This window comes from Oncorhynchus tshawytscha, linkage group LG12 (assembly GCF_018296145.1).
Source record: "Oncorhynchus tshawytscha isolate Ot180627B linkage group LG12, Otsh_v2.0, whole genome shotgun sequence".
NCBI lineage: Eukaryota > Metazoa > Chordata > Actinopteri > Salmoniformes > Salmonidae > Oncorhynchus > Oncorhynchus tshawytscha.
In genome coordinates, this window is record NC_056440.1 from 19,390,539 (window position 1) to 19,462,627 (window position 72,089).

A 72,089-nucleotide genomic window follows, 5' to 3' on the forward strand; every position below is an offset into this window, starting at 1 on the left:
GTCTGTTTGTGCAGAAGTAGAGGAATACTGAAAACCCCACATGTTGCCATTGTATTCCCATTCTGCTGCTACTTAAAGGGTTGTGATCGCCAAATCAAAGCACATGTTTCTGTTATACCTTGAGGGAATTTCACAAGACAGTAAGGTAGCATGGCAGCGTGGCCTGTGATGGCTTGTCTGGATGCACTGCCCTGTCCATGACTAATGCAGGTGATTTGAGATGTTTGATTGGATACAAAAAAAGGCTGCTCCGGTTACTCAAGGTTACAGAAGCTTCTGTTCTCCCGAAGATTGGGGCCAAAATACCTCTCACATAACTCCAGGATTACTGCTCAGCAGGGGAGAGCACACTGCTTATCTGGCCCACATTGTGTAGAGAGTGCCTGGCCACAACATACAGTATCAGGGCTATCCCAGCTAGCACATTTGGTTCCTTGGAAGTTGTGGGAATGTACATATTTGGTTTCCAATTGGTTCTGGGAACGAAGCCATAAGTTTCCAGACCGCAAAAACTTTTCTTTACATTCTGAGAACATTTTGCGTGCTCAGGGAACTTAATTTTTTGGGGTTCTGAGAACATTTTACTATGGTTCCCTGAAAGTTTACCTGGGAGGTTTTGATTATGTTCTCAGAACATTTTTTTTTATCTAGACAAGTCAGTTAAGAACAAACTCTTGTTTACAATGACAGTGGTTTAACTGCCTTGTTCAGGGGCAGAACAACATACTTTTATCTTGTCATTTGAGGGATTCAATCTAGCAACCTTTCGGTTACTGGCCCAACACTCTAACCACTAGGCTATATGCCACCCATGAAATGCAATGGTAAAATAAATGTAAAGGTAATTGGTTGCACCAGATCTTATTTAGGGGCTTCATAGCAAAGGAGGTGAAAACATATGCACACACCACTTTTCTGTTTTTTTATTTAATAATTTTTTAAAACAAGTTATATTCTTCATTTCACTTCAACAATTTGGACTATTTTGTGTATGTCCATTACATGATATCCAAATAAAAATCCATTTAAATTACAGGTCGTGATGCCACAAAATAGGAAAATCACCAAGGGGGATGAATACTTTTGCATGGCACTGTACAGATTTCACATGACTGGGAATACAGATGTGCATCTGTTGGTCATAGATACCTTTTAAAAAGGGTAGGGGAGTGGCTCAGAAACCCAGTCAGTATCTGAAGTGACCACCATTTGCCTCATGCAGCGCAACTTATGATCAGGCTGTTGATTGCGGACTGTGGAATGCTGTCCCACTCCTTTTCGATAGCTGTGTGAAGTTGCTTGGTATTGGCGGGAACTGGAAATCGCTGTTGTGCACTCACCATGTCTGGTGAGTATGCAGGCCATGGAAGAAATGGGACATTTTCAGCTTTAAAGAATTGTGTACAGATCTTTGCGACATGGGTGTGTGCATTATAATGCTGAAACATAAGGTGATGAAGGCAGATGAATGGCAAGACAATGGGCCTCGGAATCTCGTCACGTTATCTCTGTGCATTCAAATGGCCATCGATAAAATGTAATTGTCTTCATTGTACATAGCTTATACCATAACACCACCACCAAGGGGCACTCTGTTCACAATGTTGATATCAGCAAACTGCTCGGCCCTGCTTGTGAGGTCGGTTGGATGTACTGCCAAATTCTCTAAAACAACGTTGGAAGTGGCTTATCATAGAAAGTTAGCATTAAATTATTTGGCCACAGATATTGTGGACATTCCTGCAGTCAGCATGCCAATTGCAAGCTCCCTCAAACTTGAGACATCTGTGGCATTGTGTTGTGTAATGAAACTGCACATTTAGATTGCCCTTTTATTGTCCACAGCACAAGGTGCACCTATGTAATGATCCTGCTGTTTAATCAGCTTCTTGATATGCACACCTGTCAGGTAGATGGATTATCTTGGCAAAGGAGAAATGATCCCTAACAGGGATGTAAACAAATTTGTGCTCAACATTTTAAAGAAATAATATTTTTGTGCGTATTAAACATTTCTGGTATCTCTTATTTCAGCTCAAAAAACATATATTTTTGTTCAGTGTACATACAACTTGTCACACTTACTAAGACGTTATGGCCTAGAGGAGATCTGGTGTTTAGCTAACACTAATGACTGATGTTTAGCAACATATATGTTAGCTCTGCTCTACCAAAATGGGGATACTATACATGAACATGTACTGTATGTGAGATTATGTAGTTAAACACTGTTGAATTGAGATGGATGATTGTTAAAGATCTAATGGCAAACAAGTTTTTCTTGGGCCCTGAAAGTCCAAATATTTAGTCTCTATTGTTAAAACATCTGCAACCCCAATCTAAGTGCTCCTTTTGAAGTTCATACAACATGAATATGAATCAGTCTAGCTTTCTAGCTTAACAATGTGTTGCTAACAATGACTTCCACTGGAGAACTAGGACTATAGTATGTTGAATATCCTTTTCTTCTCTGCAAATGACTGTTGTGGTGTGCCGTAAGATTTTTTTTTTCTCACAAACCTTGCAAGCCACTTCACAGATGTAATGTCTATTTCTATAATAAAAAAATATACATACAGTACTAGTCAAAAGTTTGCACACACCTCCTCATTCTTTATTTGTACTCATTTCTAAAATGTAGAATAATAGGGATGATATTTAAACTATGAAATAACACATATGGAATCATGCAGTAACCAAAAACGAATTAAAATATATTTTATATTTGGCACGCTTTGCCTTGATGACAGCTTTGCACACTCTTGGCATTCTCTCAACCAGCTTCATGAGGTAGGAATGCATTTCACCTGGAATGCATTTCAAATAACAGGTGTGCTTTGTTAAAAGTGAATTTGTGGAATTTCTTTCCTTCTTAAAGCATTTGAGCCAATCAGTTGTGTTGTGACAAGGTAGGGGTGGTATACAGAAGATAGCCCTATTTGGTAAAATACCAAGTCCACATTATGGAAATAATAGCTCAAATAAGCAAAGAGAAATGACAGTGCATCATTACTTTCAGACATGAAGGTCAGTCAATGTGAAAAATTTCAAGAAGTTTCTTCAAGTGCAGTCGCAAAAACCATCAAGCGCTATGATGAAACTGGCTCACATGAGGACCGCCTCAGGAAAGGAAGACCCAGAGTTACCTCTGCTGCGGAGGATAAGTTGATTAGAGTTACCAGCCTCAGAAATTGCAGCCAAAATAAATGCTTCAGAGATTTCAAGTAACAGACACATCTTAACATAAACTGTTAAGAGGAAACTGTGTGAATCAGGCCTTCATGGACGCATTGCAGCAAAGAAACCACTACTAAAGGACACCAATAAGAAGAAGAGACTTGCATGGGCCAAGAAACACAAGCAATGGACATTAAACCGGTGGAAATCTGTCCTTTGGTCTGATGAGTCCAAATTTGAGATGTTTGGTTCCAACTGCCATGTCTTTGTGAGACGCAGAGTAAGTGAATGGATGATCTCCGGATGTGTGGTTCCCACCGTGAAGCATGGGGGAGGAGGTGTGATGGTGTGGGGGTGCTTTGCTGGTGTTACTGTCAGTGATTTATTTAGAATTCAAGGCACACTTAACCAGCATGACTAACACAGCATTCTGCAGCGATACGTCATCCCATCTGGTTTGCGCTTAGTGGGAATTTCATTTGTTTTTCGACAGGACAATGACCCAACACACCTCCAGGCTGTGTAAGGGCTATTTGACCAAGAAGGAGAGTGATGGAGCACTGCATCAGATGTCCACAACCCAATTGAGATGGTTTGGGATGAGTTGGACCGCAGAGTGAAGGAAAAGCAGCCAACAAGTGCTCAGCATATGTGGGAACTCCTTCAAGACTGTTGAAAAAGCATTCCAGTTGAAGCTAGTTGAGAGAATGCCAAGAGTGTGCAAAGTTGTCATCAAGGCAAATGGTGGCTAGGGTTACTACATGATTCTATATCTGTATTTCACAGTTTTGATGTCTTTCACGATGTAGAAAATAGTAAAAATAAAGAAAAACCCTTGCATGAGAAGGTGTGCCCAAACATTTGACTGGTACTGTATGTTTAGACTCAACATGGTATCATTAGAAATTGTCCAGACTCTGACATCCAATGTCACACAAGCTGATATATTGGTCTATAGTCATTTTTGCGTGTTTATTCTTGGCTGTACTCTGAACTGGTTTTAGGTTGCTGCTACCTAGCTCCATGTATGTGGAACATCCCAGTCACAGACTGTTTTCAGCTGCTGGCTTCACAGTTAGTCACATTATTCCTGACAGACATGGTAGGAATCCCAAATGGCACCCTATTCCCTACATATTGCACTTCCTTAAACCAGAGATTTACAGGCCCTGGTTAAAAGTAGTATACTATTTATAGGGAATAGGGTGCCATTTGCGATTGCAGCCAAGGAATTCAGTTTTCTCATTCATCTGAGTGAAGCCAGGTCTGGAGAGGAGAGAAGAAAATAAATTTAAAAGACTCCCCTCACCTCCACCCCAGTCTTAAATACTTGGAGTTTGTTTTAGCAATCCCTACTGTGTGCAAACTGTAGTTGGGTGCCTAAACCTCATTAAGCTGTGTATGTAGCAGCACTGCTAAACAGACATAATGTCAGCATAACCCTTATCCCAGTTTATTGGCAGTTCTATGATGATCCTGTAGATTGGAATTACATTATAAATGAAAAAGTATGTGTCACCTAAACTAACCACGTGGCTATAGTGGAAGACCATGGCCTCTGTGATGTCAAATCTAGATGCATTTTTATTTGATTTTAAAGCTCACAGTATTTCTGCTAAATGGAAAGACCAATGCGATTTTATGTTTAGGCTATAGGGACCACCTTTGTCTGCTTTGTTTTCTAATGTGGAGTGTTTCATTGGGTTTCGTCATTAACAAGACAATGGCATGGGAATTAATGCACATTTAAATTGGTAGATTCCCCATCTTTTGTCTTAGTCCTGTCTAATCTGGGAAAGCTATTATTACTTGGAGTGACATGCAGATGGACACTTTTACTTGAACAAAATCGAATTACATCTAAGTAGCCTAGACTGAAATAAAAATGTATATTTAATTTAACAGTATTATCTGTTCTTCACGTCAGGACAATATGACTGTCATTTACATTTAGAATGTGTGACGTTATGTTTCTTTAAACACTATTGGTCTGAACTCATTTTGTTTTCAGATATATTTAACATAGTTTACTTTGACTTAACTTTTGAAAGTTTTTCGCCTAGTTCCTTATATTTGTTGAGCATACTGTATTTCTGCATATTGACGTTGGAACTAAATACCGTTTCTTGTCAAATATAATTCTCCAAATAACTGTCCAAAATCGTTAAAAAAAATGTAGGCTACTGTGCGTAATGGCTGTCAATTGATTGCGCGCGTCCGTTTGAACCACTATTACATTTTTTTTTTGGTTTGGTGTCAAGAAAAGGTCTTTGTTTTGACAAAGGAAGAGAAAGGCTAATGAAGGGGGTAGGGAAAGTTGAGCCGTGTTCTACGCAGTGGGTAATTGAGCACTTTGATTGACATGTGAGTGCCAAAAGGCGCAGACGCTTTCGGATTGGCCGAAGCACACTTCACAATTTCCTCTTGTTTCCAAGCTGCCATACTCCAGGCAGTTATCTTTACAGGCGGTTGTGTGAGTCAGTCCCTGCAGAAGGGAACAGAACAGCGGGGGTGCAACAAGAGGAGGCAGGAGTGGAGTTATACTGAAACCTGAAACTTTCTATTCAGAGAACATTTATCCACTGGACTCTTGGAGCGTTTCTACATTTATTTTTTCTCTTGAAGCAGGTCTGTTCTATTCTATACTGAAAGCTCCAGTGAGTTGCATTTGACTTTTATCCTGTAGACTCTCCTCTGTTGTGAACAATGAGGTCCATTGAACCTTTGTGCCGTTGGAGAATCATCCCCCTGGCTTTGACCATGGCAGTGGTGTCCACGAGCAGAGCCTCTGAGTATGAATACCTGAGCTGGAAATCGGACTTGTACAATGGTGGCCGCAGCTATGGCAAGCCTCCTCAATGTGTGGATATCCCAGAGGACCTGAGGCTGTGCCACAATGTGGGCTACAACCAGATGCTGCTGCCTAACCTACTGGAGCATGAGACTATGGCTGAGGTGAAGCAGCAGGCGGGCAGCTGGGTGCCCCTGGTGCATAAGAGCTGCCACCCGGGTACCCAGGTGTTCCTCTGCTCCCTGTTTGCCCCAGTGTGCCTGGAGCGCCCCATATACCCCTGCCGCTGGCTGTGTGAGGCTGTACGAGATGGCTGCACCCCTATCATGGAGTCCTTCGGCTTCCCCTGGCCTGAGATGCTCACCTGTGACAAGTTTCCCCAGGATGACGTGTGCATTGCCATGACTGCACCCAACGCCACTGAAGCTACCAAGCCCACAGGTAAGGCTATACCTACTTACCTACCTACCTACCTACAGGCATCATGCCTGTCATCATGTCTTTATAAATATATAGTTACATATAAAATCTGTGCCATTGCTTGGCATAATGCTTAAATAACTGAGGTGTTGGCTAGGAGTTTGTAAGCTGTATTGTTCAACTGACATTACATTCTTCACTTGGAAGCAGTTTTTATTATGATTTATTTTCAATTGTATAAACATTTTTGAATCAATTTTGTGAATAAAACATGATAATCTGTAATAATCATGATCAAATATCTGGATTGGGGAACACAAACTAATGTGGACATCATATAGCTGCAGTACTTGACTGAGAACACTCTGAGTCACTGCTTTGTCAAAGTGTGAGAATCAACACCCATGCAGTTCTACAGGCAGCAGAATGTTGTTTCAGGGGTTAAAATCTGTTTGTTGATCTCAAACCTCATGCAAATGACCATTCCCAACCTTTTGGGATCATTTTTCCCATGACTGCTTAGATTATTTCTCGATTAGATTATCTCAAAGAATATAAGAGTGAGATAGTAAAGCATTTACTTCGTTAGTTCAGAGCAATATACGCTTCTGTCTTTACCAAGAGATAACCTCTCTTTCGAGCAAATGTTAAGTTGCTCGCTATTGACAAACAAGTTATATTGTAAAACTCCTTAACAGATGGTAGCAATTAATTTCAAGGTGTTTGTTGAATACTGGGATTCCAGCCAAATAACTAATACATCTATTAATAACCACCTCTCAATTACTGACCTCTTCCTTTAGAACTCCCAAGAAAGGTGCATAGGGCAATTCCACGGTAACAGAGTGAGTGATGCTGAGACTCCAATTTTTCACTTTATAATGTATGTTAAACAAAAACCAATCATTGCAAAGTTAAACAATCCTAGGGACTACTTTTAACAATTTCAACAGAACATTTTACAAAAACACATTTATGGCCTAAACTCACCGAAGGTGAGTGTGTCATTTATTTTAGAATGCATTGTTTTGAATTGTAATGACCTAGCTGGGCAGGCAGGCGATTGGTTGTCTTTACCATACTGTACATGCTACAGTGCCTTGCAAAAGTATTCATCCCCCTTGGCGTTTTTCCTATTTTGTTGTATTACAACCTATACTTTAAATTGTCATTTTATTTGGATTGCATGTAATGGACATACACAAAATAGTCCAAATTGGTGACGTAAAATGAAAAAAATAAAAAGCAGAAAAGTGGTGTGTGCGTATGTATTCACCGCCTTTGCTATGAAGCCCCTAAATAAGATCTGGTGCACCCAAATACCTTCGTGAAGTCACATAATTGCACACAGGTGGATTTAAGTGTCACATGATCTGTCACATGATCTCAGTGTATATATAGACCTGTTCTGAAAGGCCCCAGAGTCTGCAAAACCAGTAAGCAAGGGGCACCACCAAGCAAGCGGCACCATGAAGACCAAGGAGCTCTCCAAACAGGTCAGGGACAACGTTGTGGAGAAGTACATATCAGGGTTGGATTATACAAAAATACCGAACTTTGAACATCCCACAGAGCACCATTAAATCCATTCAAAAAAAAATTGAAAGAATATGGCACCACAACAAACCTGCCAAGAGAGGGCCACAAACCAAAACTCACAGACCAGGCAAGGAGGGCATTAATCAGAGAGGCAACAAAGAGACCAAAGCTAACCCAGAAGGAGCTGCAAAGCTCCACAGTGGAGATTGGAGTATCTGTCCATATGACCAGTTTAAGCCGTACACTCCACAGAGCTGGGCTTTACAGAAGAGTGGCCAGAAAAAAAACATGGCTTAAAGAAGAAAAATAAGCAAACGCATTTGGTGTTCACCAAAAGGCATGTGGGAGACTCCCCAAACATATGGAAGAAGGTACTCTGGTCAGATGAGACACAAATTTTGCTTTTTGGCTAACAAGGAAAACGCTATGTCTGGCGCAAACCCAACACCTCATCACCCTGAGAACACCATGCCCACAGTGAAGCATGGTGGTGGCAGCATCATGCTGTGGGGATGTTTTTCATCGGCAGGGACTGGGAAACTGGTCAGAATTGAAGGAATGATAGATGGCGCTAAATACGGGGAAATTCTTGAGGGAAACCTGTTTCAGTCTTCCAGAGATTTGAGACTGGAACGGAGGTTCATCTTCCAGCAGGACAATGACTCTAAACATACTGCTAAAGCAACACTCAAGTGGTTTAAGGGGAATTATTTAAATTTCTTGGAATGGCCTAGTTAAAGTCCAGACCTCAATCGAGAATTGAGAATCTGATTGAGAATCTGTGGTATGACTTAAAGATTGCTCTACACCAGCGTAACCCGTCCAACTTGAAGGAGCTGGAGCAGTTTTGCCTTGAAGAATGGGCAAGAATCCCAGTGGCTAGATGTGCCAAGCTTTTAGAGACATACCCCAAGAGACTTGCAGCTGTAATTGCTGCAAAAGGTGGCTCTACAAAGTATTGACTTTGGGGGGGTGAATAGTTATGCACGCTCAAGTTTTCTAGTTTTTTGTCTTATTTCTTGTTTGTTTCACAACAGAACATATTTTGCATCTTCAAAGTGTTTGGCATGTTGTGTGAATTAAACGATACAACCCCCTCAAAAATCAATTTTAATTCCAGGTTGTAAGGCAACAAAATGGGAAAAATGCCAAGGGTTACTTACTGTCGCAAGCCCCTGTAAATTAGACCAATTCATTCACTTATGGAAACACAACATCACTATAAAGAAAGATGATTGGAGATATGGACTATCCATACAGTCACTGCTCTGCCTGTCCCGCCCTTTCCACCGCCTCGCTCTGTTTGCTCTGCCCGCCCGCTTCTGGTGAAGAGCAGTGCAGATGCAAAGCTTGGTAACAGAATGACAGTTTGTGCTGTTTGTGCTGTCATCCTGTTACCAAGTAAATGTGTTTTTGTCAAATAGTCAGTAGAAATGATTAAAAGTAGTCATTGTGCAAATAGTCGTATGGTTTGTTTAACTTTGCAATCATTGGTTTTTGTTTGACATACATTTTAACGTGAAGAATCTGAGTCTCGGCATCACGTTGTTAATGTGGAATTACCCTATAGCTTAATTTGAAGAGCAGATACAGTGGTATTTCTAAGAGTGAATACCAGAGGAACAACAATGAGAGAAAAAAAATGAAAAACAGGCCATGTCAATTTCACTAATGTAATAAACAGTGTTTCAAGGCTACAGTGAACTCCAAAAGACCTCAGACCCATGCTGCCTTTCTGTCTAGGGCTCTGGTCAAAAGTAGTGCACTATAAAGTGAAATGAGTGCCATTTGGGATGCAGCTTCAGTGGTCAAAATGACAACATTTACCCAACAGCTTGGTAGTAACAATGGTTTAGATATGTTTTGTAAACAAACAAAACAAAAATCACGAAATTACAACAGAAATCAATGCTTACAGAAGGCCTTTCACAATGAAAGGACAAATTGTGTCTACAATTCTTGTTCCTGCCATGGGTTGTAGTATTTTATTGCCATACCAGTGTCCCTGGCAGGAATCTGGATGAGTTGGAAATTCTGCTCTGCTCTTTAACTAGAGGTGTCCCAGAGAAGGGGAAGTACAACCACCTCATCCAGATTTGCTCATAAATTAAAAGGGACTTTCCATCATCAACCTCCTTACGTTTTGATCTACATTGTATAACATATGCATGCTGCAAAACAGTGTTAGCTTAGTGTTCAAACATTTCCTCCCTTCTGAACATGAATGACTCGTCTTACAGCAGGATTACATTGATATGGTGACTGGTGACTTAACAGTCCAGCACCCGATGAAGAGGTCTTTCTCACTCCATGGTGCTGCAGTTACACAGCACTTACTGTATATCTGAGGTAGTCCCTCTGTTACTGGGACGTGTTGGGTTGAGGGGGGGCCAACATGGTGGTGTTTGTGGAGGCAACATGGTGGTGTGTGTGCTGTTTGGGCAGTAGCCCAGCAGCCTGAGAAAGGTCTCCTGTTGGAGCTTTGGGACCACACAGAGATCCACAATGTGTGTCACAAAGACTCTCGTCAAAAGTAGTGCACTACATATGGAATAAGGTGCCATTTGGAACACATGCCCTTACGTTGACGACTTTTTGCAAATCCAATTAGTTTTCCACGTTTATTCAAAGTCATCATTGAGTTTTTTTGTCTTGAAATGATGTGGAAACAACGTTGATTCAACCAGGTTTTGCCCAGTGGGTCATGTATTTTATTTAAAGAGCCTCTCCATTACTGCTGAACATGTATGAAGCAAGCAGTAATTGATTTAGAGTAGAAACAAGATGAAATAGAAAATAGTGACTCTCTGACTCTGTAAACAGTGCCTGTTCTCACAAGCTCTTTCCACCTGGGTGTAACTTTCACAAGGTTTTGTCAAACACACATCATGGACAACTAGCAATCACAACAAAACAGAATACGTGCGTGTTAATATGTATTGATTTATATTTCACCATCTGTTCATTTGTTTAGAGTTTAGATGTTAAACCTTGCAGCCTTCCAAATGTTGCTTGAGAAAGAACAGAACAGTTATTATCAGAAAATTCATGAACATCACTTGACAAAGACACTACCCATAGTTGTTACACTATATAGTCACAATCGTTCATTGTTTTAAATCATAATGTTAAAATATTCCAAACATTTCATGTGTAACTTGGCTCCTGTAACTGAAAATAAATATTGAACCCTGGGTGGAAGATTTTCCAGCTTCATTCAGTCATCTCTCCATCTGCACAGTCAGTGCATACAGTGGCAAGAAAGACTATGTGAACCCTTTGGAAATACCTGGATTTCTGCATAAACTGGTCATAAACCTAGGTCACAACAATAGACAAACACAGTCTACTTAAACTAATAACACACAAACAATGATACGTTTTCATGTCTTTATTGAACATACCATGTAAACATTCACAGTGCAGGGTCGAAAAAGTATGTGAACCCTTGGATTTAATAACTGCTTGACCCTACTTTGGCAGCAATAACCTCAACCAAACGTTTTCTGTAGTTGCAGATCAGGCCTTCACAATGGTCAGAGGGAATTTTGGACCATTCCTCTTTACAAAACTGTTTCAGTTCAGCAATATTCTTAGAATGTCTAGTGTGAACTGCTCTCTTGAGGTCATGCCACAGCATCTCAATTGGGTTGAGGTCAGGACTCTGACTGGGCCACTCCAGAAGGCATATTTTCTTCTGTTGAAGCCATTCTGTTGTTGATTTACTTCTGTTTTTTGGGTCGTTGTCCTGTTGCATCACCCAACTTCCGATAAGCTTCAATTGGCGGACAGATAGCCTAACATTCTCCTGAAAAATGTCTTGATAAACTTGGGAATTCCTTTTTCCGTCAGAGGTTGGCAAGCTGTCCAGGCCCTGAGGAAGCAAAGCAGCCCCAAACCATGATGCTCCCTCCACCATACTTTACAGTTGGGATGAGGTTTTGATGGTGGTGTGCTGTCCTTTTTTTCTCCACACATAGTGTTGTATGTTCCTTCCAAACAACTCAACTGTAGTTTCATCTGTCCACAGAATATTTTGACAGTAGCGCTGTGGAACATCTAGGTGCACCTTTGCAAACTTCAGATGTGCAGCAATGTTTTTGTTTCATGGGAGGGTCCCATGAACACCATTCTTGTTTAGTGTTTTACGTATCGTTGACTCGTCAACAGAGATGTTAGGATGTTCAATAAATATCTGTAAGTCTTTAGCAGACACTCTATGATTTTTCTTAGCCTCATTGAGCATTCTGCGCTGTGCTCTTGCAGATCGTTGCAGGACGGCCACTCCTAAGGGAGAATAGGAACATTGCTGAGCTTTCTTCATTTATAAAATATTTATCTTACCGTGGACTGATGAACAAGGATTTTAGAGATACTTTTGTAACCCTTTCCAGTTTTATGCAGGTCAACAATGCTTAATCTTAGGTCTTCTGAGATTTATTTTGTTCGAGGCATGGTTCACATCAGACAATGCTTCAAGCGAACAGCAAACTCAAATTTTGTGATTTTTTTTTATAGGGAAATTCAGCTCTAACCAACATCTCCAATCTCGTCTCATTGATTGGACTCCAGGTTAGCTGGCTCCTGACTCCAATTAGCTGTTGTAGAAGTCATTAGATTAGGGGTTCACATACTTTTTCCAACCGACACTGTTGAATGTTTAAATTATGTATTCAATATAAACAAGAAAAATACAATAATTTGTGTGTTATTAGTTTAAGTACACTATGTTTGTCTTACCGTGACTGAGATTCAGATCAGATAAAATTTGATGACCAATTTATAGAGAAATCCGGGGAATTCCAAAGGATTCACATACTTTTTCTTCAGAATCTGTTCTGACAGTGATTAATAAGGCCTAATCTTCCTTAAAAGTCTCAAGTAACAGGGAATGTGTATGCACAGTTGAAGTCAGAAGTTCACATACACCTTAGCTAAATACATTTAAACTCAGTTTTTCACAATTCCTGACATTTAATCCAAGTAAAAATTCCATGTCTTAGATCAGTTAGGATCACCATTTTATTTTAAGACTGTGAAATGTCAGAATTATAGTAGAGAGTGATTTATTTCAGCTTTAATTTCTTTCATCACATTCCCAGGGGGTCAGAAGTTTACATTCACTCAATTTGTATTTGGTAGCATTGCATTTAAATTGTTTAACTTGGGTCAAATGTTTCGGGTAGCCTTCCACAAGCTTCCCACAATAAGTTGGGTGAATTTTGTCCCACTCCTCCTGACAGAGCTGCTGTAACTGAGTCAGGTTTGTAGGCCTCCTTGCTCGCAAACGCTTTTTCAGTTCTGCCCACACATTTTCTATAGGATTGAGGTCAGGGCTTTGTGATGGCCACTCCAATACTTTGACTTTATTGTCCTTAAACGATTTTGCCACAACTTTGGAAGTATGTTTGGGGTCATTGTCCATTTGGAAGACCCATTTGCGACCAAGCTTTAACTTCCTGACTGATGTCTTGAGATGTTGCTTCAATATATCTACATAATTTTACTTTCTCTTGATGCCATCTATTTTGTGAAGTGCACCAGTCCCTCCTGCAGCAAAGCACCCCCAAAACATGATGCTGCCACCACCGTGCTTCACGGTTGGGATGGTGTTCTCGGCGTGCAAGCTTCCCCCTTTTTCCTTCAAACATAACAATGGTTATTATGGCCAAACAGTTCTATTTTTGTTTCATCAGACCAGAGGACATTTCTCCAGAAAGTACAATCTTTGTCCCCATGTGCAGTTGCAAACCGTAGTCTGGCTTTTTTATGGCGGTTTTGGAGCAGTGTCTTCTTCCTTGATGAGCGGCCTTTCAGGTTATGTCGATATAGGACTCGTTTTACTGTGTATATATATATATATACTTTTGTACCTGTTTCCTCCAGCATCTTCACATGGTCCTTTGCTGTTGTTCTGGGATTGATTTGCACTTTTCGCACCAAAGTATGTTCATCTCTAGGAGACAGAACGAGTCTCCTTCCTGAGTGGTATGACGGCTGTGTGGTCCCATGGTGTTTATACTTGCGTACTATTGTTTGTACAGATGAACATGGTACCTTCAGGCGTTTGGAAATTGTTCCCAAGGATTAAAGAGACTTGTGAGGTCTACAATTTTTTTTCTGTGGTCTTGGCTGATTTCTTTTGATTTTCCCATGATGTCAAGCAAAGAGGCACCGAGTTTGAAGGTATGCCTTGAAATACATCCACAGGTACATCTCCAATAAGCTAATTGACATCATTTGAGTCAATCAGAAGCTTCTAAAGCCATGACATAATTTTGTGGAATTTTCCAAGCTGTTTAAAGGCACAGTCAACTTAGTGAATGTTAACTTCTGTCCCCCTGGAATTGTGATATAGTGAATTATAAGTGAAATAATCTGTCTGTAAACATAAAAAATGTTTTTTAAATTGTGTCACGCACAAAGTAGATGTCCTAACCGACTTGCCAAAACTATAGTTTGTTTTAACAAGCAATTTGTGGAGTGGTTGAAAAATACATTTTAATGACTCTAACCTAAGTGTATGTAAACTTCCGACTTCAACTGTATGTGTATCTGCGTGTGTGCGTGGCTGTGTGTGAGTTAGGGCTGTGACAGTCATGGAATTTTGGATGATGATAATTGGCCACCCAAATGATCACATTTTCTCCTCTCCTCTGCATGTGCTGCCATAGAAATATAATTAATATAAAGGGGTGTCCCCATTCAAGTCAATGGTGGCATAATGGTTGGACTGGCGGCCATTGCAAGTGTGCCCGTAGGAGCAAAGCAGGAAGTAAAAGCAGTAAGTGTACCCATGAATACAGTATGTGCTGTGATTTGTTGATTCAACTCAACTGACATTACAAAAATACATTCCATTGCATGAGCCACATCAGTTAGCATAATTTGAATGAACATTCTAAATGATCATGTAAATTATTGCATACCACAATACCAGTCTTCAGTCTTCTGTTTTTCCAAAAAAAGAAAGACTATTGATGACGGTTATTTTATTTTCATGACGGCGGTCTTCATCCATAACCGTAAGTTACACGGTTATATAGTAACTGTGCCGGCCCTAGTTTGCGTGTGTGTGTGTGTGCATTCGTGTCACGACTTCCGCCGAAGTTGGTGCCTCTCCTTGTTCGGGCGGCGTTCGGCGGTCGTGGTCACCAGCTTTCTAGCTGCCACCGATCCACGTTCTTTTTCCATTTGTTATGTCTTGTACACACCTGGTTACCATTACGTTATTATTATTTCCCTATTTAACCCTCTGGTTCCCATTATGTTTTGTGCGTGATTGTTCCTGGTTTTGTGTTAGTCTTTTGTGTTGGGGTTTGTTATCCCTGCGTGGATTTATTGGCTGTTTATTTTTCTGAGTAAAGTACGTTATTTTAGGCCAGTTTTATTTCTTCTTTAATCAGGACAACAGTTTTCAGCTGTGCTAACATAATTGCAAAAGGGTTTTCTAATGATCAATTAGCCTTTTAAAATAATAAACTTGGATTAGCTAACACAACGTGCCATTGGAACACAGGAGTGATGGTTGCTGATAATGGGCCTCTGTTTGCCTATGCTGATATTCCATTACAAATCAGCCGTTTCCAGGTGCAATAGTCATTTACAACATTAACAATGTCTACACTGTATTTCTGATCAATTTGATGTTATTTTAATGGACAAAAAAATGTGGTTTTCTTTTAAAACAAGAACATTTCTAAGTGACCCCAAACTTTTGAACTGTACTGTAGGTGTTTACATAAGATTTGCAATCTGTCTGCAAGACTGATTTGAAGCCCAGGCAGGGAGATAGGTGGTAAAACAGTGTTACTACCATGGGAAATGAGCTGATGTTGAAGTAAATAGAGGTGTGAACAATGCTTGGGTCTGTTAGGGATTCAGTTGTATTGCCTGACAGCTGTTTGAATTGGTAGGTATTCTAGAAATCCTGTTTTGAGGATACTGTATTTCCTGCTGATCCTTTCAGTCTTGTTCCATTTTTTTCAGAGCAATGTTAACTGGTAGATTTCTGTGTCAGTGCTACATGTCTTACCCTCTAAATAGACTGTCTCTCCTCCCTCCTTTTCACAGGTTATTCCCCCATATGTCCCCCATGTGACAATGAAATGAAAACAGACATCATTCTAGAGCACATGTGTGCCAGCGAGTTTGGTAAGCTTCTCCTAACCCTAACACTACCATTTACATACCGATGATACACATGCACACACACGTTTTGTCATGACATGTTTTCCTATGGGCTACTATACCTGTGGATCATGTTTGCCAACACCACAGGATAGTAGCCTATACACCTGGAACCACATACAGTAGGCTACAGCAGTATGTTTATCCTTACAGCTCTGGATTATATGCCTCAGACAGACCTAATGATCCCTTCCTCCAACCCACCTTATGTCGACAAAGTACATAGTAAGATATTTACATATCAAGCTTAGAGAAGTTAAAGTGACACTCTTGGCACTAGGTTTTCTTACTTACATGCATTCCCGACTCTTGCCTTTTGCTTTATCTCTTGCTTTATCTCAGCTATAGATGATGGCCCATAGCACTGCACAGTCATCTCTTGGTATGATCTTAAAAGTGAGGTCTTTAGTGGGGTTAACCAGTCTATTGGAAACAGAAGGGTTCTGAAAAGAAAAGCCAGTTAATGTAGATTAACTGTAAGAAAAACAGATAAAAGGATCAGTTCGACATGAAGTCTCATAGAGGCTCATGAATTTAGTTCCAGCTGACTGTAGATTTACAAGGTGAAGAAAATACAAACCCACCTTCTTCTACTACTCTATAGCATAAAAATGCTTTACTAGCATAGTGATGAATGAGCATAAACTTGCTTTACTAGCATAGTGATGAATGAGCATAAACTTGCTTTACTAGCATAGTGATGAATGAGCATAAACATGCTTTACTAGCATAGTGATGAATGAGCATAAACATGCTTTACATTTCAAAGGTCCAAGCATATTTTCAGTAAAGAATAGTTTCATTTTCAAGAAGATTTGCTCAATTTCATGCTTGTTGGATGGATGGGACATTATTGTTTTTTTTAAAACTTTCATTATCGGAGAAATTATGTGGCTTTGACCAACATTTCACAGAACCTACTCTCAGACAGTGGTCAGGGTAGTTGTTCTGTCTGAGTATTTTATTTATTTCACTGTTATTTAACCAGGAAGGCCAGTTGAGAACAAAGTTCTCATTTACAACTGCGACCTGGCCAAGATAAAGCAAAGCAGTGCGACACAAACAACAACACAGTATTACACGTGGAATAAACAAACGTACAGTCAATAACACAATAGAAAAGTCTATATACAGTGTGTGCAAATGAGGTAAGATTAGGGAGGTAAGGAAATAAATTGGCCATAGTGGCGAAATAATTACAATTTAGCAATTAAACACTGGTGACAGATGTGCAGAAGATGAATGTGCAAGTAGAGATACTGGGGTGCAAAGGAGCAAAAAAATAAATAACAATATGGGGATGAGGTAGTTGCGCTATGTACAGGTGCAATGATCTGTAAGCTGCTCTAACCCATCTGGACAAGAGGAATACCTATGTGAGAATGCTGTTCATCGACTACAGCTCAGCATTTAACACCATAGTACCCTCCAAACTCGCCAAACTCGTCATCAAGCTCGAGACCTTGGGTCTCGACCCCGCCCTGTGCAACTGGGTACTGGACTTCCTGACGGGCCGCCCCCAGGTGGGGAGGGTAGGTAACAACATCTCCACCCCGCTGATCCTCAACACTGGGGCCCCACAAGGGTGCGTTCTGAGCCCTCTCCTGTACTCCCTGTTCACCCACGACTGCGTGGCCACGCACGCCTCCAACTCAATCATCAAGTTTGCGGACGACACAACAGTGGTAGGCTTGATTACCAACAACGACGAGACGGCCTACAGGGAGGAGGTGAGGGCCCTCGGAGTGTGGTGTCAGGAAAATAACCTCACACTCAACGTCAACAAAACTAAGGAGATGATTGTGGACTTCAGGAAACAGCAGATGGAACACCCCCCTATCCACATCGATGGAACAGTAGTGGAGAGGGTAGCAAGTTTTAAGTTCCTCGGCCTACAAATCACAGACAAACTGAATTGGTCCACCCACACAGACAGCATCGTGAAGAAGGCGCAGCATCGCCTCTTCAACCTCAGGAGGCTGAAGAAATTCGGCTTGTCACCAAAAGCACTCACAAACTTCTACAGATGCACAATCAAGAGCATCCTGTCGGGCTGTATCACCGCCTGGTACAGCAACTGCTCCGCCCACAACCGTAAGGCTCTCCAGAGGGTAGTGAGGTCTGCACAACGCATCACCGGGGGCAAACTACCTGCCCTCCAGGACACCTACACCACCCGATGTCACAGGAAGGCCATAAAGATCATCAAGGACAACAACCACCGAGCCACTGCCTGTTCACCCCACTATCATCCAGAAGGCGAGGTCAGTACAGGTGCATCAAAGCTGGGACCGAGAGACTGAAAAACAGCTTCTATCTCAAGGCCATCAGACTGTTAAACAGCCACCACTAACATTGAGTGGCTGCTGCCAACACACTGACTCAACTCCAGCCACTTTAATAATGGGAATTGATGGGAATTGATGTAAAATATATCACTAGCCACTTTAAACAATGCTACTTAATATAATGTTTACATACCCTACATTATTTATCTCATATGTATACGTATATACTGTACTCTATATCATCTACTGCATCTTTATGTAATACTTGTATCACTAGCCACTTTAAACTATGCCACTTTGTTTACATACTCATCTCATATGTATATACTGTACTCGATACCATCTACTGCATCTTGCCTATGCCGCTCTGTACCATCACTCATTCTTGTATCTTTATGTACATATTCTTTATCCCTTTACACTTGTGTGTGTAAGGTAGTAGTTTTGGAATTGTTAGCTAGATTACTCGTTGGTTATTACTGCAGTGTCGGAACTAGAAGCACAAGCATTTCGCTACACTCGCATTAACATCTGCTAACCATGTGCATGTGACAAATAAAATTTGATTTCATTTGATTTGACAGCTGATGCTTAAAGTTAGTGAGGGAGATATGAGTAACCAGCATCAGTGATTTTTGCAAAGGCGGCCAAAGGAGGAATTGGCTTTGGGGGTGACCAGTGATATATACCTGCTGGAGCACATGCTCCTGGTGGGTACTGCTATGGTGACCAGTGAGCTGAGATAAGGCGGGCTTTTCTTGAGAAAGTACAGTTAAACTTGTTTTCTTGCTCATACAACTGATGCTTAATTCTCATAGCTTTACATATGTATTACCACAGTTATGACTAAAAATAAATAAAAACATTTAAAGGCTAATATTCTGTAACCATCGAATTGTGGCCCTAAAGTCTTTATTTGGCAGGTATTTAAAGCTGTAAATCGGTATGTTTGTTTTGCTGTCTGGTATTCTGGAGGTGTCCTTTAAAGTTTAATTCCCATTGGTCCATATCACAGACTGTCTGATGTCACATGGGACTGATGTCACATGTATGGACATGTCTTTATGCCATTCTATCCACAGGGTGTCAATGCAGAGAAGTAACAGCTGTTGGAATGTTTTGTTTTTGAATGCAATTAAAATGCATTGATAGGTTCTCGCATGCAGGGACACTGTAAATTCAACCCACCTTGAGACACTGATTGTGTGCAGTGAGAATGTGCACAAGTTTACAGGATGCTGTGCCTTATTTTTATTGCTTGTAGCTGGCCTCTCACATTTTTGGTGGTTTCCAAATCAATTCCAAGCAGCAGACATTGGGAAGACAGACTTTGTGCATTAAAAACAAGTTTTCTTTCAGAGTGGTTCTCAGGAACAGCTAATACAAAGTTAGGTCTATTAAATGAAGTGTCCCATTGTTACACTGTAATGATGGGCCTCACTTTTCTGTCCTCAGAAACCCTCCCTGGTTTGCCAAGAGAGAGTGGCACATTATTGGTCTGTTTCATCTATGATTAAGATAGATTTTGTTTTGATTTCTTGTCATAATCTCTTTAACGCTTGATGCCTGAGTTTATCCAGGCAGACTGAGCATGGCCGCTGACAATGGCGGTTAAATGAGACTGTTATTGCATCCATGAGCCGTAATCACAGCAGGAGTGGCCCACAAAGGGAGAGTCCCTACTCCCATGAGAAAAAACAGGGCTTATGTCCCAAATGGCTCACTATTCCCTATAAAGTGCACTACTTTTGACCAGGACTCAAAAGGCTCTGTTAAAAAGTAGTGCACTATGTAGGTAATAGGGTGACATTTGGGTCACTGTCAGGAGCTGATGAGCTGATCTTCTTGCAGTGTGGCAATGCCATGGGCTATATGGTGGTTAGTTTACTTTGCTTTGCTCTACCGGTTGGGCAACATGTAAACAAGCAATGTTTATGCTCCCTAGAGATCTTCTAATTGACTAAAGAAATGAGAAAGCAGGCTTCTAAGATGGCTGCTACAGATTAATCAATAATGCAAGCAATAACCTATGGTTTTAGCTTGATTAAACTTCTGGAGGGAAACATTAGGTTATGTTTTTTTTAAAGCATTAACATTGTGCAGATTTAGATGATTTTCATTATAATTTGTCTGACGTGATGTTCCTCCGAACTGGCTTGAGCCCTTCTTATTTTGCCCTAAAACTGATGCAAGGTTGGGCTTGACTCGAAAACAACTATTATATGGTGTGAAAGATCTGTCAAACATTTTTGTCAGAGGAGGGAGATATGAGTAAAATGTGAAAGCAATTAGGACATGATTTGATCTGTTTTGACCTCAACAAAGCATCTGGTCATGTCAGTCGTGACTTGTGAGCCAATCTATTATTACGCTTTCATCAAGCCACTTTTGGTCAGACCAAAATGGATAAGAGGGAGGGATAGCTTATAATAGACACCGATTGATAAGTTAAGTGCACTACTCTAGGCTTTCACTATGAAATATCCTGCCTGCCTGGCAAGCAAGGGATGCTGAATGTATCACTTTTTATCACTACTATTCACATAAAGGGTACATGTATATACCCATATATTTACATGTACTGTAGAGACCACAGCATAACCTTAGGCCTGGTATAGGTACATTTTGACTAACTTCAGACTGTGTAGTTGATAGGTTACCTCAGTCAGGGCAGCAAGCTGGAGGAATCTGAGACTTACATCGAGGTCAGTTTTATTAATCTGCTTGGACTAATCATGTCAAAAAAATGCCTCTGCTGGCACAGAATGAGCATTTTTGCTCACTGAAACACTCAGTTCCTGGAAACATCTCACTGCGAAAGGTCTGTTCTCATTTAACATGAAAGTTAAGTGTGAACGAGAGGCTTATTAATATTGTGTGCCATTGTTTGAAGTCATGAATAATTGCCTCCTTCCAATCTCACAATCAGTTTTGACATTCTCAGGAGAATTTATCTTGATGAAGTTGGAGTATTTTGAGATGAGGCAAGAGTTTTTTATGCTTTGTGGTTGGATACAAGACAATCTGGCAGAGGAAGAGTACATGTGTTTGAAAAAGTCATGGAGGAATAGATAAATTAAATTTAAAAAATGTAAGTAGAAGGGGATGTTTCTTGAAGGTCTGTGTGACCATGCTGTATGTACTATAATATATGCCATTTAGCAGTGACTTGAGTAGGGACCGCAGTTTGCCTGAGTAACTGAACTGCATTTTCAGCTCCAATTGAAGAGTGAAGATGCAAAGACAAACAAAAAAATCAACAGTTCAGTTAACCAAATGTTACGTGTTGGTGACCATGATCAACCATGAGGAAAATAACAGTCTAGCTAGTTTAAACCCCTCCCAGTCCCTGGTCCCTCAGAGATCATGATTCATTTGTTTATTTTTATTGTGTGTATGTGTGTATATATATTTTCCTTTATTAGTTTCCCCTAACCCTAACACCCCTTCCCTAATTAGAGTAAACTAATGGACAACAAAAACACTTAGGCTTCTACTTCCAGCTTATACATACTATATACATTTTACAGACACAGTATATTTTACAATAGTTATATTTTGTTTGTTTTTAGTCCCATCCTTCAGCTACCTTCAACCCCTCCGATCTATCTCTGAATAACATCCAGTTTTGATTTCTATTTGACATATATTTTTCCACTGTGCTGTTTCACAAAAGTCATGAACCTACAGTGCATTCGGAAAGCATTCAGACCCCTTGACTTTTTCCACATTTTGCTAGGTTACAGCCTTATTCTGAAATGGATTAAAGTGTTTTTCCCCTCATCAATGTACACACAATACCCCATAATGACAAAGCGAAAACTGTTTTTTATACATTTTTGCATATGTATAAAAAAACTGAAAAAGCACATCTTACATAAGTACTCAGACCCTTTACTTAGTACTTTATTAAAGCACCTTTGGCAGCGATTACAACCTCGAGTCTTCTTGGGAATGACACTACAAGCTTGCCACACCTGTATTTGGGGATTTTCTCCCATTCTTCTCTGCAGATCCTCTCAAGCTCTGTCAGGTTGGATGGGGAGCGTCGCTGCACAGCTATTTTCAGGTCTCTCCAGAGATATTTGATCGGGTTCAAGTCCGGGTTCTGGCTGGGCCACTCAAGGACATTCAGAGACTTGTCCCGAAGCCACTCTTGCATTGTCTTGGCTGTGTGATAAGGGTCGTTGTCCTGTTGGAAGGTGAACCGTTGCCCCCAGTCTGAGGTCCTGAGCTCTCTGGAGCAGGTTTTCATCAAGGATCTCTCTGTACTTTGCTCCGTTCATCTTTCCCTTGATCGTGACTAGTCTCCCAGTCCCTGACACTGAAAAACATTCCCACGGCATGATGTTGCCACCACAATGCTTCACCGTAGGAATGGTGCCAGGTTTCGTGACGCTTGGTGACGCTTGGCATTCAGGCCATAGAGTTCAATCTTGGTTTCATCGGACCAGAGAATAATGCTTCTCATGGTCTGAGAGTCCTTTAGCAGGCTGTCGTGCCTTTTTACTGAGGAGTGGCTTCCGTCTGGCCACTCTACCATAAAGGCCTGATTGGTGGAGAGCTGCAGAGATGGTTGTCCTTCTGGAAGGTTCTCCCATCTCCACAGAGGAACTCTGGTGTTCTGTCAGAGTGACCCTCGGGTCTTTGTCACCTCCATGACCAAGGCCCATCTCCCTTGATTGCTCAGTTTGGCCGAGCTGCCAACTCTAGAAAGAGTCTCGGTGGTTCCAAACTTTTTCAATTTAACAATGATGGAGGCCACTGTGTTCTTGGGGACCTTCAATACTGCAGACATTTCTTGGTTCCCTTCCCCAGATCAGTGTCTCGACACAACCCTGTCTCGGCACGCTAGGGACAATTCCTTCAACCTCATGGCTTGGTTTTTGCTCTGACATGCACTGTCAACTGTAGCACCTTATATAGACAGGAGTGTGCCTTTCCAAATTATGTCCAATCAGTTGAATTTACCACAGGTGGACTCCAATCAAGTTGTAAAAACATCTCAATGATGATCAATGGAAACAGCATGCACCTGAGCTCAATTTAGAGTCTCATAGCAAAGGGTCTGAATACTCATCTAAATAAGTTATTTCAGTTTCAATTTTTTTAAATAAATTTGCAAACATTTATAAAAAAACGATTTTACATTGTCATTATGGGGTATTGTGTGTAGATTGATAATACTTTTTCATGAATTTTAGAATAAGGCTGTAACGTAAGAAAATGCACTCTATATACATTTTACGGAAACAGTATATTTTACATTAGTTATCTTGTCATTTTTAGTCCCAAAATTCAACTCCACTTAACCCCTTTCATCTACATGTATCTCTGAACACCAACCAGTTTTGATTTCATGAATCTGTTTCTTAACAGAGTAATTGGTGCTTTCTGACCTGCTGATGGTTTTATGGTAAATCCAACTCAACACTTTTTCCCCACTGTGATTTATCTCCATAGTTAATCTGTTATTACTGCAGCTCTTTGTTACAGTGTCAGAACACTTCAATTCAAACCTACCGTTCTCTACTTCAGACAGATACTTTCTCTCTTGTGGTATAGGCAATTGCACCATCCATCCCTCCCCATTCTAATGTGTTAAATAAAAGTGCAGCAGCCCTGGCCCTGCTATAAACTGATTACATAGGTTGCTTCCCAAATGGCACCCTGTTCCCTATATAGTACACTACTTTTGACCAGGGAACATAGTGCACTACTTTTGACCAGGCTTCTATTATGTAGGGAATAGGTTGCCATTTGGGACGCATGCATTGGGTCATGGGGGCAGACAGGTTCCATTGTTGTGAATGTGCCAGAGCTGTGTTATTCCATGGTTGTTTTCCTGCTGGGTTTATGACACCATCTGAGCTGGCTGAAAGCCTGTCTTGCTTTCTAAACCAGGAGAGGAAATCAGGTTGTGTTTCGGAGACAAAGGTTGCAGCCTAGATGTCCACAAAATGTACAGCATTGCCTGATTGATGGAGAGAGTTTGATTGCTCTGGATTTGTCCAAACCTGTAAGCTCTGACAGATGGAGATGATGTTGAATATAGAATGACAGTTGAAGCTTGCTGTTTTTGTATTATTTCCTATTTTCGCCCTGGTAACATTGAAAGGAAAATTGTGAAATGATTATAACTCGTGTCAGATGATAGTTTGGGGAGAATAGTTTTCCAAAACACATGCCCAGAATGTGTTAGATTAACTTCTAGTTTAACTGCACCGAAGGCACAACTGATCAATGGCTGAGCCTTTTGCCCTTAACAGTTAAAACATTAAGTGCCATAGCCTAGCTGGTCAGTCACTGTACTATACATTTTGGCTGGAAGGGAGATTATGCACACAAGTTCAGCTGGATCCAGTTTGAGATGGATTTATCCAGATAAAGTGGTTTCAGGGATGGCATAGAAATTATTTGATGACTCGCTAATTATGAAAGCTGCCCATTTTGGTTTCATTTAACACTAAGCCTCCTCACAGAGACTTTTCAGGGACCAGAGATGGTTGATGAAGGTCCTAATCCCTACCATAGGCACTGTTAATACCTGGAAAACTACTGGGACTGTCCTTTTTCTGGAAATGGAAGATAGAGGGTGTAAGAATGAGAAGATAGGGGGTGTAATGTCGGGAAGCAAGTTCAGGGAGTGAATAATTTAATAAAAGAACGAAACATAATACAAAACAAGAAACACGAACAACGCACAGACATGAAACTGAAACAGAAACCATAACGCCTGGGGAAGGAACCAAAGGGAAAGACATAAATAGGGCAGGTAATCAAGGAGGTGATGGAGTCCAGGTGAGTGTCATGAGGCATGTGACGATGGTGACAGGTGTGCGCAATAATCAGCAGCCTGGTGACCTAGAGGCCAAAGAGGGAGCACAGCCACAGGACGCCGACGAAAATGACAATGGGGATGATGGAGATCAGGAGTGGACGGGTCACCTCTGCTGAGGCGCGGGAACCTGTCGATCCGGCGGAGGTGCTGGAGCATGGCGACCTAGAGCTTCAGAGAGAGAGAGAGCATACGTGACAGTACCCCCTTTCCGGCACGCGGCTCCAGCCGCAGGACGCCAACCAAAGGGATGATCCCAGGGATCAGGAGTGGACCGGTCGCCTCCGCTGAGGCACAGAAACTTGACAAACCGGCTGAGGCGTGAGAGCCTGATAAGTCGTCTGAAAACGCCCCGGTTGCTTCGACCGAAGAACGAGAACCAGCTCACCCAGCAGAGGCACGGGAGCCTGTCGAGTCCGCTGAGGCCTCCGTGGTAGCTCCAGTACTGATAGACGGACCCAACATCACCTCCAAACAAAAAACACTCCCTGATGCTTCCCTTTGGTGAGGCGTTATTCTGTAACGTTGTGCTGGGAGTCGGGAAGCAAGTTCAGGGAGTGAATAATTTAATAAAAGAATGCAACATAGCACAAAACACAGACATGAAACAGAAACAAGGGGTGCGGGAACCTGCCGATCCGGCTGAGGTGCGGGAGCATGGCGACCTAGAGCGCCGGAGAGAGAGCATATGTGAAGGGGGCAATAGATGAACCCTCAGTCCTGGTAGTGTTAGTTCATGTAGAGGCCTATTCAGAGTTTTGATATTCACTGTGTATAAAACCTTAACCTCTAGCGACGAGCAATCCGGTATCCAGGAGCGTAATCATAACCTCAAAGACATTACCATAACACAACTTTTCCTATTAATGAAAATCACAAATGAAATGAAATAAATGTATTCAAACACAAGCTTAGCCTTTTGTTAACAACACTGTCATCTCAGATTTTCAAAATATGCGTTACAGCCAACGCTAGACAAGCATTTCTGTAAGTTTATCATGGCATAATGCTATGCTAGCTCTGCTGGCAGCAGGCAACATTTTCACGAAAATAAGAAAAGCAACCAAATTAAATAATTTACCTTTGAAGAACTTCGGATGCTTTCACTCAGGAGACTCCCAGTTAGATAGCGAATGTTTCTTTTTTCCAAAAATATTATTTTTGTAGGCGAAATAGCTCCCGTTTTGTTCATCATGCTTGGCTGAGAAATCGACCGGAAAATGCTACCATTACAACGCCAAACTTTTTTCAAAATTAACTCCATAATATTGACAGAAACACGGCAAACGTTTGTTTAGGATCCATCCTCAAGGTGTTTTTAACATATGTATTCGATAATATATCCGTTGAGGCAGTTGGTTTCTCATAAGAAACTATTGGAAAAATGGCTACCTCAGTATTTTACGCAAGGTTTTCTCCGGGAGACACCATGCGACCACTCGCCCTATATGGTCTCTAACAGCCATTCTCCAATGGAAATGCCTAAAAAGACGTCACAATGCTGTAGACACCTTGGGGAAAACGTGGAAAACGTAAGCTGACTCCTAGCTCCTTCACAGCCATATAAGGAGTCATTGGCATGAGGCGGTTTCAAAAAATGCGGCACTTCCTGATTGGATGTTTATCTGGGTTTCGCCTGTAGCATCACTTCTGTGGCACTCACAGACAATATCTTTGCAGTTTTGGAAACGTCAGAGTGTTTTCTTTCCAAAGCAAATTAATTACTTAAAAATCATACAATGTGATTTTCTGGATTTGTTTTAGATTCCGTCTCTCACAGTTGAAGTGTACCTATGATAAAAAATTACAGACCTCTACATGTTTTGTAAGTAGGAAAACCTGCAGAATAGGCAGTGTATCAAATACTTGTTCTCCCCACTGTATATATCCAAATGTACATTTATTTGACGCGTTTGATCCAGAAAAAAACAGCTTCAAAAAACACAACTTCACTACAAAATATTTCAAAAGTTGCCTATAAACTTTGCCAAAATATTTCAAACTACTTTTGTAATCCAACTTTAGATATTTTTAAATGTTAATAATCAATCAAATTGTAGACGGGTCTATCTGTGTTCAATACAAGAAGCAAACAAACCATGCTACTTTTCAAGTCTTGCGCACTCTCAACAGAGTTACCCAGTTCCTAGATGGCCTACTTCTTCATTGCACAAATTAATAACCTCAACCAAATTCCAAAGGCTGGTGACATCCAGTGGAAGCGGTAGGAACTGAAAACAGGTTCCTAAGAAATATAATTTGCCAATGAGAACTCAGTGAACAGACAGAGACCAACAAAAAAAAATCTGAAAGGTTAGTCCTTGGGGTTTTGCCTGCTACATATAAGTTCTGTTATACTCACAGACATAATTCAAACCGTTTTAGAAACTTCAGAGTGTTTTCTATCCAAATCTACTAATAATATGTATATTTTATATTCTTGGCATGAGGAGCAGGAAGTTAAAAAATTTTTTTATGGGGCTCTATGCTCAGATAATCACATCGTATTCATTCGCAGTAAATCCTTTTTTAAATCTGACAACGCAGTTGGATTAGCAAGATTCTAGGCTTCCGATTCATGTGAGACACTTGTATTTTCATTAATGTTTAATATGACTATTTATGTAGCGATCGCCGTATGTTGTGGAATTTCAGCCCGCTAGCGGGTTCCGTGCACAGGGAAGGTTAAGCACAACTGTTACAGCGGATAAGATTGGAAATAGCTGTGTTGAAAACATCTTAACTCACTGCTTCCATGTTTACTGCTTCGCACGTGTCCACAAGGATCATAAACACGGGTGAAAATAGCAGAAGGGACGGATTTGGCCGAGAGTTTCCTTTTGCGAGGGAGGAGACTTCGCTTACTTCCATTACACAACAGAAATCACAATTGTGAGTGTCATTCCCCCCAGAAGTTAAATGCAACGTGACAACTTTTGCAATAATTTTACTTCTGGGAAACCGAGATTACCACTACTATAAAGTTTTTCAAATCCAGAAATAATTGAAAACTGCTTTGATTTAAAGTAAACCTTTTTAAACTTTTACTACTACCACAAAAATAATTTTGAAGAGTTAAAGAAAGTCCCATCAATTGTATTTCATTTTCATTTACAATTATTTACAATTATAATGTATAATGTATTACAATTATAATTTACAATAATTTACAATTATAATGTAGTCATTATTATTATTCTTGAGCATGCTACTCCTCTTCTTACACTGTTTAAGATAGAAACACTGTTCAGACTTTCAAACGTGCAGACTAGTCTCACTTGAGTTGCTTGTATACAACTTCTGATATATTTTATGCTTTTTAAAGTTAAGACACACTGGAAGGATTGTCAAACGTTTGCCTGCCAACAGTGCTTAGCACCTCTGAACAGTGTCAGCAGTCAATCTCTTTTGTGTTCACTCAGTCTTGTTAAAATACTCCAAACCAGAAGGTGGCAGTAGCGCTGTTTGGCATTGCATATCCATAAGTGTTAATTATGGTCTAGATTCAAAGCTACATATTCAATAGCTAGCATAACATAGCTAGCTTGCAAAGGTTACTGCACTAACTCGGTAATTAACACAGGCAGCTGTCTCATGGAAGCTAGCTAATACGTTGTAATTTAGTTATAATGTCAATACTAGCTACAGTGGTTAGCTAGCTTGGAGGAAGTATTTAATATTGTGTGCATTGTGTCTGTTCACTTGGCTAGAAAAAGCCATTTTTTAAATCTATTTTTTTTTGTTTGCTTTTCCACGTACAATCGGTAGGTTCTTCACTACTGAGTCGGCACGGAGCAGGTACCGCTTTATTTCTTGCAAGAGAAGGAACGGCCTCCCACTGTGATAGGTATCTATCGGCAATCTATTGGCAGTGAGATGCTCGGTGTGGTTCATGCTTTAGCTATTCAAGTCTTTATAGAGGACCATGTTGCATTTTAAGTAGGGGCCTATTTAGTTCAGATATAGTAGCCTATATTTCTTGTACCAGTCTTTACCCCTACCTGTTAGCTACACTGATAATAATGTAATTTATTTTAGTTACATGTAGGCCTATGAATGTACATTTTTTTAATCAGATATTCAAAGACAGATCAGTCAGAACTAAAATCTCAAGCAGCAGTCATTTTACCAAGTGCAGGTGCAAATTCCTGTATTAATAGATCACAAGGTGGTCACTAATCTGGTCATCACAGCAACCTACGAAATGTTTTCCTTATATTACCGTGTATCAAGTTCACCTTCACTGGTGTAGTAGTCTATTTTACTACCACGCAGTAGCCTACATTACATGTGCGCGGGGAGATGAAGAGGTTGGCCTATACCCATAATGGCTGGGTCTGCATCTCAAAATACATTTTATGCTCGCATCGAAGCAAGCATCACTGAAGCATGCATGAGAGCCGTTCTGGACGGCTGTGTGATCACGCTATCGGTAGCCGACGTGAGCAAGACCTTTAAACAGGTCAATATTCACAAAGCCGCAGGGCCAGACGGATGACCAGGATGTGTACTCGGAGCATGCGCTGACCAACTGACAAGTGTCTTCACTGACATTTTCAACCTCTCCCTGACCGAGTCTGAATATCTACATGTTTCAAGCAGACCACCTTAGTCCCTGTGCCCAAGGACTCAAAGGTAACCTGCCCAAATGATTACTGTCCCATAGCACTCATGTCTGTAGCCACGAAGTGCTTTGAAAGGCTGGTCATCATCCCGGAAACCCTAGACCCACTCCAATTCACATTCCACCCCAACAGATCCACAGATGACACAATCTCAATCATGCTCCTGGACAAAAGGAACACCTTTGTGAGAATGCTGTTCATTGACTACAGCTCAGCGTTCAACACCATAGTGCCCACAAATCTCATCACTAAGCTAAGGACTTATGGGACTAAACACCTCCCTCTGCAACTGGATCCTGGACTTCAAGACGGGCCGCACCCAGGTGGTAAGGGTAGGTAACAACACATCCGCCACGCTGATCCTCAACACTGGGGCCCCTCGGATGCATGCTTAGTCCCCTCCTGTACTCCCAGTTCACCGACAACTGCGTGGCCAAACACAACTCCAACACCATCATTAAGTTTCCTGATGACACAACAGTGGCAGGCCCAATCACCGACAACGATGAGACAGCCTATAGGGAGGAGGTCAGAGACCTGTCAGTGTGGTGCCAGGACAACAACCTCTCCCTCAATGTAGGCAAGACAAAGGAGCTGATCGTGGACTACAGGAAATTGCGGGCCGAACAGACCCCCATTAACATCGACAGGGCTGTAGTGGAGCGGGTCGAGAGTTTCAAGGTTCTTGGTGTCCACATCCCCAACAAACTAACCAGATCCAAACACACCAAGACAGTCGTAAAGAGGGCACGACAGCACCTTTCCCCCCTCAGGAGACTGAAAATATCCTCAAAAAGTTCTACAGCTGCACGATCGAGAGCATCCTGACCGGTTGCATCACCGCCTGGCATGGCAACTGCTTGGCCTCCAACCGCAAGGCACTACAGAGGGTAGTGCTCACAGCCCAGTACATCACTGGGGCCAAGCTTCCTACAATCCATAACCTATATAATAGGAGATGTCTGAGGAAGGCCCAAAAAATTGTCAAGTCATACACTGTTCTCTCTGCTACCGCACAGCAAGCTGTACCGGAGCGCCAAGTCTAGGACCAAAAGGATCCTTAACAGCTTCTACCCCCAAGACTGCTGAACAATTCATCAAATGGCCACCGGACTATTTACATTGACCTCCCCCTTTGTTTCTACACTGCTGCTACTCGCTGTTTATTATCTACTTACATGTTCAAAATAACTAATTGACTCGGTACCGGTACCCCCTGTATAAACCCTCATCATTGTTATTTTGTATTGTATTACTTTCTATTTTTACTTTAGTTTATTTAGTAAATATTTTCATAACTCTTTCTTGAACTGCATTGTTGGTTAACGGCTTGTAGGTAAGCATTTCACAGTAAGGTCTACTGTTGTATTCGGAGCATGTGACAAATACAAATTGATTTGAAATGACACCCTATTCCCTATATTGTAAACTACTTTTGACTTGGGCCCTGGTCAAGAGTAATATGTAGGGAATAGGGTGTCATTTGGGACTCATCCATGGAGGCTGAGATTTGGACCACCATGGGGTTGACTCGTGTACCATTTCAAGAGGTGAGGTGGAGGAACCAAGAAGATTAGGAGGTTAAATTAAGTTTAGTGAAAGATCAGACTGATTTAAGACAATTCAGAGGTAAGATTTGGAGAGATATAAGTGAATAAAAACAGATTATGATTATTCAGACATTTGGTGGGTTTAAAATTGTGGCAATACTTGGCCTTATCAAGGGACAATGAGAGTCAGGGTTATAATGTACTGTAGCATCAAAGGTTCCACTTTCATTCAGTAACCAATCAGTGGTGGTATTGAAGTGGGAGTATTAGTAGTGGTATAGACGGGTGGCAGTGGATGCTGCTGAGGGGAGGACAGCTCATAATAATGGCTGGAATGAAGTGTAATGGCTGGAATTGAGTGAATGGTATCAAACACAACCATGTGTTTGATTCCATTTACTCCATTCCGACCATTATTATGAGCCATCCTCCCCTCAGCAGCTTCCACTGACGGGTGGGTTGTTTGCCAATTAGCAAATTTTAGCCATATTGTGACCGTTCAGAATCCTAACAACACACAGCCTTCAGCCTCCAAGATGTGTGCGCATAATGTTTGCGAAGTTGTCATCCCACCCATCCATTGAACTTAAAGGTATGGTATGGTTGCAAAATGGTAACTTTCCCAACATGTCCAGGTCTTCCAGAAAGCCTGGTTGGAAGATTCCCAGAACCAGAAGAGATAAGCAGGAAATCCGGAATCGTTCAACCAGGATTTGTGGAAAACCCTAGGAATTTGGGGGAAGTTACGAGAATTTCCCAACTCTAGGTGGGGCATTTCACAAATAGATCATTAATCTCACTCAATATATGTGAAGTCTAGCTTACTGAGGTACAGGGCCACTTCCCTAAAAGCCTATGAGACAGAGAGAGGAGGTACTCAAGGGGGAAAAAAACAAGTCCTGTTACAGCTGGAGGGGCACAGGGCAGACAGGCAGTAATTTGAACATTCCTGTCCATGGAAAAGGACAGCAAATGTAAACTGATCAGTTTCCCATAGAGATTAATACGTCTGGATGCTGTCTCTTAGTCATGAAACACATAAATACTTTTCCTATCATAACTACCCCCAAGACCTTGCAGGGTGAGGTTGATATAGAATAGCCATACCTCTGGCAATGTCACCCTATTTCCTTTATAGTGCACTACTTTTGACCAGGACCTATAAGGCTTAGATTAAAAGTAGTGCCATATATAGGGAATAGGGTTCCATTTGAGATGCAGATGCAGTCACTGTGTAATCCCTCTTATCTTTCCTTAATGGTCCTGGGCATCTGGGGCCTAGCTATCTAACCATCGGTTGATACTCGTGATCAGAAAAAAAACAGAAATGTTTTAATATGACTAAATAGATTTTGGCAAAATACTACCCTGCATGTTCTCACTGCAAAAAATCTAAAGATTGTGTGTGTGTGTGTGTGTGTTTATGTCTATGTCCTCAACTTGCAGCGGACAGCCAAATTTCCTGGCACTAAGTCAGATTGCACATCAGCATTTCATCTGTTTTCCCTGCCCTTGCCCCACTAGTTAGATATTATGCACATTGATCGCTTGATAACAATTGTCCTTCCATGTGATTCATATAGTAGCAGGCAGCAGCAATCTAAATGATCAGACCGAAAACATGCAGGAAAAAGTGATTGTGTCAAATTATGAAGCAAGTGGATGGAGAAATACAGCATCACTCTATCGAATCAGAGCAGCATACAGTGTACAGCCCACCCTTCTCTTTACAGACAGGCAAACTAGCCATTTCTCCCCCCGATCAAGGATAATAAAAAAATACTTGGATCATAATCGCATCCAGAATATTGCCCAAATTCGTTACGATACTCCGCACACTCCTCCTCAGGCTGACCATAGACATGATACAACATGCTGAACTTGCCCACGAGCTACATATTTACCGCAACACACAGTGCCTTCATAAAGTATTCATACCCCTTGACTTATTCCACATTTTGTAGTGTTAAAGCCTGATTTAATTTATATGTTTTTCTCACCCATCTACAGTACACACAATACCCCATGATGACAAAGTTAAGTAATGGGTGTTTCTCAATATGCATACTACCGTGACCTACAATCGACCTCATGTTCACCCTATTGTATTACCTCCCCATTCACTGAACCTTTTTTTAAAAACCTTTATTTAACCAAGCAAGTCAGTTAAGAACAAATTCTTATTTACAATGACGGCCTAGGAACAGTGGGTTAACTGCCTGTTCAGGGGCAAAATGACAGATTTGTACCTTGTCAGCTCGGGGGTTTGAACTTGCAACCTTCCGGTTACTAGTCTAACGCTCTAACCACTAGGCTACTCTGCCGCCCCATTCACCCATTCACTGAACCTTCTTCCAACATACACACAAAGCAAATTTTTTACTTCATAATTATCAGCTAGATATGTGAATTGTAATAATCTAGCTAGTTAAACAGGCAAAGATGACCTAAAACCAAGGTAGATGTAATTTATTTTGTGGGTATCCACCAATTCTTTGTGGCTAGATAGCTAGCCGGTTAGCCCTATTGACTTACTATGGACTTACGAATTCACTGAACCATCTTCCAGCCAGAACAACAATGGCAGTAGAAATGAAACAAGATCTACACAAAGCAACCGTTTTACTTCATAACTATCAGCTAGCTATATGTGAATCATAATAATCTAGCTCACCAGATATTTAACAGGCAAAAATGACCTAATAATGATATTTTTCAAGTTAGATGTCAATTCTTCGTGGGTAGGTAGCTAACAATTCTTTGTGGCTATCTGGCTAGATAACAGTACTATATAACCCTATTTATTCATTATGGGCTTGCAATCTAAAGTACGTAGGCAGGTAAACATGCCACAATTAACACTGCATGTATTTATTCATGTATCAAGATAAAATATTGTAGTCAAGCAACATATGATATGTGAATAAGCATCATTTCATTCCGAAGTCGGAGTGTATTTTCTCTCGTTTCAGCTCAAATAACTGCTGCCATTGATTGAAAAAAAAATGTAATTTTTATGTGATCGCATCATATTTCTTTGCATACTTTCCATTGAAGCTTGCATTGACGCATGCTTCAAAATATGTACAAACGGAGCCCTCTATGCTCCGCTTCGCATACTTTGATTTGGACTCCGACGCTCCCATGCTCCAAATTGTGTGCTCAGAGCACGATAGTAAGCATTTTGAGGAACACTGCAGTTCAGCAAATATATTGAAAATGAAATACAAAAATGTCTCATTTACATACTGTAAGTAATACTGTAAGTATTCACACTCCTTTGCTATGACACTCCAAATTGAGCTCTGGTGCATCCAATTTCCTTTGAGCATCCTTGCGGTGTCATTATAACTTGAATGGAGTCCACCTGTGGCCAATTCAATTGTTTGGACATGATTTAGAAGGAAACACACCTGTCTATATAAGGTCCCACAGTTGACACTGCATGTCAGAGTAGAAACTATATCATGAAGTCTCCGAGATCTCCGAGATATAAGGCTCATCACAATTCTATCTGGGTAATGGTATAAAATAATTTCTAGTGTGTTGAAAGAGAACAGTGGTCTCCATCATTTGGAAATTGAAGAAAATATGGAACTATCCAGACTCTCCCTAGTTCTGCCCATCCAACCAAACTGAGCATCTGGCAAGAAGGACCTTGGTCAGGGAGGTGACCAACAGCCCAATGACCATTCTGACCGAACTACAGAGTTCCTTGGCTGAGATGGGAGAACCTGCCAGAAGGAGAAGTCTCTACAGCACTTCACCAATCTGGGCTTTATGGTAGAGTGGCCAGATGGAAGCAACTCCTGAGAAAAAGGCACATGACTCTGAGATCGTAAGGCAAAATATTATGTTGTCTGATGAGACAAAAATGTAAGTCTTCGCTATGTCTGGAGAAAACCAGGCACAGCTCATCACCCTTTTAACACCATCCCAATGGTGGTGGCAGCATGCTATGGGGATGCTTTTCAGTGGCAGAGACTGGGAGACTGGTAAGGATAGAGGGAACAATGAATGGAGCAAAATACAAGCAATGTCTTGACGAGAACCTGCTTCATAGTGTAAATGACCTCCAACAGGACAATGACCCCGAGCATAGAGCCAATGCAACACTGAAATGGCTTCAGAATGTGAAAGTCCTTGAGTGGCTCAGCCATAGCTCAGGCTTGAAAATCTGTGGAAAGACTTGAAGACTGCTGTTGACCGCCGCTCCCCATCTAACTTAACAGAGCTTGAGAAAATCTGCAAGGAAGAATGGGAGAAAATCACCAGATCCAGATGTGCAAAGCTGATACAGATGACTCAAAGCAGTAATCAAAGCTATAGGTGCTTCTACAAAGTATTGACTCAGGGGTGTGAATACTTATGTAAATGAAATATTTCTGTATTTCGTTTTTCAATACATTTGCTAAAATGTCTAAAAACACGTTTTCATTTTGTCATGATGGGTTATTGTGTTTAGATGGCTGAGAAAATATACTTAATCAATGTTGAATTCAGGCTTTAACACAAGAAAAATGTGAAATAAGTCAAGGGGTATGAATACTTTCTAAAGGCGCATCCCACTAGGCAAGAACTGGTTGAAGCAGCATTGTCATTTCAATAACAAAAAATCTATGTGATAATGTTGAATCAACATGAAAAATTGATTGGATTTGTAAAAAGTCATCAACGTAAGGGAACTTTCACACAACTTTTAACCTAAATCCAATGTCATGGTGATCTTTTTTGTTGAATTCACGTTACTTGACAACTCAACCAAATGTAAATAAAAAATAGACGTTGAACTGATGTCTGTGCCCATATATTATTGTTTTTAACAAAAACCTTCTTTCTTTTGATGTCTCTTTTGATCTTAGCTATCAGGACCAAGATCAAGGAGGTGAGACGGGAAGGCATGGACCGCAAGGTAATTCTGCAGAAGAGGAAGAAGCCATTGAAACTGGGAAACCTAAAGAAGAATGACCTAAAAAAGCTGGTTCTGTACCTGAAGAATGGAGCCGACTGCCCTTGCCAGCAGCTGGATAACTTGGGCAACACTTACCTGATCATGGGGCGCAAGGTGGACACGCAGTTCCTCCTGACGGGCATCCACAAGTGGGACAAGTCCAGCAAAGAGTTCAAAAAGGCCATCAAGAAACTCAAGACCCACAAGTGTCCAGCTTTCGAGAATGTCTTTAAATAATCAGACCCAACTTTTTTAGAAGCATCTCATCATCATGATACACAAGAACTTGCACAACCAACAATCCACATTTTGTTTTTGTTCATATATCTATATAAACTGTATATCTTTCTATATTTACAGTCCTGCTTTACATTTTTCCACCATCCATTTTGCAGTGGAGCGTTGTGATCATTGAGACCTCCTGCTATAGTGGTTTCCAGTTATCTGAAAAAGTTAATGACACTGCACCCTCTTCCTCCTCTATTGAAACCATTTCCACTTCGTATATGTAGATACAGTGCCTTGCGAAAGTATTCGGCCCCCTTGAACTTTGCGACCTTTTGCCACATTTCAGGCTTCAAACAAAGATATAAAACTGTATTTTTTTGTGAAGAATCAACAACAAGTGGGACACAATCATGAAGTGGAACGACATTTATTGGATATTCCAAACTTTTTTAACAAATCAAAACTGAAAAATTGGGCGTGCAAAATTATTCAGCCCCCTTAAGTTAATACTTTGTAGCGCCACCTTTTGCTGCGATTACAGCTGTAATTCGCTTGGGGTATGTCTCTATCAGTTTTGCACATCGAGAGACTGAATTTTTTTCCCATTCCTCCTTGCAAAACAGCTCGAGCTCAGTGAGGTTGGATGGAGAGCATTTGTGAACAGCAGTTTTCAGTTCTTTCCACAGATTCTCGATTGGATTCAGGTCTGGACTTTGACTTGGCCATTCTAATACCTGGATATGTTTATTTTTGAACTATTCCATTGTAGATTTTGCTCTATGTTTTGGATCATTGTCTTGTTGGAAGACAAATCTCCGTCCCAGTCTCAGGTCTTTTGCAGACTCCATCAGGTTTTCTTCCAGAATGGTCCTGTATTTGGCTCCATCCATCTTCCCATCAATTTTAACCATCTTCCCTGTCCCTGCTGAAGAAAAGCAGGCCCAAACCATGATGCTGCCACCACCATGTTTGACAGTGGGGATGGTGTGTTCAGGGTGATGAGCTGTGTTGCTTTTACGCCAAACATAACGTTTTGCATTGTTGCCATCTGACCAGAGCACCTTCTTCCACATGTTTGGTGTGTCTCCCAGGTGGCTTGTGGCAAACTTTAAACAACACTTTTTATGGATAACTTTAAGAAATGGCTTTCTTCTTGCCACTCTTCCATAAAGGCCAGATGTGTGCAATATACGACTGATTGTTGTCCTATGGACAGAGTCTCCCACCTCAGCTGTAGATCTCTGCAGTTCATCCAGAGTGATCATGGGCCTCTTGGCTGCATCTCTGATCAGTCTTCTCCTTGTATGAGCTGAAAGTTTAGAGGGACGGCCAGGTCTTGGAAGATTTGCAGTGGTCTGATACTCCTTCCATTTCAATATTATCGCTTGCACAGTGCTCCTTGGGATGTTTAAAGCTTGGGAAATCTTTTTGTATCCAAATCCGGCTTTAAACTTCTTCACAACAGTATCTCGGACCTGCCTGGTGTGTTCCTTGTTCTTCATGATGCTCTCTGCGCTTTTAACGGACCACTGAGACTATCACAGTGCAGGTGCATTTATACGGAGACTTGATTACACACAGGTGGATTGTATTTATCATCATTAGTCATTTAGGTCAACATTGGATCATTCAGAGATCCTCACTGAACTTCTGGAGAGAGTTTGCTGCACTGAAAGTAAAGGGGCTGAATAATTTTGCACGCCCAATTTTTCAGTTTTTGATTTGTTAAAAAAGTTTGAAATATCCAATAAATGTCGTTCCACTTCATGATTGTGTCCCACTTGTTGTTGATTCTTCACAAAGAATTACAGTGTTATATCTTTATGTTTGAAGCCTGAAATGTGGCAAAAGGTCGCAAAGTTCAAGGGGGCCGAATACTTTCGCAAGGCACTGTACTTGTGTTACACACTCCCAGAATGTGCAGTAAAAATACCACAGTTCAGTGAGTTCTGCTGAAGTGGATTGACTTACTTCTCTTGCTCTGAACATGGATAAGTAGATCATAGAATCATCAATTAGATCACATTGAATAGATTATACAGAATCAATAATAACGTGTATTTTAGCTTTAAAAGCCACATCATAGAGGAGGCATGGATAGGGTCATTGAATAACTTATTGACGATATTATGATAGCGTGCCTTCACCTGATTGTCTCATCAAAATAATGACTGCACTACAGTTGATATTAAGAATGTCGTCCTCTTTTCAGTTGCCTCATTTGTTTGACATTTTCTTTGACTTTAACAAATATATACAAATGTCAATCCAATCAATTCCAGAACATCAACTGCATCATCTGAGTGAAAATACCTTTTGCCTAATGGTACAGTATATGAATTGTACTGTGTGCCAAACTCTGTATGTTATAATGCATGCATTGTTCGGTGTTTCAATTCAATTGTAGGACAGTTTCTTGAATGGCCACTCTGGTATAGAATAATTAAATAAATCCCTTGTATTTGTATATGATGTCAGATAATATTTGACCAAAAAGTTTTCTTATTGTTTTTTGTTAATGCAGTCTTCAATTGCTGTCCCTCCAGATTGATGTTTATTAAGTTTGTGACAACTTTGAAAGTGCATATAGTTGCTTGACAAATCTGTATTTTTAATTGTTTTGTTCAGTATTGATGGTACATCTTAGCACTATCACATTAAATTACAGTTATGGCTGCAGTGCATTGCTGCCCATTATGTACATACACATTTTACATAAATATAGAAAACAATGACATGTTGTCTGGAATGCTCTTTCCATTTCAGATTGTGTGACCTATACCATTTTAGTGGAGATATTACTCCCAGTACTGCTTGCTCTCAAGCAGTTAAAGCTGGAATGAAGTATCAAGTATGGCTTGTATTTCCATGATACCCACAGCTTATACTCATACAACACAGTAATTAAATGGGAAAGCACTGTAACGGCTGTTGGAAGGAGTGGAGGACCAAGGTGCAGCGTGGTACGTGTTCATATTTATTATCTGAACTGAACACTGATTAACAAAAAAACAACGAAGAGAACGAACGAAACCGAAACAGTTCTGTCTGGTGCAGAAAGACACAAAACAGAAAACAACTACCCACACCACACAGGTGGGAAAAGGCTACCTAAGTATGGTTCTCAATCAGAGATAACGATAGACAGCTGCCTCTGATTGAGAACCACACCTGGCCAAACACACAGAAATAGAAAACATAGAACCCACAACAGAATGCCCACCCCAACTCACGCCCTGACCAAACCAAAATAGAGACATAAAAGGATCTCTAAGGTCAGGGCGCGACAACCACATACATGGCACAGTACTATACAGTTTATTTTTTGGAATATCAGCTTCCTGCGTGTAATATCTATAATGATTTTCAAACCTCCAAACTATTTGCACATGATGAGAATTCTTGGCTATGCTTGTACAGCTTGAGATTTTTTCAGTTCTAAGATTTAAGCATACTGTGGATATCACCCATCTTGGATTTTTTTAATATTGTTGCGTTACAAAGTGGGATTGAAATAGATTTAATTGTGATTTATTTTGTCATTGATCTACACAAAATACTCCATAATGTCAAATTGAAAAGATTTTTTTTTTAAATGTACAAAACAAATTATAAAAAGTATAGTCTTTGCATAAATATTCACCCCCTTTGCTAAGGCAAGCCTAAATTAGTTCAGTAACTTTCAGATCTCCCCAAGGAGATGTGGGTGTGGAGTCAGGCGCAGGAGAAACAAGTTCCGAAGAAAAGGGCGTTTTATTCAACCAGCTCAAAAATAACAGGACACCGGACTACAGCAGTAGCCACGAAACCCCACTCAGACACACTCCAGTGAAAAACCACCTGCTAAACATGAACTAATGAAAACGAAACACAAACTCACTGACAGTCAAACGAAAAATAATCCCGCACAAAACCCCAAAGGAAATGTCGAGATAAATACCCCCCCTAATTAACCAAAATGAAACAAGGTGAAACACAAAACAGACATAACCAAAATAAAATGAAAAAGGATCGGTGGCAGCTAGTAGACCGGCGACGACGACCACCGAGCGCCGCCCGCACAGGGAGAGGAACATTTGACTTAACAAATCACATAATTTACATGGACTCCCTCACTCTGTAAAATAATAGGGGTTGGCATGATTTTTGAATGACTACCCCTTCCTCTGTCCCCATACATACAGCAAGGTCCTTCACTCAATTATTGCATTTCAAGCAAAGATTCAACTACAAAGACCAGGGAGCTTTTCGAAAGCCTCAAAAAATGGCAGTGATTGGTAGATGGGCAACAATAACAAATCAGACATTGAATATCTCTTTAGCATGTTCAAGTTAAGAATTATGCTGTGGATGATGTATTAAACCACCCAGACACATCAAAGGTACAGTCATCCTTCTGAACTGAGCTGCAGGACAGGAATGAAACTGCTCAGGGATGTCACCACGAGGCCATTGGTGATTTTAAAATGGCTACATAGTTCAATGGCTGGGAGAGGAATTCACATTTCAGCAGGACAATAACGTATAACACAAGGCCAAATCTACATTGGTTGCTTACCAAGAAGACAGTGAACGTTCCAGTGAGTGGCCAAGTTACAATTTGGACTTAAATGTGCTTTAAAATCTATGGCAATCCTTGGAAATTGCTGTCTTGCCATGATCCCCAACACCTTGACATAATTTTGAACAAAATAAAGGGCAAACATTGCACAGTCCAGGTGTGCAAAGCTCTTAGAGACTTACCTAATAAGACATGCAGCTGTAATTGCTGCTAAAGGTGTTTCTAATATGTATTGGTGAATTCTTATCTAACGAAGGTACTGTATATTAGCGTTTTATTTGTCATTAATAATCTTGTAAAAAAAAACTTTCACTTTGACATTACAGAGTGTTTTGTGTAGTGTTGACAAATGACAATTAAATACATTTTCATCCCACTTTGTAACACAATAAAATGTGAAGAAATCCAAGTGGGGTGAATACTTCTGATAGGTAGTGTATATGTAGAACATGGTACAATCTAGACCTTCCAAAGGGCTCTGCTCCGTGGCGACCTGAGGCTTGTGTGTTTGCCGTTTTGTTAAAGTATTCACAGAGCCATAAACAACATTTCCCCACGGGATGGTAAAAGTCATTATCTCATCTTAAAGAACTGACACGCTGACACAAACCTGAGCCCTCACACATACTGTATGCACCATGTACGCAATGGGTTAACATACTGAGCTTTAGTTTTAATGCTAATGCTGACCTAATTGTCAGGGATTTGCAGTTTCCGTATAATTAGTTCCACTTCATGAGGAGGACCTCAGTTATCGCTGGCAGCGATGTATGAAGAGACTTTTAGCATTGACACTGCTCTTAAGAGTGGCCTAGCAGTTTATCTTAAAATAAGTGTGAAGTCTTAACATTCAGTCAACTTTAATATGATGTGATGCACGTTATCTGATGCTGTAAAGACAGAAACAGGAGATCATATGCCAGACAGAATAACTTGTGGGAGTTCAAAGTCAGTCTTCATCATGGCATGCAGGACTGTCTTGGCTGTCAAACAGATTGGAGTTGTTCTTGGTGAAGCCATTTTTACATCTCCATATTTATAGAAAGAATTGATCTCTCATGCGTGCTGTTTTGATTTATTTTCGTGAGACCTTGTTTTTCAAAGTATACAGATTCTTGTCTCTTCCACTAACATTCAGTGTGGTTTCACAGGCTGTTGGTTGCCTGGTATGTTGTGTATATTATACAAAATCAATTGAGATATACATCATTAACAACTCATGTTGACGGTGAAATGCTGAGGGAATAAAGCAACACTGTCTAATCAATTGTCAAAATGAAATTATTTGATTGCAGAAGATTGTGCAGATTTGGCATGTTTCCCGTGGTGCACAAGGTTTTAAAATGGGCGAGATCATTCCACTCCACACTGGAACAATAACATAACGTCTTTACACATACGCACTACACTGTCAATATAAAAACAAGAAAATAAAAGTATGGAAATGCATGCGCTCTATTGTAAGTCGCTCTGGATAAGGGCGTCTGCTAAATGACTCAAATGTAAATGTTATCGTCACGCTAAGACGTGACATGGGTTAGATGAGTCTTACAGATACGTCCGCTGTGAAATAAATAAACGGCTGGGGAAGAATGTCTTTTTCATGGTATGGAATTGTTCCATTTAGAGAGGTGCCCAGGCTGCACATTTGGGAGACAATCTGCCCTCCTCGCCACATCTGTACCCTTATGGTAATTACTATCTGTTGTTGTCAGGATGCAACTCCACGCCCTTACATTAACTGGAGGAAACCGTAAAGTGTTATTTAGACTTTTTTTGGCAGCAAATGGGTCGTTGTAACCGAAGAGTGTTTTCTCTTTTCTTTACCATGGCTGAGCCTGCAGGTTTTTAAAAGTAAGGCAGTTAGTTCTCTGTTCTTAATCCACGTAAGGGCCTTCAAAGACATCAAAACCATTCCTCGAACTCCAGTAAAAAACATTCTTTGTGTTTAATGGTATAGCTGTATTCTCTTGTTTTATGGAGCCCCATCAGTAACCAACAACATAAAAGGGTCATTTTAGGTGTTTGGAGTAGGCACCCATCCATGATATAAGCAGCCGTAAAATAAACTACACCAAGACATGTGAGACAAGAGAGGGAATCATGCTGAACCTTATTTTTAGAATGTGAAATGTCAGAATACTAGTAGAGAGAATTATTTAGTTCAGCTTTTTTTTTTTTCATCACATTCCTAGTTGGTCAGAAGTTTACATACACTCAATCCCATAGAAATGTTGTGGGCAGAAAGCGTGTGCGAGCAAGGAGGCCTACAGACCTGACTCAGTTACACCAGCTCTGTCAGGAGGAATGGGCCAAAATTCTCCCAACTTATTGTGGGAAGTTTGTGGAAGGCTACCTGAAACGTTGAAAAATGTAAAGGCAATGCGACCAAATACTAATTGAGGTCAGGGCTTTGTGATGGCCACTCCAATACCTTTGTTGTCATTTCACCATTTTGCCACAACTTTGGAAGGTATGCTTGGGGTCATTGTCCATTTGCAGCAAAGCACCTCCACAACATGATGCTGCCATCACCGTGCTTCACGTTTGGTATGGTGTTCTTCAGGTTGCAAGCCTCCCCCTTTCTCCTCCAAACATAACAATGGTGATTATGGCCAAACAGTTCTTTTTTTGTTTCATCCGACCAGAGGACATTTCTCCAAAAATTCCGATCTTTGTCCCCATGTTTAGTTGCAAACCGTAGTCTGACTTTTTTTATGGCGGTTTTGGAGCTGTGGCTTCTTCCTTGCTGAGCGGCCTTTCAGGTTATGTCGATATTTTACAACTCATTTTACTGTGGATATTGATACTTTTGTACCTGTTTCCTCCAGCATCTTCACAAGGTCCTTTGTTGTTGTTCTGGGATTGATTTGCACTTTTTGCACCAAAGTACGTTCATCTCTAGGAGACAGAACACGTCCCCTTCCTGAGCGATATGACAGCTGCGTGGTCCCATGGTGTTTATAATATAGTTTGTACAGATGAACGTGGTACCTTCAGGCGTTTGGAAATTGCTCCCAAGGATGAACCAGACTTGTGGAGGTCTACAAATTGTTTTCTGAGGTCTTGGCTGATTTCTTATGATTTTCCCAAGATCTCAAGCAAAGAGGCACTGTTTGAAGGTAGGCCTTGAAATACATCCACAGGTACACAACCAATTGACTCAAATTATGTCAATTAGCCTATCAGAAGCTTCTAAAGCCATGACATAATTTTCTGGAATTTTCCAAGCTGTTTAAAGGCATGGTCAACTTAGTGTATGTAAACTTCTGACTCACTGGAATTGTGATACAGTGAATTATAAGTGAAATAATTTGTCTGTAAACAATTGTAGATGTAGAAAAGTAGATGTCCTAACCGACTTGCCAAAACTATTATTTGTTAAACAAGAAATGTGTGGAGTGGTTGAAAAACGGGTTTTAATGACTCCAACCTAAGGGTATGTAATCTTCCGACTTCAACTGTATGTGAATTGAGCTTGTTTGTATATCCCAACTCTTCCTGAGACACCCTCAGAGAGTGGGGTCACAGCCAGCCATTTTAAATGGCAACCTTGAAGCAATTAGGATTAAGTGCCTTGCTCTAAGGGAAAATAGACACATTTTTCACCTTGTCAACTCTAGGATTCGAACTAGCGGCCTCTGGGTTACTGGCCCAGTCTACCTGCCGCCCAGTAAGCTTTTGGTGTTCTTTTCTTGCAGTTGAACAACCACTTTTTACAGCCATGAACCGACCGTATACAATATACATGTTCCAATGAACAATGAAGCTTCAACAGAGGTGGTCTGCTCTCCGCTGTGTACTCTGCTTTGCCCATCTGGCATGCAAACCTCTCACCAGAACCATGTTGCACAATCCAAAACATTGTCATACAAACACAATGTAATAGATATGTAATAGGTAGTATCTGTATCCTAGTTTCAAACAGCTATTCTGATGTTGTTTTCCTGGGATTGTCTACAGCATTCTGACATGGGAGGAATAGGTTAATACAGGCTGCATTTGGGTCCAGGCGTAGAATTCTTGGAATGGAGTAAATTTGGCCGATCATTCATATTAATCTCACTACTTTTGACCAACTCAGGCCTCCAAGGCACTTTCTTTTCTGGACTTGTAATAGTTTTAAATGTTTCCTTGTTGTTCTCAGAAGCATCTAATCATGCCTTTAAACTTCTGCATTTGCTCAAGCAGACAGCAACGAATGACCCTCTGTTAAAACACGGGAGGTGTTTCTCTCAAACATGAGGCTAGCATTTGAGATGGTTCACAGCGAGAAGGGGGATGTTGAAGCAAACTCACTGCACCAACTGCCATGTGTTTTTGAGTAATAGCCGTTCAGTTTAAGAGTATGATGTCATGGTAGGTTTGCTGTTCCAGTAACTATATTCCTTCATTCCGTCCTGTTTCTGCTCTCTCACATGATAGGATTCCTGACATACATGAAAGATTGTGACATTGTCATTTACAGGGAAGAAAATATTAGCAGTAAAAATCTAAAACATTAGGTCAGTGTAAGCTACACACTCCACCCCTCCAGTTGAAGTTAAAATGGTTGGCTCTGAAGAAACTGTATCCTCGTGAAGTAAAACATTAGCACCTCATTTTGACACTGTGAAGTTTGATTAATTTACAGAACTCCTATTTGTCAGCTTTCAACATGAAGTTACCTGTAACAAACTCTCAGTGATTATTTTCCTCACTGTCACCGAGCACTGGGCAACGCAAATAAGCACCTCTGAGTAAAGTGCGGTGATGCCAATGTCAACCCAGTCATTTTATTTTTGGAAGCTCTTCTATATTTGTCACCAGTGTGACCAACCACCCCCAAAATTCCAGACGGACTTGTTCAAATATTTGGGTAAAAATACGAGACTGAATAATTTGTCAGTGAAAAGTGCATCAAACCTGTCTAAACTACAGCAATGAAAATCTGAATAATTCCTTTGCAGCTGCAGTGTCAGATGGTATGATGTTGATGGGAGATTCTATTTATGTAATTGTGTGCAAATGTAATAGGCTGGTCCCAGATCTGTTTACTCATTTTTTTATTCTTCTGGATGCCAGTCTATTTCTTCTCCATTGTCACTCATTGTCACTCATTGTCAATCCTTGTCATGTGTTTGGCATGACAATTCCATTAGGAGTTTGCAAGAGAGCAGAAACAGACTGGTATCCAAGGCTTCAAATGTAAACATTGCTGCAGTCAACGTGACTCAAGACCTAGACTTGAGTCTAGCACACCTGAGTGTGTGTTGTCTTCAATGACCACTGATCTGAAAAGGACTGGGTATGTTGAGACAATGTAGGCAAAACTCAATTCTGATAGCTGTAGCATATTACATAGCAGGTGATAGAATTCAAGGATCACTTTTGTATTGTGGAATCTGAAATCTTTTATTTTTCAAAAAGTAATGTATTCCAAGTAGGCATGTTCATTTTACACACTAGATAAAATAATTTCTTCACATTTTGCAATATGACTTTTTGTGTTCAGGGACACAGCAGATACTTTGACCACACCACGCCTTACATACAGCCAGTTATTTGAGATGACATTAGACCATGCAGCCCACATGAAGTTGACGAATGCAGCTAGATGTAGAAGACATGGTTATAATCTCCTATAAGTCTTCTATGTTTTGTCCAGAGAGCACAGTAGCCACATGAGGAAAGTCATTACTTTCAAGCAGCCTACCCCATGTTGACATCATAAAGTTCAGTTATTGCTCTAATGTGTTCCGCAGCTTTGCATGTCAACAATTTTAAGGGAATTTCCTAAACAATCTTCCAACAGAGAAACCACCAACAGCTGTTGCATAATGGGGTGAGCAGAGCCATCTTACATCTTTATTGATACTAAACCTAATACTCGTACTAAAAGTGAAGATAAAAAATGGCATTTTTATGGGAGTAGTTCGATGTGCAGTCTCATTCATCCGTAACTTACTTTGCATATATTTCCTGTTTCCATAAATTAGTGCTGATTTAGATCCATGTATGTGTCTTAAATTGCACCCTATTACATATTTAGTGCACTACTTTTAACCAGGGAGGCTGTGTACTAAATAGAGAATAGGATGCAATTTGGGAGGCATGCAATGTTTTCTCTTGTTTCAGTTATCTATCCCTGAGAGGTAGCTACACTGAGAGGTCTACTTCTCCTCACATCACATCTGCAGGGCTGCTCTGCTCTGCACAGTGATTAGTCTCCATGTCTACTCTACCTTCTCCTTCCAAAACAGCTTTGAACTCCAGCCGCCTGGTTGCTTTGTTATCTTGATATATTTATGAAAAAAAAAGACAGCTTTATAGTTTTTTCCATCTGAAATGAACATTCAGCACATTACATATGTACTTTTCCATCTTGGCTGCATCTCTTTGGAACAGGACAAAGTTATAGGTGGTCTTTAAAAACATTAACAGAATCAGTAGCTGTAATCATGAAAGGGCATGATGTAGCATTGCCATAGGCAGCAGTGAAGAGTGCACATGACACAGAGATGATTCGCAGGTACCACAAATGAAACATGACCTTACTGTATGTAGGCTATACCATAGCCATGTCATAAACTACATGCAGGCTATACCATAGACCAGTCATGAACTATATGTAGGCTATACAATAGACCAGTCATGAACTATATGTAGGCTATACAATAGACCAGTCATGAACTATATGTAGCTATACCATAGCCAAGTCATAAACTACATGCAGGCTATACCATAGACCAGTCATTAACTATATGTAGGCTATACAATAGACCAGTCATGAACTATATGTAGGCTATACAATAGACCAGTCATGAACTATATGTAGCTATACCATAGCCAAGTCATAAACTACATGCAGGCTATACCATAGACCAGTCATGAACTATATGTAGGCTATACAATAGACCAGTCATAAACTACATGCAGGCTATACCATAGACCAGTCATTAACTATATGTAGGCTATACAATAGACCAGTCATGAACTATATGTAGGCTATACAATAGACCAGTCATGAACTATATGTAGCTATACCATAGCCCAGTCATTAACTATATGTAGGCTATAGACCACTATATGTAGGCTATACAATAGACCCAGCTATACAATAGACCAGTCATGAACTATATGTAGGCTATACAATAGACCAGTCATGAACTATATGTAGGCTATACAATAGACCAGTCATGAACTATATGTAGGCTATACAATAGACCAGTCATTAACTATATGTAGGCTATACAATAGACCAGTCATGAACTATATGTAGGCTATACAATAGACCAGTCATGAACTATATGTAGGCTATACAATAGACCAGTCATGAACTATATGTAGGCTATACAATAGACCAGTCATGAACTATATGTAGGCTGTACAATAGACCAGTCATGAACTATATGTAGGCTATACAATAGACCAGTCATGAACTATATGTAGGCTATACAATAGACCAGTCATGAACTATATGTAGGCCATATCATAGACCAGTCATGAACTATATGTAGGCTGTACAATAGACCAGTCATGAACTATATGTAGGCTATACAATAGACCAGTCATGAACTATATATAGGCCATATCATAGACCACTCATGAAATTAAGTTTAAATTCAAAACACTTCACCATTTCATCACAAATGTATACTTCAACTTGAAATGTTGCCCTGTACATTACTGTACCGTAGTTTATGGTCAAATTGATCATTGACTTCATCTTATTTGGATTATTTCCTGTTATATGTCAATTCTGATTATACATTATTTCAGAAAGTTAACATTGACTAGTATGTCTTTGTGTGTTATTATCAGTGTTGGGGAGTAGTGAACTAGATGTAGTTCTACTAGTAGTTTAACTACATTCCACAGTAGCTTGGTGGTAGTTGAGCAACATTCATATCTAGGTAGTGTTTTCGCTAGATAATTACCCGTTTAGCAATGTAGTGGTCTAGCTAACTACTGGAACTACAAGCTGCTTTCATGGCAAAATAACATTTGGTTGAAGAAGGCATCAGACCTGTCTAATTCTCACTTGATACATGTGTTTAATAGGCTATATTATACATTCTGTTAACATATGACACCAAAGTGATTTGTTCTAACCATTTGTAATCTGTTGGCAGATTCGCACGGGACAAAAATGATGTACACTACAGTTCAAAAATTTGGAATCACTTAGAAATGTCCTTGTTTTTTAAAGAAAAGCACATTTTCTGTTCATTAAAATAACATCAAATTGATCAGAAAGACAGTGTAGACATTGTTAATGTTGTAAATGACTATTGTAGCTGGAAACGGCTGATTTTGTATGGAATATCTACATAGGCGTTGCGGTATCCCAGGAGGTCTACCCCGGGGGATGGTAATAGAGGGGAGGTACGTGAGGCAACATTGGCTCCCTCTGCTGGGAATACGGGAGCTGGGCACACCAACATTGACAGCTCTAAGTGGAGGTAATTAGAGGAAAGTGCCAACCAGACGTGGAGGCCAAATGAAAGGAGCACGGGGGCACACCGCAAGGGAGAACGGGGAGAGACCGACACCAAGCGAAAGGAGAGAAGAAGGACCGAGCCAAACCTCAGTGATTTTTCTTAGTAAAGTTGTTTTTGCGGACTAAAGCCTCCCTAGCTCTGTGTCAAACTCTGTACGCTCAACCCAACACCCCACGGTTTACCACAGCGTACAGAGGCCCGTTTTCACCAACCATCGCTTCTGTGTTTCAATGGCACGTTGTGTTAGCTAATCCAAGTTTATAATTTTAAAAGGCTTATTGATCATTAGAAAACCCTTTTGCATTTATGTTAGCACAGCTGAAAACTGTTGTCCTGATTAAAGAAGCAATACAACTGGCCTTCTTTAGACTAGTTGAGTATCTGGAGCATCAGCATTTGTGGGAGGCAAATACAGGCTCAAAATGGCCAGAAACAAAGAACTTTCTTCTGAAACTTGTCAGTCTATTCTTGTTCTGAGAAATGAAGGCTATTCCATGTGAGAAATTGCCACGAAACTGAAGATCTCATACAACGCTGTGTTCTACTCCCTTCACAGAACAGCGCAAACTGTCTCTAACCAGAATAGAAAGAGGAGTGGGAGGCCCCGGTGCACCACTGTGCAAGAGGACAAGTACATTAGAGTGTCTGGTTTGAGAAACAGATGCCTCACAAGTCCTCAACTGACAGCTTCATTAAATAGTACCTGCAAAACACCAGTCTCAACTTCAACAGTGAAGAGGCGATTCTGGGATGCTGGCCTTCTAGGCAGAGTTCCTCTGTCCAGTGTTTGTGTTCTTATGCCCATCTTAATCTTGTTTTTTTATTGGCCAGTCTGAGATATGGCCTTTTCCCTGTAGATGTTGAGACTGGTGTTTTGCGGGTACTATTTAATGAAGCTGACAGTTGAGGACTCATTTATGACATCAACAATGTCTACACTGTATTTCTGATCAATTTGATGTTATTTTAATGGACAAAAAAAATGTGCTTTTCTTTCAAAAACAAGGACATTTCTAAGTGACTCCAAACTTTTGAACGGTAGTGTATGTGATGTTTTGTGCCTGTGCTCGTGCTCATAATTACATTTCAGATTTATGTATGATAGTTTTTCACAAAGTAGTTTGGATGTAGTGAACTACTTTTTCAAAATAACTTTAGTTAAACTATATTTTTTCTTAAAGATAGCTTTAGTGTAACTTTTCTTCCAGTGTGAAGTAATTGGTAGCTTGGTGAACTATCATTTCAGAGTAGCTTCCCCAACACTGGTTATTATACCATGTAGTTCAATTTATGAGTAAATAATACAAAGTACATTTTCTCTCTAAATTCTATTCTCAGCCTGGGGGGTGGTGGGCTCCACAAGAGGAACATGCACGTTTTGATCATTTACAACATGACACTTTTCCCCATGACAGATGGAGCAGGGAAGTGAAACAGTTAGCTTTCTAGAAATAGACCATAAACATTACATATGGTAATGGTTTGTTTAGTGTGTGAGAGGAAATTAGAATGGTAGCTTAGCCCTTACGTAAACAATTATTTTAGCTGGCTCTAACATATATTGACTGTCTGCGTGGCTTGGTTGGTTGAAATAACCTATCATGTTGGAGAAATTGGTGTCATAGTTTGAGTGAATGTCTGTGTAATCAAAAAGAATGGGCTAACGTGTAGTTTGAGGTATGAGCATCTATCAACAGATATCACTGTAATAAATTGTTCTGTTGTTTAACCTTTTGTGCTTTGCTTTAATAGTTTAATCTAGAATCATGGCTCAGGCAAAGCTGATATGACAATTGCCTCCCAGAATGCTATCTGCGATGGGAATATCGAGCCTGAGCACAGTTCTCCGATATCCAGATGCTTTGTTAGCAATATGTCAGTTGATTCTACACTTCTTGGTTCTTCTGATTTAAGAAAACAAGAAATCACGAACAATTACCAAAACGCACATAAATTAAATGTCAGAATGATATTTAATTGGGAGAATATTCCAACACACTTAAAATAAAAATCCCTTGAGGCCTCTTTCCCCTCTCTCTCTCACACTCACACACACACACACACACACACACACACACACACACACACACACACACACACACACACTCTCTCTCTCTCTCTCTCTCTCTCTCTCTCTCTCTCTCTCTCTCACAGTTAGAGTTATTTAGAACTGTTTAACATTCGTCTGCTTTTATAGTAGGGGCAGCAGGTAGCCTAGTAGTTAGAGCGTTGGGCCAGTAACTGAAAGGTTGGTGGATCGAATCCCTGAGCTGCCATGGTCAAAATCTGTCATTCTGCCCCTGAACAAGGTAGTTAACCCTGTTACTAGGTCGTTATTGCAAATAATAATGTGTTCTTAACAGACTTGCCTAGTTAAATAAAGATGAAATAAATAAATCAAAATAGTGGTCCTGCTTTATGAATATGGCTGTAAAGTGGCAGATCAGTCCCATGGTCATAACAATATGTTTTACAGTGTGTGTGTGTTCTCTACGTACAGTTACTATGTATAGGTCTATGAAGGGATGTTGCTAAGCACAAGGGATGTGTCCAAAATATAGGGAATAGGGTGCGATTTGGGACACAGTCAAAGTCTCCGTCAGCCATTGGTGTAGCACCTGGTTGTGACTCGTAATGATTTACAATGTGCTGAAGATCTGCCCGGAGCTCTCACTTTCAAAGCAATTAGACTCACCAGTCCACTACTTTTGACTTTTGACCATAGGGCTTTGGTCAAAAGTAGTGCACTATATAGGGAATAGGGTGCAATTTGGGACACAGAAAAGTCTCCGTCAGCCATTGGTGTATCACCTGGCTGTGACTCATAGTGATTTACACTGTGCTGAAGATCTGCCAAGAGCTCTCATATACAAAGCAATTAGACTTATATTGCTTGTTATTCTGAATCCATTTAGTTAGCTTAGTTCAAACAAGTTCAGAAAAAAAGAGTCCCAGACCCCCTCATTCATTCATGAGTAGGCTAGTTTGTGTCAAATTATCTATAAAATAGATAGTGTCCAAGGATCTTTTAATGTCATGCTTCTCTGACTGACAAGAAATGTTCAGATGTAATACATGCCCAGTACTGTAGACCTAATCATTTACATGTTCATTACCATATGTTTTAGTATGCTCCCTTTTAAATGGGGTTGAATATCAGCATGAACCCTTGAGGAACATAAATAGCCCTCTTTTGCTACAAATATATCCTGTCCCATGATGTAAACCCCATTATGATCTCAGTTACAATAAAAATAGAGGAATGTCTGCCTGAACATACGTAGGTACCCCACTCCCAGGGGGTCGCTGTAGACTGAGGGACAATCCCAAGTGTGTCTAGAAAAAAGCCTGCTCATATTTCAGCCTGTTGAATGGAAGATTGAACTCTTATTTGTCCAAGCCTGCAGGCTGCATAATGAACTACATCATGTTTCTGTTAGAACAGCAGTGTCAGGTAATAGATCAGCTGTGTCAGCAAAACATTGAAGACATTTGGAGGGTAGAGTAGGAGTCAGAACAGTACTGCTGTGATCCTAACACATACGCGTATGGATCTCGTGTCCCCTCGGAGCAGAGTACTAAACCTCTCTGTAACAGAAAGCCACAGGAGGAATATTCGACCTGACAGTTGAGAAATAACTTGCCGCATTCAGGTAATCTTGAGTTCCCTCCCACAAATTAATGGACGGGACAATTATGACAAATAATCACTAGTCATTCCTGTCTTTCATCCCTCTCTTTCTCTCTCTCTGTCCCCCCCTCTCTCTTTCTCAGGGATAATTCCTCATTGTAATGGTCAGTAGAAGAATTAGGAAACAATATATTGCAGAAACTTGAGGCCTGTGTTTATGGAATGGAAACTCAGTGCCAGTAAAAGAATGTTAAACTGTATAAATAAAATGGACAAAGAGGGACACTGAACTGATGGTCATTCAGTTATCGTTGCCCAAGCAGTCAACAGGATCCAGTTAGTTCTTAAACCCTTATATGGAGCTAATGTGTGTCTTCAGATCTCCCTCTGTTGGTAGCTATAGGCCATTAGTACTGGGAGAGTTTAATTATTTTAGTGTATAAAGGGAAAGGGGGATACCTAGTCAGTTGTACAACTGAATGTATTCAACTGAAATGTGAATCAGAGAATCAGAGGGGTGTGGGGGCTGCCTTAATCTGAAATGTGAATCAGAGAATCAGAGAGGTGCGGAGGGCTGCCTTAATCTGAAATGTGAATCAGAGAATCAGAGAGGTGTGGGGGCTGCCTTAATCTGAAATGTGAATCAGAGAATCAGAGAGGTGTGGGGGCTGCCTTAATCTGAAATGTGAATCAGAGAATCAGAGAGGTGTGGGGGCTGCCTTAATCTGAAATGTGAATCAGAGAATCAGAGAGGTGTGTGGGGCTGCCTTAATCTGAAATGTGAATCAGAGCATCAGAGAGGTGTGGAGGGCTGCCTTAATCTGAAATGTGAATCAGAGAATCAGAGAGGTGTGGGGGCTGCCTTAATCTGAAATGTGAATCAGAGAATCAGAGAGGTGTGTGGGGCTGCCTTAATCTGAAATGTGAATCAGAGCATCAGAGAGGTGTGGAGGGCTGCCTTAATCTGAAATGTGAATCAGAGAATCAGAGAGGTGTAATCTGGGGGAATGAGGTTAATCTGAAATGTGAATCAGAGAATCAGAGAGGTGTGGGGGGCTGCCTTAATCTGAAATGTGAATCAGAGAATCAGAGAGGTGTGGGGGGCTGCCTTAATCTGAAATGTGAATCAGAGAATCAGAGAGGTGTGGGGGCTGCCTTAACCTGAAATGTGAATCAGAGAATCAGAGAGGTGTGGGGGCTGCCTTAACCTGAAATGTGAATCAGAGAATCAGAGAGGTGTGGGGGGCTGCCTTAACCTGAAATGTGAATCAGAGAATCAGAGAGGTGTGGGGGCCTATTTATTGGCCTATTTATTGCCTTGCCTCCCTATTCTTACTACATTTGCACACACTGTACATAGACTTTTCTATTGTGTTATTGACTGTACGTTTGTTTATCCGATGTGTAACTGTTGTTTGTGTCGCACTGCTTTGCTCTATCTTGGCCAGGTCTTAGTTGTAAATGAGAACTTGTTCTCAACTCGCCTACATGGTAGAATAAAAATCGCCTACATGGTTAAAAAAAATCAACATGCCACGTCATCAGCGCCCAGAGAACAGTGGGTTAACATACTGTAGGATATGCTGCTTAGCTTTTACCCACAGCGACATACAGTACAGTGAGTGAAGAAATTGTAGTAGTTTTGGTATGTGATCCCTACATGAATTGGAATCACAACCTGCCGAAGCTATACAATTTAGCTTAGCTCTTAACCAACTGAGCCACACAGGATCACTACATCATGGACAAAGTGTTGAGCAACCTCTTCTAGGGCTGAGAAGGTGACATCCACAGAGAATGAAACCCAAAGATACAATCTGCCAAATGTAATAGGCCTCAATGTTTTATGAATCGGAACACTACTGCCTGCAGGGGTTGAATGGTAATTAAAACTTTCCAAAAATCCATTCTATTGTGGGGAGGGACAGAGCAGAATCAGACAAATATGCCTCCCAAATAGTATCCTATTCCCTATATAGTACACTACTTTTGACCAGGGCCCATAGGGAATGCAGCCAGTCATCTCTCAGGCCATTGCGCCTTCATCCAGGTCAGGACAGGAATCAAGAGACGTGAGATGTTGTCGGACATTTACACATTTGTCAGACCACACATTTGACCCTCCGGTTGGAAGCAGATTGAGGGGATTCTCGTCTTCTTTAGAGCTCCAGAGTGAGTGTGGTATTCCAAGACAAACAGGCTGCCGCTGCTATGGCTCCCCTCCATCCCTGTGGGCAAGCCTGGCGCTGGTCTCATACTCCTCTGCCCACACTCATCCTCCTGCTCCAGCCTTCTCTCTCTCTCTTAGGTGAGAGCCATGCGCATTCACTGAAATCTTCATTTTGTATTTTAGCCCAGATTTTTCTGAAAACCCCCCATGCTCAAAAAGAAACAGTCCTCCTGAGTTGAGTGGGGTTTTGGAGGGTTGGCTCGGCTGTGGTCAGAATTGAAATACTATCAAATGAGGTGTGGAGGGGTGACCCTGATATATATTCCCCTTAAGTACTTTCTTCCTCATAGATTTCAACCACTTTGAGAATTGCTTTACAGTGACATTTTTCTACAGCGCTGTAAGGTATGTTGCAGTGGGTCTGTATCTGTAGCATATAAGAACTACCTTTTTCAATTAACTGCCATGTGTGTTAGTGTTACACTAGACAGATGCTATTAACTCACTTTCATTCCATTGTTTCATTTTGATGATTGACACATTTACAGATTAAAAGTTTATACAATGTAGAAAGCCTACAGCAAGTATTTGCTTTGCACAGTAAGGAAATAACAAATTTAATATGGTAGATGATGTAATAAATAATTAATAGTTTCTGTCTCTGTTTATTGCTAATACATCAGGTAGCCTAGTGGTTAGAGCGATGGACTAGTAACCAGGTTGCAAAATCAAATCACCGAGCTGACAAGGTAAAAATCTGTCATTCTGCCCCGAACAAGGCAGTAACCTACTGTTCCTAGGCTGTCATTGAAAATAAGAATCTGTTCTTAACTGACTTGCCTAGTTTTTAAAAAATACAGGGAAATTTATGTGACAACTACAGTAGTACTAGTCAAAAACGTTGCTACTGTCCCTTTATAAAAGGGATGTGCTCAATGAAGCAAATGGCAAGTACTCACCACAAGAGGGAGCCATCTTACAATCTTCCAAAGATTAAAATGCAACCTTTTGCACAATACTGTAATGCAGTTATCAAATCACATACACATATTTAGGAGATGTTATTGTGGGTGTAGCGAAATGCTTGTGTCCCTAGCTCCAACAGTGTAGTAGTATCTAACAATTTACAACAATACACAAATCTTAAATCAAAAGAATGGAATTAAGAAATATATATTAGGACAAGCAATGTCAGTGGCATTAACTAAAATACAGTATAATAGAATACAGTATATACAGTGCATTCGGAAAGTAGTCAGACCCATTGACATTTTGTTACATTACAGCCATCGATCTACACACAAAAACTCCATAATGACAAAGCAAAACAGTTTTTTAGACATTTTTGCTAAGTTATTACGAATAATAAAACTGAAATAACCATTTACATAAGTATTCAGACACTTTACTCAGTACTTTGTTGAAACACCTTTGGCAGCAATTAAGGCCTTGAGTCTACTTGGGTATGAAGCTACAACCTAGGCACAGCTGATTTGGGTAGTTTCTTCCATTCTTCTCTGTCGATCCTCTCAAGCTCTGTCAGGTAGGAAGGGGAGCGTTGCTGCACAGCTATTTTCAGGTCTCTCCAGAGATGTTTGATTGGGTATAAATCCAGGCTCTGGCTGGGCCACTCAAGGACATTCAGAGACTTGTCCCGAAGCCATTCCTGCGTTGTTTTCAATGTGTGCTTTGGGTCGTTGTCCTATTGGAAGGTGAAGCTTCGCCCCAGACTGTGGTCCTGAACTAGTCTCATCAAGGATCGCTCTGTACTTTGCTCTGTTCATCTTTCCCTCAATCCTGACTAGTCTCCCAGTCCCTGCCTCTGAAAACATCCCCACAGCATGATGCTGCCACCACCATGCTTCACTGTAGGGATGGTGCCAGGTTTCCTCCAGACGTGACGCTTGGCATTCAGGCCAAAGAGTTTAATCTTGGTTTCATCAGACCAGAGAATCTTGTTTCTCATGGTCTGAGAGTCTTTAGCTGCCTTTTGGCAAATACAAAGCGCACTGTCATGTGCCTTTTACTGAGGAGTGACTTCCGTCTGGCCACTCTACCGTAAAGACCTGATTGGTGGAGTGCTGCAGAGATGGTTGTCCTTCTGGAAGGTTCTCCCATCTCCACAGAGGAACTCTGGAGCTCTGTCAGAGTGACCATCAGGTTCTTGCTCACCTCCCTGACCAAGGCCCTTCTCCCCTGATTGCTCAGTTTGGCCGAGCTGCCAACTCCAGAAAGAGTCTTGGTGATTGCAAACTTCTTCCATTTAAGAATGCTGGCAGACACTATGTTCTTGGGGACCTTCACTGCAGCAATTTTTTGGAACCTTTCCCCAGATCTGTGCCTCGACACAATCCTTTCTCTGAGCTCTACAGAGAATTCCTTCAACCTCATGGCTTGGTTTTTTCTCTGACATGCACAGTCAACTGTGGGACCTTAAATAGACAGGCATGTTCCTTTCCAAATTATGTCCAATCAATTGAATTTACCACACATGGACTCCAATCAAATTTTAGAAACATCTCAAGAATGATCAATGGAAACCTGAGCTCAATTTCGAGCAACAGCCTCTACGGTGCAGGGTTGAATAACCGGGTGGTAGCCGGTTAGTGTTGGCTATTTAACAATCTGATGGCCTTGAGATAGAAGCTGTTTTTCAGTCTCTGGGTCCCAGCTTTGATGCACCTGTACTGACCTCGCCTTCTGGATGATAGCGGAGTGAACAGGGTGTGGCTCGGGTGGTTGATGTCCTTGATAATCTTTTTGGCCTTACTGTGACATTGGGTGCTGTAGGTGTCCTGGAGGGCAGTGTGCGTTGGGCCTTAGGGGTCAAGCCAAATTTCTTCAGCCTCATGAGGTTGAAGAGGCGCTGTTGCACCTTCTTCAACACACTGTCTGTGTGGGTGGATAATTTCAGTTAGAAATAATATAACAGATTTATAGTACAAAGACATCTCCCAGACGAATCCCCACAGTCATTGTTTATTCATCATCATGGACCAACATGTAGACGGACCTGTTCCTAGTTGCATGCTGTCCTAACTGTCCTTTCAATAGGAGGTATGTTTAAGTGAACAGGCTTGTGATATTGGCTGGAGCGGAAAGAGTGGAATGGTATCAAATACATCAAACAAATGGTCTTCGCCTCAGCAGCATCCACTGACCTCATTGATCTGTTGAGGCCTGTAGACATTGTGGTTCCCTTATGTCCTGCCTGTCTTCTACTGTATGCTTCAGCTGGCTCAAGCTGTTCTGTATGGGGCCTGTGAGAAGAGACCAAGGTTATTATAGTAAACTAAAACTGAAATTAAAATTAAAACGAATCATCAAAGAACAATTGAGTAAACTAAACTGAAATAAAATAATTAACAAACCAATTTGAAAAACTAAAACTATACTGAAACTATTATCTCCAAAACGTACTAAAATAAAAATTTAAACCATCATGATGCAACGGCTGTTTGACGAAGAGGACCAAGGTGCAGCGCGGTAAGTGTTCATGATTTATTAATAGAACTGAACACTGAATAAGAAAACCAACAAACAAAACCGAAATAGTTCTGTCTGGTGCAGACACAAAAACAACTACCCACAAACCACAGTTGGGAAAAGGCTACATAAGTATGGTTCTCAATCAGAGACAACGATAGACAGCTGCCTCTGATTGAGAGGGGGGGGCAGAATTACGTTGCCACAAGCAGCACCGCAGATATTGGGCGTGTTTGAAAAATGAATATAGAGCACAAAAACTATACTCCCAGGCTACTTTCTGTCCCTAACACCAAAACTAACACTGAAACTAAATAATTTAAAAACAAAATATGTATATATATATGTATATATATAAATATGTATATATATTTTATAAAACTTAAACTAAATAAAAACTCAACAGATTTTCAAATAAACATCTTAAAACTAAAATAAATGTAAATATAAATAAACGAAACTCCACTGAGTGTACCAAACATTAAGAACACCTGCTTTCCATGGCAGAGACTGACCAGGTGAATCCAGGTGAAAGCTATGATCCCTTATTGATGTCACCTGTTACATCCTCTTCAATCAGTGTAGAGGAAGGGGAGGAGACAGTTTAAAGAAGGATTTTTAAGCCTTGAGACAATTGAGACATGGATTGTGTATGTGTGCCATTCAGAGGGTGAATGGGAAAGACACAATATTTAAGTGCCTTTGAATGAGGTATTGTAGTAGGTGCCAGGCGCACTGGTTTGTGTTTGTGTCAAGCAGGCACACTGGTTTGTGTTTGTGTCAAGCAGGCACACTGGTTTGTGTTTGTGTCAAGCAGGCACACTGGTTTGTTTCACGCTTAACAGTTTCCCGTGTGTATCAAGAATGGTAAACTACCCAAAGGACACCCAGCCAACTTGACACAACTGTGGGAAGTATTGGAGTCAACATGGGCCAGCATCCCTGTGGAATGCTTTTTACACCTCATAGAGTCACATTTGTTCCTAATGTTTGGTATACTCAGTGTATAATAACCTTGGAAGAGACAATGGTAGCCATTTATTCATTTTGTGGCATTCTAGTCACACTTCGTGGCCTGCACTTTGTCAGGGTTCACAGGGACAATAAAGTCCAACATGGATCTTAGAATGATGATTAATTTAGTCAATTTTGCAACATTGAGGGCTGTTATTGGAATTTGAAAACATAATCCAGTTGGCACCAAAAATCACAGGAAAGGAAACGAGAAGGATCTGATCATTTATCATAATTTGAGTTGAACCAAATGAAGCAGCTCTTTTATGCATTTGAAAGTTTGCTATTTAAATCAAATATATTAATTGCGTAGCATGACATATGTCTTTGCATTGCATTGCATCTTCCTGGTATTCTTTTCAAGTTCCTCTTGCAGTAAGACACTCTTGTGTATTGTGGCTTTAGGTCGGCCTAACCTTCCATTCAGCATCAATCTCTGTATTTTAAGGTATACACTGTTGATTGGGAATAAGCACCCACTGTCACGCTGGAAAGCCGGGGATTTCCCGTCTGCTTCAGGATGCATCAGAAATGACACCCTATTCTCTATATACTGTAGTGCACTACTTTTGACCAGGATGCATCTGCTCTGATTCTCTGCACCTTAGCACTCATCCCAGCTGCTACTAGACTCTTATTATACTGTTCAATTTATACACTTGCACCCACCCCACCCCATTTCCATGATACATGTGTAAATATTGGACTATAAAGCATGCCTTCCTGTATTATCATTATTCTAAAATGTTTATTATATTCTACAGCCATTAACTTTATGTTCGTATACATATTTTGTTTTACAATTTCTTATTGTTGTTCCATTGTCGAGAAGGAACCTGCAAGTAAGCATTTCATTTGATGATGTATACCATGCGTATCCTGTACCCACGACTATGGTTTGTCCTCTGACAAATCAACTGTAAATTTCAGTGTTCCTCAAGGTTCCGTTTTAGGACCACTATTGTTGTCACTATATATTTTACCTCTTGGGGATGTCATTTGAAAACATAATGTTAACTTTCACTGCTATGCGGATGACACACAGCTGTACATTTCAATGAAACATGGTGAAGCCCCAAAATTGCCCTCGCTAGAAGCATGTGTTTCAGACATAAGGAAGTGGATGGCTGCAAACTTTCTACTTTTAAACTCGGACAAAACAGAGATGCTTGTTCTAGGTCCCAAGAAACAAAGGGATCTTCTGTTGAATCTGACAATTAATCTTAATAGTTGTACAGTCGTCTCAAATAAAACTGTGAAGGACCTCGCCATTACTCTGGACCCTGATCTTTCAAGGACAGCTTTTTTCCATCTACGTAACATTGCAAAAATCAGAAACTTTCTGTCCAAAAATGATGCAGACAAATTAATCCATGCTTTTGTCACTTCTAGGTTAGACTACTGCAATGCTCTACTTTCCGGCCACCCGGATAAAGCACTAAATAAACTTCAGTTAGTGCTAAATATGGCTGCTAGAATCCTGGCTAGAACCAAAACATTTGATCATATTACTCCAGTGCTAGCCTCCCTACACTGGCTTCCTGTCAAGGCAAGGGCTGATTTCAAGGTTTTGCTGCTAACCTACAAAGCATTACATGGGCTCGCTCCTACCTATCTCTCTGATTTGGTCCTGCCGTACATACCTACACGTACGCTACAGTCACAAGACGCAGGCCTCCTAATTGTCCCTAGAATTTCTAAGCAAACAGCTGGAGGCAGGGCTTTCTCCTATAGAGCTCCATTTTTATGGAATGGTCTGCCTACCCATGTGAGAGACGCAAACTCGGTCTAAACCTTTAAGTCTTTACTGAAGACTCATCTCTTCAGTGGGTCATATGATTGAGTGTAGTCTGGCCCAGGAGTGTAAAGGTGAACGGAAAGGCTCTGGAGCAACGAACCGCCCTTGCTGTCTCTGCCTGGCCGGTTCCCCTCTTTCCACGGGGATTCTCTGCCTCTAACCCTATTACAGGGGCTGAGTCACTGGCTTACTAGGTCTCTTTCATATCGTCCCTAAGAGGGGTGCGTCACTTGAGTGGGTTGAGTCACTGATGTGATCTTCCTGTCTGGGTTGGCGCCCCCCCTTGGGTTGTGCCGTGGCGGAGATCTTTGTGGGATATACTCGGCCTTGTCTCAGGATGGTAAGTTGGTGGTTGAAGATATCCCTCTAGTGGTGTGGGGGCTGTGCTTTGGCAAAGTGGGTGGGGTTATATCCTTCCTGTTTGGCCCTGTCTGGGGGTGTCATCGGATGGGGCCACAGTGTCTCCTGACCCCTCCTGTCTCAGCCTCCAGTATTTATGGTGCAGTAGTTTATGTGTCGGGGGCCTAGGGTCAGTTTATTATATCTGGAGTACTTCTCCTGTCCTATCCGGTGTCCTGTGTGAATTTAAATATCCTCTCTCTAATTCTCTCTTTCTCTCTTTCTTTCTCTCTCTCGGAGGACCTGAGCCCTAGGACCATGCCTCCGGACTACCTGGCATGACGACTCCTTGCTGTCCCCAGTCCACCTGGCCGTGCTGCTGCTCCAGTTTCAACTGTTCTGCCTGTGATTATTATTATTTGGCGATGCTGGTCATTTATGAACATTTGAACATCTTGGCCATGTTCTGTTATAATCTCCACCCGACACAGCCAGAAGAGGACTGGTCACCCCACATAGCCTGGTTCCTCTCTAGGTTTCTTCCTAGGTTTTGGCCTTTCTAGGGAGTTTTTCCTAGCCAACGTGCTTCTACACCTGCATTGCTTGCTGTTTGGCGTTTTAGGCTGGGTTTCTGTACAGTACTTTGAGATTTCAGCTGATGTACGAAGGGCTATATAAATAAATTTGATTTGATTTGACTAATAAAACTTGAAACTTGGTCTGGCAAGGTGAAGATAATAGCTAGGTAACATCCAGGAGAAAATCATGACCTCACCTCATCATCAGCAGCAGCATCATCATCATCCTCCCTTATCATCATCATTTGGACTAAATATCTACAGTAGTTGATTAGTCTTCTCTCAATTAAACTTCTTATGGCTGCAGGGACAGTATTGAGTAGCTTGGATGAAAGGTGCCCTGAGGTGCCCAGAGTAAACAAAAGTAGCTACTTGGACATAAATAATGGACATTATCGAACAAATCAAGCATTTATTGTGGAACTGCGATTCCTGGGAGTGCATTCTGATGAAGATCAGAATGCAAAAATATTTATAATGTAATTTCTGATTTCTGTTGACTCCAACATGGCGGAAAATGTTATTTGTTTTCTGAGCGTCGTCTCAGATTATTGCATGGTTTGCTTTTTCCGTAAAGTTTTTAAAAAATCTGACACGGCGGTTGCATTAAGGAGAGGTATATCTATATTTCCATGTCTAACACTTCAATTTTCATCTACATTTATAATGAGTATTTCTGTAAAATATGTGGCTCTCTGCAATATCACCGGATGTTTTTGGAACTAGTGAACGTAACGCACCAATGTAAACTCATATTTTCTTATAGAAATATGAACTTTATCAAACTAAACATACATGTATTGTGTAACATGAAGTCCTATGAGTGTCATCCGATGAAGATCATCAAAGGTTAGAGATTCATTTTATCTCTATTTGTGCTTTTTGTGACTCCTCTCTTTGGCTGGAAAAATGACAGAGTTTTTCTTTGGCTTGGTGATGATCTAACATAATCGTTTGTGCAGCTTTCGCTGTAAAGCCTTTTTGAAATCAGACACTGTGGTGGGATTAACAACAAGATTACCTTTAAAACGGTATAAGATACATGTATGTTTGAGGAATTTTAATTATGAGATTTCTGTTGTTGTCGCCCTGCACTTTTACTGGCTGTTGTCATATCGATCCCGTTAACGGGATTGCAGCCCTAAGAAGTTTTAACAGACAACAAAGCACAAACATTGACGGTAGGCAGCCAGCAGGTGAGTTTAGAGTGCCACTGTGATCTAACATGGCCAGAGGGATTGTGTACTAATTGACCTTGTGTCCCCTCTGCTCTCCAACCCATCAACATGGGGGGGGGGGGCAGGAAAATATCTATCTTGCCTGCTCCCAATTTCACAGGGGCCTGGCTACTTACCACCCTGGGGAATGTCCAGCTGACAGACAGAAAGCCGCTGAGAAAAGGCACTGGGGTAAGTCTACATTGATCACATCATTTCTGCTGATGGAAACATATCATGGCCTAACCACCTGGAGAAAACTTACCCAACTCGAAGCACTAATCGATTATTTTACATGACCTATCGTAAAAAAAAATAATTGAGAAATAATCAACCTAAAATATTTGTTCTGCACTGTAAAAGTGCCCTTTACCAATATTGTTGAAGTCAACAGGGAGATGAGGACAAACTTGTTTGACCTCCTATTGATTGTTTCCTTAACCCACCATGCCATGCATATTAACCAAAACAGAACAATTATAACCCATACAGCTTCTAGCACATTACATTTGTCCACTGATGCCTGTCGGTGTCTAACCTGAGCTTTGAACCATGAATTTCACACCCACGCACGCAAATACTCACCCACACACACACGCACACACCAACACACACGCATGCACACACCCACATACACATGCACACACCAACACACACAAGCACACACCCACACCCCCACGCACACACACAAGCACACACCCACACCCCTACGCACACACCAACATACACACGCATGCACACATCACACACACACACACACATGCAAGGCAGGACAGCAGCATCATGCATCATGGTCGACCAGAGTTCGAATCCTACAGGCCTGATTATAATGGTAGACCACTGTTCTGTTTAGCCCTGTGTTCTATGGTAACAGAGAGGCTTGTACTGTAACATGATGAATGGGTCTCCACAGACAGAACCACGGTCCAGTTAGACAGGTCTGTGTAGTCCAGGGTGGAGCTGATCTGGCATGTCTTTTCTAATCAATCAAGATGCTGACGTGTACTCCATCTGCATCTACTCTGGGGGTGTCCTAAATGGCACCCTTTTCCCTACATAGTGCACTACTTTTGACCAGAGCCTAGCCCTATGGGCCCTGGTGAAAGCTAGTGCACTATATAAGGAATATGGTGTCATTTGGGACTCAGTCTGTGGCAGGGGCTTGGTGGGATGCATGGGGTGCGCATAGAATGCAAAGTGAAGAAACACAAATTCAATCATTTGACAGCACTTTATTATATTATGGTTACATATTATTATATTACATCAATCAGTTTCCCATCAATTGCAGAATAAAGTGTGCCTTCATATTTCAGTATTTGGTTCTCATAAATATGCTGATTAGTCCATTCAAACATATACAATTCTCTAAAGTACTTGAATCACAGAGTTCTCAATGAGCAAGACAGTCTCCACAAAAACCTTCTGTTGGTGGACCACAATGGCAATGATAACATTATCTGCCTCCCAAATGACACCCTATTCCCTTTATAGTGCACTACTTTTGACCAGGAGTACTTTCTGGTCAAAAGTATTGCACTATAGAATATGGTGCCATTTGGGACACATCCATTAAGTTAACGTTTGTATAGATACAAGTCTCCTACAGCATTTAGTCATAACTCCACCAATAACATGTATGACTTCCAGGCAGAATGGGATGTTCTGGTGACATGCATGAGATGGGATGGAAAGGTGAAAGAGATGACGTAAGCCACGTACCCCCACATTTTATCACCCTCAATTATTTCTTGCCTATTCAAAGAGGCTTCCCAGAATATGAGGAACAGGGAGAGAGGTGGAAGATAGAGTACCACCTTTCCCAGATTGCATTGTATTAAAAAATGCCTGCATGCGGGTGATTTATACAGCGAATGAAAGGCAATTAATCTTGTTTTTATTCTCCTCCTGTTTGTGTCCCTGCGTGTGTCTTTGAATGGACTGTGCCACCAAATCCATGAGGACCTTTCACAATGCTAAGGTTGACCTTGTGGGGCTCTCAGCTGCTGCTGTTGCTGCTTACAGTAAGATGTGGGGGCTGGTAGAGGTGTGTGTGTGTGTGTATGTGTATGTGTGTGTGCATGTGTGTGTGTGTGTGTGTGTGTGTGTGTGTGTGTGTGTGTGTGTGTGTGTGTGTGTGTGTGTGTGTGTGTGTGTGTGTGTGTGTGTGTGTGTGTGTGTGTGTGTGTGTGTGTGTGTGTGTGTTTGCTCATGCTGACAGCTGCTCAGTCAATGTACAGTTTAACTCAAAGTGTCCTAAAGCATGTACCAGTGTTTATGTTCCAGGTGTGTTATGTACCAGGTGTGTTTATGTGCAAGGTGTGTTTATGTACCAAGTGTGTTTATGTGCGTGTACACATATTTCTGTGTGAGTACCTACTGTAAGGTGCTGAATTGTGCTTTAACATGGTTGTAATTCAATGTATTAAATGGTAGGAAGCACAACTGGCTCCTTAGCAAAGTAGCCAATGCTAATCCTGATTAATGTGCAACATTAACACTATGATAACACTGTAATAATGGTGCCAGAGGGGATGGCTTCCGTTTTATGGGCTCTTCACCAACAATGTTATTATTTTTATTTATTTTTCCGCATTGTTTGTAACTTATTTTGTACATAATGTTGCTGCTACCGTCTCTTATGACCGAAAAGAGCTCCTGGACATCAGAACAGCGATTACTCACCTTGAACTGGACTAATAATTTTTATTTAATGAGTAGGACAAGAGGGATTTACTTCAGACACCCGACGAGGCCCTCTTCCTCGTCATCATCAGGAGAAAAAGACGGAGATATTGCGGAAGGAGATTGGGGTGCCTTGTAAGGATCCGGCGACAAGTGGCTAATCTGCCTTTGCCATCGGTACTATTGGCCAACGTAAAATCTATGGATAATAAAGTGGACGATCTGCAAGCACGTATATCCTACCAACGGGATTAAAAACTATAATATCTTATGTTTCACCGAGTCGTGGCTGAACGATTACATGAATAACATACAACTGGCGGGTTACAAACTGTATCTGCAGGATAGAACAGCAGCCTCTGGTAAGACAGTGGCAGTCTATGTATATTTCTAAACAACAGTTGGTGCACAATATCTAAGGACATCTCAAGATTTTGCTCGCCTGAGGTAGAGTATCTCATGATAAGCTGTAGACCACACTATCTACCAAGAGAGTTTTCATCTATATTTTTCGTAGCTGTCTATTTACCACCACAAACCGATGATGGCACTAAGACTACACTCAGTGGGCTGTATATGGCCATAAGCAAACAGGAAAACGCTCATCAAGAGGCTGCGCTCCTAGTGGCCGGGGACTTTAATGCAGAGAAATTTAAATCCATTTGACCTAATTTCTACAAGCATGTTAAATGTGCAACCAGAGGGCAAAAAACTCTAGACAACCTTTACTCCACACTACAGAGACAAAGCTCTCCCTCGTCCTCCATTTGGCAAATCTGACAAAAGTTTTATCCTCCTGGTTCCTGCTTACAAGCAAAAACAAATTCAGGAAGCCCCAGTGACTCGGTCAACACAAAAGTGGTCAGCTGAAGCAGATGCTAAGCTACAGGACTGTTTGGCTAGCGGAGTCTTCCAATAGCATTGTACCAGATGAGTACCAGATGAGCTGAATTAATTCTATGCTCGCTTCGAGGCAAGTAACACTGAAACATGCATGATAGCATCATATGTTACGGACTGTGTGATCCCACTCTCCGTAGCCGATGTGAGTAAGACGTTTAAACAGGTCAACATTTACAAGGCCGCAGGGCCAGACAGATTACCGGGACGTGTACTCTGAGCATGCGCTGACCAACTCGCAAGTGTCTTCACTGACATTTTCAAACTTTCCCTGTCTGTGTCTGTAATATCAACATGTTTCAAGCAGACCACCATAGTCCCTGTGCCCAATAACACCAAGGTAACCTGTCTAAATGACTACTGACCTGTTGCACTCACATCTGTAGTAATGAAGTGCTTTGAAAGGCTCACATCAACACCATTATCCCAGAAACCCTAGTCCTACTCCAATTTGCATACCGCCCAACAGATCCACAGATGATGCAATCTCTATTGCACTCCACACTGCCCTTTCACACTTGGACAAAAGGAACACCTATGTGGGAATGCTATGCTTTGACTACAGCTCAGCGTTCAACACCATGTGCCCTCAAAGCTCATCACTAAGCTAAGGAGAATGACGTGAGAGACCTGGCCGTGTGGTGCCAGGACAACAACCTCTCCCTCAATGTGATCAAGACAAAGGAGATGATTGTGGACAACAGGAAAAGGAGGACCGAGTGCACCCCATTCTCATCAATGGGGCTATAGTGGAGCAGGGTGAGAGTTTCAAGTTCCTTGGTGTCCATATTACCAACAAACTAACATGGTCCAAGCACACCAAGACAGTCGTGAAGATTGCAGGACAAAACCTATTCCCCCTAAGGAGACTGAAAAGATTTGGCATGGGTCCTCAGATCCTCAAAAGGTTCTACAGCTGCATCATCGAGAGCATCCTGACTGGTTGCATCACTCCCTGGTATGGCAACTGTTCAGCCTCCAACCGCAAGGCACTACAAAGGGTTGTGCGTAAGGCCCAGTACATCACTCGGGCCAAGCTTCCTGCCATCCAAGACCTCTATACCAGGCTGTGTCAGAGGAAGGCCCAAAAATTGTCAGTCTCCAGCCACCCTAGTCATAGTCTGTCCTCTCTGCTACCGCAAGGCAAGCGGTACCGGAGCACCAAGTCTGTACGTATTACCTCAATTACCTCGACTAACCTGTGCCCCCACATTGACTCTGTACCTACACCCCCTGTATATAGCCTCGCTATTGTTATTTTACTGCTGCTCTTTAATTATTTCTATTTTATTTTGTTTTATTTTCATTAAAACTTCATTGTTGGTTAAGAGCTTGTAGGTAAGTATTTCACTGTAAGGTCTACACCTGTTGTATTCGGCACATATGACAAATACAATTTGATTTGATTTGAATTGAATTGTGCTTTGACATGGTTGTAATTCAATGTACTAAATGACAGACAGCACTACTGGCTTCTTAGCAAAGTGCCCAATGCTAATATTGATTAATGTGCAACATTAACTAACACTATGCACTGCTCAATTAATTCTCATCCATTACATAATCATCCGTTTCTCTCTGTGGAATTTGCTAAACTTGTAAGGGCAATTTCCCGGACACAGATTAAGCTTATGTCCCGGACTATAAAGCATGCTCAATGGAGATTCTCTATGAAAATGCTTTTTAGTTCAGGACTAGGTTTATTCTGTGTCTGGGAAACTGTCCGGTAATGCCCTTACACATCCCTCAGCAAATCCAAACTGAGTACAGCCCTTGACCGTATAAAACACATGGCTTTTATCTGACCCAGCATGGGGAGAATGTAAACTGATGTAGACAGAGGTTACAGTTGTGGTCTTGAGTACACAACCTGTGCTGTACTGCACTGTAGCTAGGTATTCCTCTTGTCCAGATGGGATAAGACAGGGAGCAGTGATGGCGATTGCATCATCCGTGGATCTATTGGGGCAGTATGCAAATTGCAATGGGTCAAGGGTGTTGGGTAAGGTGGAGGTGGAGGTGATATGATCCTTAAATAGCCTCTCAAAGTACATCATGATGACAGAAGAGTGCTCCCTGCTCTCAGGAGTTCTGTCTGTGTACCCAGAGTCATTGGGGGTAGCTCTGTACAATATGAAGCTTCAAGCCTCTGCTTAACCATGGCTTTGTGACTGCGTACTGCTGCCAGTCCTGTTTAATGTAGGCTACAGCATGTCAGCGATATACAGCTGGCCTTGGCTGGTAAAAATACTGTTCATTGACTACAGCTCAGCCTTCAACACCATAGTACCCTCCAAGATCACAATTTTAAGCTCGTGGCCCTGGGTCTGAATACTGCCCTTTGCAACTGGGTCCTGGACTTCCTGACGAGCCACCCACAGGAGGTAAAGGTAGGCAACAACACCACTACGCTGATCCTCAACACAGGGGTGCGTGCTCAACCCACTCCAGTATTTTCTGTTCGCCCATGACTACATGGCTATGCACGCCTCCAACTCAATCATCAAGTTTGCAGATGACACAACAGTGGTAGGCCTGCTTACCAACAATGACGAGACAACCTACATGGAGGAGGTGAGGGCCCTGGCGAAGTGGGGCCAAGAAAATAACTACTCTCTCAACGTCAACAAAATAAAGGAGCTGATCATGGCTCCAGGGGACAGGGAGCACACCCCATCCATCGACGGGGCCGCAGTGGAGAAGGTGAAACGCTTCAAGTTCTTCAGCGTACACATCACTGACAATCTGCAACGGTCCACCCACGTAGACAGTGTGGTGAAGAAGGCGTAACAGTGCCTCTTCAACTTCAGGAGGCCGAAGAAATTCAGCTTGGACCCTAAGACCTTCACAAACGTTTTTCAGATGCACCATTGAGAGCATTCTGTCGGGCTGTATCACCACCTGGTACGGAAACTACACCGTCCGCAATGCAGTGCTGTCCGTCCAATGCATCGCCCTCCAGGACAACTACAGCACCCGATGTCACAGGAAGGCTAAGAAGATCATCAAGTACATCAGCCACCCAAGCCACCCAAGCCACAGCCTGTTCACCCCGCTATCATGGGACAGAGACACTGAAAAACAGCTTCTATATCAAGGCCATCAGACTGTTAAATAGCCATCACAGGGAGGCCTCCACCCAGTACCCTGCCTTGAACTTAGACACTGTCTCTAGCCGGCTACCACCTGGTTCCTCAACCCTTCACCTTATAGGCTGCTGCCCTATGGACATAGACATGGAATCAAGTGACACTGTTCGATATGTTCCTGCATGGCATCTCGAGGAGGTCAAGCATGAGCTTGCAGCCTGGGAGTTACCTACGGAGCTCGATTCCCTCATCGCTTTGGCGAACGGATCGACACGAAGAGTTGTCTGTATTGCGGGACTCTTGGTAATTTCGTGTCCTCTTGTCCTTTAAAAAAATCAGGCTCACCGGTAGGAGCGAGTACTCTGGTGGGCCATATGGAGAACGTTCCTGTTTCCCTTGCTCGCACCTCTTTTCATGCCGTTCTGCTGTGGGGAGACCAGTCCAAATCTCTCCAAGTTTTTCATGACTCTCGAGAACTTTTTGGACACTACCCTGGCGTCCGAGCTGAACATCCCCACTCAGCCCCTCTCCATTCCCATGGATGTTAGAGCCCTGCACAGGTGCTCTGTAGGCCAAGTCACCCACAACTCCACTCCCATCAACCTACGTATGTAAGGGAACCACAGTGAGGCTATCCAGTTCCTGCTCATCAAGTCCCCTCTGATTCCCATGGTACTGGGATTCTCCTGGCTCCAGCGACACAATCCCCTTATTAACTGGTCTACTGGTGCCATCATGGGCTGGAGCCCGTTCTGCCACTCCTATTGCCTGAAGTCAGCACAACCTGCCCTGGGACATCTTCCTGGGGGCTCGGAAAGTGCCCCAGACCTCTCCACCAGTCCCGCGGTGTATCAGGATCTCCGGGAGGCCCAATCCACTTCGCTAGTGCTACACCAACCTTATGACTGCAGGATTGACCTTCTCCCTAGCATGACTCCTCCCCGGGGACGACTGTACTCTCTGTCGGGACCAGAGACCAAGGCGATGGAGACCTACATTGGGGACTCCCTTGCTGCAGGATTCATCTGTCCTTCTTCTTCACCCGCCGGCAGAGGGTTTTACTTTGTGGAGAAGAAGGACAAGACCCTGCACCCGTGCATTGACTACCAGGGTTTCAACTACATAATGGTGAAGAACCGCTACCCGCTACCACTCATCTCCTTGGCCTTCGAGCCGCTCCAGGGGGCCACCGTGTTTTCCAAACTGGATCTATGGAACGCCTACCACCTGGTGTAGATACGGGAAGGGGATGAGTGGAAGACTGCCTTCAACACGGCCAGAGGTCACTAGGGTATCTGGTCATGCCATTTGGCCTTACCATGCCCCTGCTATGTTCCAGGATATGGTCAATGATGTTCTCCGCAACATGAACCGGTTCATCTTTGTCTACCTTCATGACATCCTCATCTTCTCCCGTTCCACCCAAGAACATGTGCTCAACATCCGACAGGTTCTCCAACGCCTCCTGGAGAAACAGCTGTTTGTAAAATCAGAGAAGTGTGAGTTCCATCGTTCCACCATCCCTTTTCCAGGTTCCATCA

General features: G+C 41.5%; 1 protein-coding gene across 1 annotated transcript; it reads left to right on the plus strand.

Moving 5' to 3' along the window:
- Positions 1-5,610: 5,610 nt before the first annotated feature.
- Positions 5,611-36,976, plus strand: LOC112262662 (secreted frizzled-related protein 1-like). The gene is made up of 3 exons (XM_024438335.2): positions 5,611-6,409; positions 16,001-16,081; positions 36,281-36,976. The coding sequence occupies exons 1-3, from the start codon at positions 5,884-5,886 to the stop codon at positions 36,604-36,606; spliced, it is 933 nt and encodes a 310-aa protein (XP_024294103.2). The 5' UTR covers positions 5,611-5,883; the 3' UTR covers positions 36,607-36,976.
- The last annotated feature ends 35,113 nt before the right edge of the window (positions 36,977-72,089 follow it).

Bases quoted from the DNA above. Each gene is read 5' to 3' on its own strand.
- LOC112262662 (XM_024438335.2), top strand. From the start codon at position 5,884: ATGAGGTCCATTGAACCTTTGTGCCGTTGGAGAATCATCCCCCTGGCT. The intron at 6,410-16,000 runs GTAAGGCTATAC...TCCTTTTCACAG, and splicing joins TGAAGCTACCAAGCCCACAG to GTTATTCCCCCATATGTCCC. The intron at 16,082-36,280 runs GTAAGCTTCTCC...TTTTGATCTTAG, and splicing joins CATGTGTGCCAGCGAGTTTG to CTATCAGGACCAAGATCAAG.